The 72,089-nt window shown below is 46.3% G+C and overlaps 1 protein-coding gene across 1 annotated transcript; it reads left to right on the plus strand.

Annotated features, from left to right (window-relative positions):
- Positions 1 to 833: 833 nt before the first annotated feature.
- On the plus strand, positions 834 to 53,290 carry LOC130109757 (aquaporin-4-like). Its single transcript, XM_056276740.1, has 5 exons — positions 834 to 871; positions 12,321 to 12,789; positions 47,218 to 47,382; positions 48,894 to 48,974; positions 53,021 to 53,290. Exons 1-5 carry the CDS (start codon positions 834 to 836, stop codon positions 53,288 to 53,290), a joined length of 1,023 nt encoding a protein of 340 aa, XP_056132715.1.
- Positions 53,291 to 72,089: the final 18,799 nt, after the last annotated feature.

The following is a 72,089-nucleotide window of genomic DNA, read 5'->3' on the forward strand; positions in this document are numbered from 1 at the left end:
AAAAAGACATATTTGCCACACCAAACAAGCCTCCAGCTATATAACCTGTTTCAGTTTGCTGTTGTGTCAAGATGCATCAAGATACATGTGGTGTTGTTGAGGCTGGGGCAGTTCACACCCTTCTTTGAGGTGGGGCAAAGAACTGCTGGGTTTAGACGCCTCTTCCCCGACACTTCACACTCACTTATTGAGCCTTTGCTGCGTTCATGAGCTGCTGAGGACTTCGTCAGTAGACTTCATCAGTGGACTTCATCAGTGGACTTCATCTATAGACTTCATCAGTAGACTTCATCTGTAGACTTCATCAGTAGACTTCATATGCAGACTTCATCAGTAGACTTCATCTGTAGACTTCAACTATAGACTTCATCAGTATACTTCATCTGTAGACTTCGTCAGTAGACTTTATCTGTAGGCTTCATCTATAGACTTCATCGGTAGACTTCATCTGTAGACTTTATCTGTAGACTTCATCTGTAGACTTCATCAGTAGACTTTATCTGTAAACTTCATCTGTAGACTTCATCTATAGCCTTCATCTGTGGACTTCATCTGTAGACCTCATCTGTGGACTTCATCTGTAGACTTCATCTGTAGACTTCATCTGAGCCACCATTAGTATGTGCGTGTGATGTGTGTCTCCAGTCTTCTCTTGTGTGGTTCTTTGTGCTTGGCAGGTCTTTGCTCTGCCTAACGCAGCTGAGTTGGTGGACAACAACAGGACGCTGAGAGAGGAGTGTTCCAGTAGCACTCCCTGATCATATTACTCAATTAATATTGATAACATTGGCCTCTCAGAATCACGCAGACACGATCTTAGTGGTGTGCCAGACATGACGGAGCGTGGCAGTCGGGCGTTTGAGCACCTGAGGTAAGTACAGAAGGTTATTGTCCCAGGGCATGTTGTCGTTTGTTACTGTGCTGTGGGCAGAAGCCCATAATGTGCTTCAGTAAAGTCAGGGTGTTGTGTGTTGTGTTGCTGAGCATATCTGAGTCAAGGAGATGTCTTCATGATCACTGGTGACAGGAAGATCGTAGTGGTGTTCACACTTGTTTTGTTTTGTTTTTGTACTTAATGTGTTTTTATGCAACTGGTACACAAAAAGTGTGCTGTGACAGCTCTTTCCCATCTTATTCTCTTCTGTTGTGCCATTGGTTGTAGGTTAGAATATGCCGCATGGCTCTGCACTGTACTTCATAAAGAACTGGCTCATTGTGCTCCCTGTAATAGTGGGAAGAAAACATTATGTCATTTTCCCTCCAAGTCAAAGTTCAATAAAATGACTTTCCATTCAGCTGATGGAAGTAGGTGATGCAACGCCACATGTGCTTCTCTCATCAGAAATGCAAATTATACATTCTAGTTAAACTTATTATGCCACATGTGTGTTATTATACCACATGTGTTATTACTCCACATGTGTGTTATTATTCCACATGTGTGTTATTATTCCACATGAATGTAATTATGACATATGTGTGTTATTATTATTCCACGTGTGTTATTATTCCACGTGTGTTATTATGCCACATGTGTGTTATTATGCCACGTGTATTATTCCACGTGTGTTATTATTCCACACGTGTGTTATTATGCCACATGTGTGTTATTATTCCACATGTGTATTATTCTGCATGTGTTATTATGCCACGTGTATTATTCCACGTGTGTTGTTATTCCGCATGTGTGTTATTATTCCACACGTGTGTTATTATGCTGCATGTGTGTTATTATGCCACATGTGTGTTATTATTCCACGTGTGTTATTATTCTGCGTGTGTTAATATGCCACATGTGTATTATTCCACGTGAGTTATTATTCTGCATTATTCACCATGTGTGTTATTTAATGCCACGTGTATTATTCTGCATGTGCGTTATTATTATACATACATGTTATTATTCCACATGTGTCTTGTTATTCCGCATGAGTGTTATTATTCCACTTGCGTGTTAATATGCCACATGTGTTATTATGCCACATGTGTATTATTCCACGTGTGTTATTAGGCCACATGTTTGTTATTATTCCACGTGTGTTATTATTCTGCATGTGTGTTATTATTCCACATGTGTGTTATTATGCCACATATGTTGTTATTCCACATGTGTGGTGTTATTCCACGTGTTATTATTACACATGTGTGTTATTATTCCACGTGTGTTATTATTCCACATGTGTGTAATTACGCCACACGTGTGTTATTATTCCGCATGTGTGTTATTACGCCACATGTGTGTTATTACGCCATACATGTGTGCCTAAAGGCAGTGTGTGAAACTGTAGGCCTCTTGCAGCAGGGTGAGGAGACCACTGGGATGAAATAAGGTTTGGGGGAAGAAGCTCGTTATTTGCTGAATGGGGTTTGGCTTTTAAATCTGTGTAAGAGGAATTTGATGAAATCTTTTTACTGAGTAAGATTAAATATTCACCAAAGGCTACAACAAACAAAATCAAGTGTGATAACTACTTACAGGCCTTCTGCAAGTATACAAATTATATCAACTATGATACTGTAATTATGCAATCATTTTATTAATAATTTCATTATAATAATGAAGAATTATGTAATTGTAACCCACATGATTACATGTACCCTGTGACGTATGTAAGTTCCACGAGTAGCCACTAGGGGGCACACGAGCTACAGAGTTTAAACCATACAAACAACCGTCAACAATAGAGAAGAGAAATACGGATATTTAGAAATACGGACAACTTTGACTATGGATACTTGAATTATTGATATTTGAACTACGGATATTTGAGCTACAGGACATTTGAACTACGACAAAAAAGATCCCTCCCACGAAGCTTCCTTGGTGAGCCGCTAGCCAAAGCTAAAAAGTAAACAGCTTTCTCTGTTCCATGTAATCATAGCCATTTACGTAGGATATCTTGATTTTATCCAAAGACAGATGATCTCCTGTTGAAGGAAGAAGGAAGACTCTTTTCTCTTGTGTTTTGTACGCTGCTGGAATCCTGGTGAGATAAGAGTTTAAAATCTTGAAATCTAAAGACTGACAATTTTCCATTGGTTGCTAAGCTAAGCTAACCCAGATAAAACGTATATCTATGATCCTTAGCAGTTCCCATATGATTCAGAGCTTTAAAACCAGTCAGGACACCCGGTCCATAGGGTTTATTTGATGTAGGAATGTTAGACATTTTAATATAATAATATGCTTGTTGTTAAAAAAAACTGTAAGCTCCAGTTGCCACTAGCCACCGAGCCAACTCGGGCTACATGGCATCCATGGAACCCATAGCAGCCAGCTAGAAGTGAATTCACGTTGATAGTGCTGCAGCCTGGCTGCGATGACATTGTTTTTAACTGTTCTTACAGCAATAGGCTGTTGTCATTCAGCCGCATATTAGTTATATGTAGGAAATGATTTAATTCTGAGAATTGACTCTAGATTTGGGTATTTTTATTTTGTTTGTAATTGTTTGATAGAGATTGCAATTAATAAGGAATCTGTACAATTTTGTGCAGACTGGTTTTTTAGTACCCCGAACAACCCCCCTTGCTACACCTTTTGGAACCCTTGGATACCCCCTTTGGATTGCCCCCATCATCGCCTCTACATTAACTTGCCCCTGTGATTGTGGTAGGATCTGGACATTGCACCTTGCACAGATTGGAAGACTGAATCATTCCCCCTTTTCTTTTCTTTATTATTTTCTTTGAGTGCACTCATACTTTATTTTGGATTATTTTCTTTAATTTGTTAGTGTAGAATATGGCTGCATAAGTAATATATTAGAAGGGTATAACATAGAATATAGATAGATATAGACAATAAATAGAATATTAGGAAGAACTTTTAAAAAGTATAATAGAGTAATATATATATATATATATATATATATATATATATGTATAACACATCTCATTTAGTATTGATATTGAAATAACTTTACTTTGAACTGTTGAAATAAATTGTTTTTTTTATTGTAAACTATACCCACGAGTGTGTGTGTTGTCTTTGGGGTGAGTACTAGAATCTGGTCTAGAAAAAAACCTACATCAATCTCCACTGAACTTAGACATTAGACTGTAAACTGTCCCTGCACAAGCATAGGCCCATTCCCCTGTTGTGCAGGTTACAGAAAGTTGGCGAGCCAGCCAGGAGATTGGTTAATTAGCGTTTCAGGCCATATACTACCCCACTGACCACACCTCTCTATAAAATACTTGATTATATATTTTTTTATTTTGAAAATAACACAATCAATATGGATCTTTGCAATCAGTATAAAGTCCATGGACAAAACTGCTTATTAGTTGAAGGTGTCAATGAAATGAGCTCTGCCGAAACGATAATAAGCTTCTTCGAACAACATGGGAAGATCTCATCCTGCATCAGAGTTGTGGATGAGCCCAACCAACCTAATGGTAGGGTATTAATAGAATTTGAGTGTGAAAAGTCAATCACCAGGATAACCCCAGATACCCTTGGCCTTATACCTAGCCCTGTTGATCCAACTACTCTATGGAATGTCAGAACAATTAGACAAATATGTCAAGAGGAAATAGGCAAAGACTTAGCCCAGCAATATCTCGAAGAACTCAGCGCTATTGGTGGTAGTGCCATGTCAGGCTATGCCTCCATCTTAGAAAATGAACTGAGACGCATTCGGTCTACAGCATCACAGAAAACTGACAACACGTCTTTACCGGAACACAGCCCTATGCAGGACACTCAGCCTAGCATTGATGTTGAGCACACGCCTAGCATGACCCAAGAATGTAACAGACGGCCATCTATATCTGACATTCACCGTGCTCCAACCACACACTCATCCGTGCGTAATTCAATGAGCCTTGAAGAAGACATCATTAATCCCCCGAGCATCCAGAACGTAGTAGTAGAACATGTTATTAAGAATGAGTCAACACAACCATACAGTCGCCCAAGTAAAATTCGAACCTTCTCAGGTAGGCTTCCAAAGCCAAATGGGGAAGTAGATTATGAAGCTTGGAGAACTCAAGTTGAGCTGCTTCTAAGTGACACCTATGTCACCGATTCACAAAAAATCAGAAAGGTTCTAGAGAGTTTGGTTGGTCCAGCTTCTGACATGGTGAAACCACTTGGTGTCAATGCAAACCCTGTTGCGTACGTAAACCACATCGAATCAGCCTTTGGAGTCGTAGAAGATGGAGAAGAGCTTTTTGCTGCATTCTTGAGTGCAAACCAGAATTCTGGAGAGAAGCCATCTGATTATTTATTCAGACTTCAGACCCTCCTCACTAAAGTCATCTCTAGAGGGGGAGCTTCACTTGTAGATTCAGAAAAACACTAAATAAGACAGTTCTGCAGAGGATGCTGGGACCACTCGTTGATTTTAGGTCTTCAGCTTGAACAGAAAAAAATAGCCCACCCTCATTTCCTGAATTGCTTCATCAGCTTAGGACAGAAGAAGGCCGTCGTTCAGCTAAACTAGATAAGATGAAGAAACATCTAGGGAGCTCAAAAGCTTCAGTGCATGCCCACACTGTTTATGGAATCGAAGCCCCAGCCGAAAACAAAAATGAAGACACACAGAAACTCCGCGATGAGGTAGCTGAGTTAAAGAAACAAATTGCAACCCTGTCCATCAAGGAAGAACCACAGCCAAACAGAACTCAGATTGAAACCAGCTGCATGGTCACGAATGCCTCCACACCTCAAATTTACACGCCACGTTTTTTCCCAAGCCATGGTTCTGCTTTAAATGTGGTGGAGATGGTCATATTGCTGCCCACTGTGTGAGTGCCCCCAACCCCGTTCTTGTCCATCAAAAGAACACCGAGCTGAAACAAAAAAGTGAAGCTCACAGGAATATGCATACCTTCACCTCCATGCTTTTAAACTAGTAGCAGCTCCTGTTTCGGGACGTTCAGGAGCTAAGTACCAGCATAAGAGTCCCAAACCCATTAATTATATTATGAATAGAACCCAGACAAGAAAAAATATATACAGACAAAGATACCAAAATAGCCAATCCCTTCCCTGTGAACTTGTAGGGCCACGCTGCACTGCATCTGTCTCCATTGAAGGAATAGAATGTGAATCAATCCTTGACACCGGTTCCCAAGTAACAACCATTTCAGAGACATTCTACTTGAACCACTTATCGTTCCTCCCCATCCAGCCCATTCAGACTCTTTTCCAGATAGAAGGTGCAGGTGGCCAACATGTTCCTTACCAGGGTTATATCCAAGCCCTCATCTCCTTCCCCAGCAGCATCACTGGCGTAGCTGAGCAGGTCTCTTCATTAGTTCTCATTGTGCCAAATTGCCATTTTAACACTCAGATTCCCCTATTGATTGGAACCAATGTCCTTGACAGATTATATGAAGATGGCATAGAAAAGCATGGAAGAGAATTCTTACAAAGGCCCAATATCAATAGTGACTGTATCTTGCTGTTCCAGCATGTTGCCCTAAGTCATCAGGAAGAGATTTCAGCCAATCATGTTAAGTTGCATGGACGCCATCCTGTCACCATTCCACCAGGAAGAAAAGTGTCTGTCTTTGGAGATGTCAGAGTGAAGAAACATTCCCCACGTTCCCTTTTCGTGGTCGAATCCCCTGTAACCGTTTCCTTACCTGGTGGAGTGTTCGTTAAAAATTCCTTGATAGAAACTCCACTTCGATCTTTAAACAAGATTCCTGTCATTCTCAGAAATGTGACTGATCGTAGTGTCACACTGCATCCGAGGCAGGTGATAGCTGAAATGATGGTAGCACAGTATGTGAGGCCGTCTGAATCCCAAAATATGACTGTGCCTGACATCCCTCAGTCTCAGAGTAACACCACCAACTTTGATTTGGAAGATTCCCCCATTCCAGAAAAGTGGAAAAAAACGGATCACACACCAGCTGAACAGCATGCCACAGGTGTTTGCTGTTGATGACTTGTCTCATGGTCATACGACTGCAGTAAAACATCGCATCCGACTCCAGGATGAGGCCCCTTTTAGAGAGCGACCCAGACCCATTCATCCCTCTGGCAGAGAAGCTGTCAAACAACACCTAAGAGAGCTGCTAGACGCTGGAATTATTCGCGAGTCAGAGTGTCCATTTGCTTCCCCCATTGTAGTTGTCAAGAAGAAGAATGGTGCAATAAGACTCTGCATAGATTTCAGGAAGCTGAACATGAGAACGATCAAAGATGCCTATGCTCTCCCCAACATCGAAAACACCTTCTCTGCTCTTAGTGGAGCCAAATGGTTTTCTGTCATGGATCTGAAGTCAGGCTACTATCAAGTAGAAGTTGCAGAGGAAGATAAGCACAAGACCGCTTTTGTCTGCCCTCTAGGCTTCTATGAGTTTAATCGTATGCCCCAAGGTGTGACAAATGCACCAAGCACCTTTCAGAGACTGATGGAGAAATGTGTTGGAGACCTGCATCTCAATGAAGTACTAGTATTTCTGGATGACCTGATTGTCTTCTCTGACACACTAGAAGAGCACGAGGCCAGATTGATGAAAGTGTTGAACCGGCTCAAAGACTATGGCCTAAAGTTGTCCCCTGAAAAATGCCATTTTTTCCAGTCTTCTGTTAAATACCTTGGCCATGTTGTAGATGCCAATGGAGTCCACACAGATCCAAGCAAAGTCTCTGCTTTGAGAGAATGGCCTCAACCCACCAACAGAAAAGAGCTCAAATGCTTCCTAGGATTTGCTGGATATTACCGACGTTTTGTGGAAGGGTACTCTAAAATAGCAAAGCCATTGAATGCTCTAACTGCTGGCTATGTTGCTCCAATGAAAAGAGGGAAGATTTACAAGAAGGAAAGGGTCAACACTTCCATCAATCCCACCTTACCTTTTGGAAATGAGTGGACTGAAGAGTGTGACGTTGCTTTTAGAACTCTCATAGATAAACTGACTTCGGCCCCTGTTCTTGCCTTCGCCAATCCCAATCTTCCTTACGTCCTGCATACTGATGCCAGCCGCGATGGTCTAGGTGCTGCGCTCTATCAGGAACACGATGGGAAGCTGAGGGTTGTAGCTTATGCCAGCAGAGGACTATCCAGAAGTGAACAAAACTATCCTGCCCGCAAGCAAGAGTACCTCGCCTTGAAATGGGCCATCCGTGAGAAATTCCATGATTGCCTCTATGGAACAGAATTTCAGGTTTTAACAGACAATAACCCCCTAAGTTATGTGTTGACCACAGCAAAGCTTGATGCAGCAGGACATCGCTGGTTAGCCGCTCTGTCAACCTACAGATTCACCATAAAGTATAGGGCTGGGATCAGCGATCAAGATGCCGATGGGTTGTCCAGAAGACCTCAGAGTCCGTCAGAAGAAGATGAGGAGTTCAAGCAGGGAAAGCGAGCATAGAAGAGCTGAAGCAAAGGGTTTTGGATGGAGAAAGCAAAACTGTTTCTGGTGACATGCTGTCTGCTTTATGTCAACGCCACTCTGTGACCACTTTGGCTGACTATTTGCAGCCAGAACTCCCCATTCTTGCTGAATCCTTAGCTTTAGATGCTTCTGCCATCCCTGATGACTTTGTGTTCTCTGGACAAGGCACCCTCCCTGGAATGACTCACAATGACTGGTATCAGTCTCAAAGACAGGATCCATCTATCAGACGTGTGATCAGTTTCATTCAAGGAAACCAAAAACCCACTTTTCAAGAGATGTCCTCTGAACTGTCAGAAGTCAAGCTGCTCCTTAGAGAATGGAATAGACTAGAGCTTATAGATGGAGTACTGTTCAGGAAATGTCTTGATCGTGGGAATCAGATCTATCAGCTGGTGCTGCCTAGTAGCCACAGAGAAAGAGCATTGCAAGGCCTTCATGATGAAGTCAGTCATCTTGGCGCTCAGCGTGTCCTTCATCTTGTTCGTTCCAGATTTTTCTGGCCAAAGATGTTTCAGTCTGTTGAACAGAAGTGTAGGACTTGTGAAAGATGCGTGAGGCGGAAAGCCAATTCCCAGCATGCTGCTCATATGGAGAATATACAGACCAGTTATCCCCTTGAACTGGTGTGTATGGATTACCTCTGTATTGAGCCTGATAGTAAGGACACTAGAAACATCCTCGTCATCACGGATCACTTCACCAAGTTTGCCGTTGCCATCCCCACGGAAGACCAAAAGGCGAATACGGTTGCCAAAACACTGTGGGAAAACTTCATTGTACAGTATGGTTTTCCAAGTCGCCTTCTCAGTGACCAGGGGAGAGATTTTGAATCCCACACCATCAAGGAGTTGTGCTGTCTGATTGGAACCGAAAAGATCAGAACCACGCCATACCATCCACGTGGAAACCCTGTCGAGAGATTTAACAGGACCCTTCTCAGCAAGCTTGGGACACTAGAAGACAAGGATAAATATCATTGGAGGGACTTTGTCGAACCGCTAGTCCATGCATACAATTGCACGAAAAATGACACCACAGGCTACTCTCCATATGAATTGTTGTTTGGTAGACAGCCAAGACTATGCATTGATCTGGTTCTAGGCCTTACACCAGACCAAATTGGATTCAAGTCGCATTCGGAGTATGTTAAACATCTTCGACAACGCCTCCAAGACAGCTATGCACTTGCTTCTGAAAGCTCTAAGAAGATGGGAGAGAAGAATAAAGCCAGGTTTGATAAAAAGATCAGAGCCGCAGAACTTGTTCCCGGAGATAGAGTCCTGGTGAAGAATGTCAATTTAAGAGGAAAACATAAACTTGCGGACAGATGGGAAAAGGAAGTCCATACTGTGGTGAAGAGGATGGGAGATGGCCCAGTGTATGTCGTCAAGCAAGAACAGGGTGAAGGTCCACACCGTACCCTTCACAGAGACCTTCTTCTGCCCTGCGGCTTTCTACCTGTTACAGATAAAGTCTCAGAACCTGAAACAAACTTACCAACAAGGAGGCTGAGACGCAGGGAAGCAGTCTCGCAGCAGACCAGGCACGATAATATTGTTGACCCAGATATGCCCAGCAGTGACGAGGATGAGGATTGCTATCCACAGATCTCCACAAGGTTTCCTCAAAGCATTAGGACAACCACACAGGCCACCCCTCTAGCACGTTCCACGGAACTGTTGAACCCAGTCGGGTTGAATCCAAGTCCGTCGGAGTTCTCCCAATCTGATAGTCCACTCCTTAGTGAAGTACCCCATACCCCTGAGTCTGTTCACAATCAGTTACTTGAAAAGAAACCAATTGGGCGTGAGACAGAAGTAGTCACAGATGAATTCTCTCAACCTGTTCGAAGACACTTACCTGAGGGAGACCCCGCATCAGCTACTACTGTTGTACCTCAATTTGGACCTATTGAAGGACGTTCACCTGAAAACAACCCACTTGAACCCGAGAGTGCACCGCCCACTGGTGTGACAGGCCAGGCTGACCTGTCTGACGGAAACCCGTCTGAGAGCAAACCGATCAGAAGATCTATCAGAGAAAGACATCCCCCTGAGAGACTCTATTATGGTGAACTAGGAAGGCCTTTAGTCCTAGCCATGGCCTCATTTTTCAAAAGTTTGGGCAGAAATGTCCCTGATTCTTCTAGAGTGCCCTCTGCAAGACCATACAGTGTTTAGACGTATGCAGAGACTGATGCGGTTTAGAGGGGGAGAATGTAATCAACATGATTACATGTACCCTGTGACGTATGTAAGTTCCACGAGTAGCCACTAGGAGGCACACTAGCTACAGAGTTTAAACCATACAAACAACCGTCAACAATAGAGAAGAGAAATACGGATATTTAGAAATACGGACAACTTTGACTATGGATACCTGAATTATTAATATTTGAACTACGGATATTTGAGCTACAGGACATTTGAACTACGACAAAAAAGATCCCTCCCACGAAGCTTCCTTGGTGAGCCGCTAGCCAAAGCTAAAAAAGTAAACAGCTTTCTCTGTTCCATGTAATCATAGCCATTTACGTAGGATATATTGATTTTATCCAAAGACAGATGATCTCCTGTTGAAGGAAGAAGGACGACTCTTTTATCTTGTGTTTTGTACGCTGCTGGAATCCTGGTGAGATAAGAGTTTAAAATCTTGAAATCTAAAGACTGACAATTTTCCATTGGTTGCTAAGCTAAGCTAACTCAGCTAAAACGTATATCTATGATCCTTAGCAGTTCCCATATGATTCAGAGCTTTAAAACCAGTCAGGACACCCGGTCCATAGGGTTTATTTGATGTAGGAATGTTAGACATTTTAATATAATAATATTCTTGTTGTTAAAAAAACTGTAAGCTCCAGTTGCCACTAGCCACCGAGCCAGCTCGGGCTACATGGCATCCATGGAACCCATAGCAGCCAGCTAGACGTGAATTCACGTTGATAGTGCCGCAGCCTGGCTGCGATGACATTGTTTTTAACTGTTCTTACAGCAATAGGCTGTTGTCATTCAGCCGCATATTAGTTATATGTAGGAAATGATTTAATTCTGAGAATTGACTCTAGATTTGGGTATTTTTATTTTGTTTGTAATTGTTTGATAGAGATTGCAATTAATAAGGAATCTGTACAATTTTGTGCAGACTGGTTTTTTTAGTACCCCGAACAACCCCCCTTGCTACACCTTTTGGAACCCTTGGATACCCCCTTTGGATTGCCCCCATCATCGCCCTGGATTTGGATTCATCATCATCGCCTCTACATTAACTTGCCCCTGTGATTGTGGTAGGATCTGGACATTGCACCTTGCACAGATTGGAAGACTGAATCATTCCCCCTTTTCTTTTCTTTATTATTTTCTTTGAGTGCACTCATACTTTATTTTGGATTATTTTCTTTAATTTGTTAGTGTAGAATATGGCTGCATAAGTAATATATTAGAAGGGTATAAAATAGAATATAGATATATATAGACAATAAATAGAATATTAGGAAAAACTTTTAAAAAGTATAATAGAGTAAAATATATATATATATATATATATATATGTGTGTGTGTATAACACATCTCATTTAGTATTGATATTGAAATAACTTTACTTTGAAATGTTGAAATACATTGGTTTTTTTATTGTAAACTATACCCACAAGTGTGTGTGTTGTCTTTGGGGTGAGTACTAGAATCTGGTCTAGAAAAAAAACCTACACCAATCTCCACTGAACTTAGACATTAGACTGTAAACTGTCCCTGCGCAAGCATAGGCCCATTCCCCTGTCGTGCAGGCTACATAATCATTAATTATTACATAATAACATTGATTAATTACTTATATAATATAACATTTATATTATTAAGAGTCATATACTACTCTGGCTGAAACTGTTATGGATCTTTTATTTTGTCAGATTGTCTTCATTGCTTTGTGGCCTGTGCTCCGTGTTCTTGTCTTTGCAGGACGTGGTGGGTCCAGCATGTGTGTCCTTGCTATACAAAGCGCTACGGTGTGCAAATGCTCTCCTCTTGTACTCGCGACAAGGCCATGACCACCTTCCGAGGCATCTGTACCCACGAATGTTTGCGATGTGCGGTAGCCGAATTCCTCGCCATGCTGATCTTCGTCCTCCTCGGTGTGGGTTCCACCATCAACTGGGGGGCTGGAGATGAGCAGCCACGCCCCCCTGACCAGGTGCTCGTCTCTCTGTGCTTTGGCCTGTGCGTTGTTACCATGGTCCACAGCTTCGGCCACGTCAGCGGTGCACACATCAACCCAGCTGTCACAGCAGCCATGCTGGTCACCAAGAAGCTGAGTTTGACCAAGGCTGTCTCCTACCTGATGGCCCAGTGCCTTGGGGCGACAGCGGGAGCTGCCCTCCTTTATGGTATCACTCCACGTTCCGTCAGGGGTGGCATGGGGGTCACCATGGTAAGAGGACAGCTTTTTATATGGGCTTACTTTTATTAATATGAGTTGGGTTGGCTTGAATTTTAATTTATACGAGTTAATGGGACTACCCCCAAGCTGGGATCCAGCAGCAAGAAAATACCTGACCATGAAGAAGCAACACAGACTGCGTCAGGGGTTTGTTGTGAAAGTAGTTTTATGAATAAAAAGTATGTTAAACACAGCATAATCATTTGCCTGACAGATGAGCAAAGCTGGGACTTAAGATGTTCTGTATTTAATACAAAGGGCCCTAAAAACAAACCACGGTCAAATAGTCAGAATGTTACCACACACAAATGTGCGTATATTTGCTGGTACTTTTATATTGTTTCTTTATTGACACTCCAGTGCAGGGGGTTCAAAAGGCCACCTGAAATATTAAAGTTCAACATCAAATATAGTTAATAATTTAAATGTATTAACATTCAAATTTATATATATATATATATATATATATATATATATATATATATATATATATATATATATATATATATATATATATATATGCAAAGCAAAAACCATTTATTTGAAATTATTTGAATAAAATTGTCAGTACTTAATTCATTTGATATATTCAGTCTTTGGCTCATGAATGTATTCTTTTAGTATATTTTACAGTGACAGGCACAGTTGCAAGTCCATGAATACTGGGATGGCATCCAGCGCTTTACCTGTGCCCCCATCCATAGGTTGAGTGGTTGTGTCATGAAGGGCATCCCATGTAAAATTTCAACAAATCAGTATGCGGATTGTTAAGACCATGCCGGATCGGTCGAGACCCAGGTTAACAATGACCACCATTGTCCTCACAGGGTACCTGTGTCCTCACAGGGTACCGATGGAAACTATAAAATCTGCTGTGGTGACCCCTGAGAAACAGGGAATAAGCTGAAAGAAGAAGAAAATTATTTTATATTTTATATTCAATTAATTTCAACTATTTTAATTTTCTTATTTCATCATCAACATCATCATCAGTGGTCACTCGAAGTGAATATGACTGTCCTTTCTGCTGAGTTGTCTACTTGTGGATCTGTAGAGGCTGATCCGCAATCCACATAGTTTGGTGCAGTGTGGACAGGGGCAAGTGGTGGTGGTTGGTGGTGATGGTTGAGCCTTTTTCTCTCTCTCCTTGCGGTGCTGTCTCTTTCTCTCTGCAGCACAGGGGAGTTTCATTACCTGACGTGCAGCTCCTTTCTGCACTGATTTCTTCTAGAAGTGCCTATCCAGTGCAGTGTGTTCCCAATTGCTCGATGTGATGTTGAGTATATTCAGACTGGTCTTGATATTGTCCTTGAAACGTTTCTTTTGCCTACCGGGAGCTCACTGACCGTCCTTCAGCTGGGAGTACAGGATCTGTTTGGAGAGACATATGTTGGACATGGGCATGATATGACTTGTCCATCAGAGCTGGTGCTGCATTGTGGTGGTGATGCTAGTCATGTTGGCTCCTTCCACAACACTGATGTTAATGCGTCTGTCCTTCCAGCTGTTCCTCGGGATCTTTCGTAAGGATCTTTGGTGATATTCTTCCAGGGCTCTCAGGCACCTTCTGTAGGTGGTCCATGACTTTGCTCCATACATCAGGGTGGGGAGAACAACAGCTCTTTAGATCAGGAGTTTTGTTTGGGCCTTTAGGTCTTGGTCTTCAAAGACTCCTGAGTCTGGCGTAAGCACCACTGGCACAACTCGAGCGATGGTTGACCTCAGAATCGATGTCAGCTGCTGAGGTAGGGGAAGAGATCAACATTTTCAAGAACTTTGGCGTCCACTTTTATGGGGGCTGGGTAGATTGATTGTTGGGTGGAGGTTGATATAGGACCTGGGTCTTCTTGATGTTTAATGTTAGACCCAGGGCTCTGCATGCCTTGGCAAAAGCATTAGAATGTCCTGGAGGTATTCTGTGGAGTGTCCCGTGATGGCGTTGTCATCTGCATACAAAAGCTCCATGATGGTAGTGTTGCAGACTTTGCTCTTGGTCTGGAACCTATTACGGTTGAAGAGGCTGCCGTCAGTTCTGTATAGGATTGAGATCCCCCGTGGCAGCTATTCGCCAATGAGGTGGTGTATGGCAGAAATAAAGATGGCAAACAGGGTGGGTGTGATGATGCATCGCTGTTTGACCCCTGTTTCCACAGTGAAGGGCTCTTACTCAGAGCTGCTGTTGCTGAGCACTGTGACTGACATGCCGTGATTTTTGTATTTGTCAGGGTGGCCATATCTTGATAGTATACTCCACAGAGCCTGGCAGTCTACTGGGTCAAAAGCCTTTGTCAGGTCTATGAAAGCGATGTACAAAGGCTGTCCTTGTTCACGGCATTTTTCCTGGAGTTGATGTGCTGTAAATATCATATCGGCTGTACCTCTGCATGGGTGGAAGCCACAGTGAGATTCTGGGAGTACCTCCTCATCCAGTGGTAGCAGCCAGTATGTGAGGACACAAGCAAGGACTTTGGCTGTTGTTGACAGGAGTGAGATGCCCCTGTAGTTTCAACAATCCACCTTGTCCCCTTTTTTAAATATGGCCACTATTAGAGCATCTCTGAGCTCTGAGGGAAGTTCTTTTTCCCAGACCTTGAGGAGGAGGGCATGGATGTGTTACAGGAGCTCTGGTCCACCTTTCTTTAAGATTTCAGCTGGGATCCTATCTGGACTGGCGACCTTGTTATTCTTAAGGCTCCAGATGGCATCTTCAACCTCTGTCATGGTGGAAGGTTCCTCAGTGTCTTCTGTGATGGGACTCTAGGGAATGTGGCTGACAGTGTCTGGTTCAGCTGTGCTGTTGAGAAGTTCCTGGAAGTGCTCCTTCCTTCAGGCGGTAATGGACTCATTGGACAGCGTCAACCTTATTGGATTGTACAATCAGTAGTATAGTTTTAGTGATTTCTGTGGCATTTCTATGGGCCAATCGGACAGTTGATCTTGTCTGCTATATGAGAATTATTATTCATGGCATGAGACAGTTGGCCGTGAGTCAAGTTTGATTATCTGCAGCCTGAGCAAGTATGGAACCATCCATGTTATTTTAATGGCAATTACACGAAAGAAGCCCATATCTCTGGTGTAAAATACTTGAAAATGGGTCAAATTTGACCCGTGGACAACAGGAGGTTTAACTGCCAGCCACGTACACGTGCTGCTGAGGCAAGACGATGCATAGCTGAGCAGGAAAAGCTGGCAAGAAGGCATTTAATTACATTACATTAGTCATTTAGCCAAGGCTTTTATCCAAAGCGACTTACAATAAGTGAATTTAATGTAGGAAATCAAGAGAACTACTAGTCATCAGAGGTCATAAGTGCATCTAAACAAGCATCTAAGAGCAAAACCAGTGCTAAAGTAAAAGCGCAAGAAATATTTTTTTTTAAATGAGTGAATACAATAAGTGCTAAGAACAAGTAACAGGGTAGTAGTTCATGAAGAGGTGAGTTTTCAACCTGCGCCGAAAGATGGGCAGCGACTCCGCTGTCCTGACATCAGTGGGGAGTTCATTCCACCACTGTGGGGCCAGGACAGGAAAGAGCCGTGACCTGGTCGATTGGCAGCAGAGGCCTCTGAGCGACGGGGCAACCAGGCGTCCCGAGGCAGCAGAGCGAAGTGGTCGGGCGGGGGTGTAGGGCTTGACCATGGCCTTGAGATAGGAAGGAGCTGTTACTTTCACTGCCCTGTAGGCTAGCACCAAAGTCTTAAACTGAATGCAAGCAGCTACTGGGAGCCATTGTAGGGACATGAGAAGGGGAGTTGTGTGGGAGAACTTAGGGCGGTTGAACACCAGACGAGCTGCAGCTTTCTGAACAAGCTCCAGAGGTCGGATGGCCGACGCCGGGGCGCCAGCAAGGAGGGAGTTGCCGTAGTTCAGCCGGGAGATGACCAGAGCCTGGATGAGCACCGGTGCCGTCTCGTCGGTGAGGAATGGGCGAATCCTCCTGATGTTATAGAGAAGAAATCTGCAGGAACGAGAAACTGATGCAACGTTTGCAGTAAACGACAGTTGGTCATCCAGGATCACACCCAGTTTCTTGCAGTCCGAGTTGGTGTCACCACGGTGTTTTCAATGATGATGGACAGGTCTCGGTGCAGGCAACCTTTCCCCGGGAGGACCATCAGCTCTGTCTTGTCCAGATTGAGCTTCAGGTGGTGTGTCGCCATCCACTCCGAGATGTCAGTCAAGCACGCAGCAATGCGTGTCTGTACTTGTGTGTCAGAGGGAGGAAAGGACAAGATCAGCTGGGTGTCATCGGCATAACAATGGTAAGAGAAGTCATGCGAGCGAACAACAGAACCCAGGGATGTTGTGTACAGGGAGAAAAGGAGAGGACCCAGAACCAAACCCTGTGGAACGCCTGTAGTTCGTCTGCAAGGCTCTGACACAGATCCCCTCCATGTCACATGGTAGGAGCGACCCATCAGCTAGGATGCAGACATTGAGAGTGCAGAGCCTGGGACACCCAGCCCCTGGAGGGTAGAGAGGAGAATCTGGTGGTTCACTGTGTCGAACGCAGCTGACAGGTCCAGGAGTATCAGGACAGGGGAAAGAGAAAACTGGTCTGTAGTTTTTGATGTCAGAGGGGTTAAGTGATTGTTTCGTGAGAAGGGGGGGTGACTCTAACAGTCTTGAAGGCAGATGGAAAGCATCCTGCCTGGAGGGAGGTGTTGATGAGGTGGGTTAGAAAGGGAAGGAGTTCAGGTGCTATAGACTGGAGAAGAGGGGAGGGGACCGGGTCAAGGGAGCAGGTGGTGGGGCGACTGGATGTGATTTAATGATGCAGTGCAAACTTGCATGTGAAACGCTTGTATAGGCAGAGACTTAGACATGGGTATGTTTTCAAATTTAGCTTTTTCTATGCCCCTTTCGTTCACGTGTGAGCAGGGGCGCAACGAGGGGGGGTGCAGAGGGTGCAATGCAAACAGGCACCACATCCGCGGTCGTCTTGTTAGCTGCTTGCTTGCGGAGTGCTTCCCTTCATCTAACTTACGTGAAAGAAACGCAACAGGATTTGCCCCGCAACTTCAAAATGAGCTGTCAAAAGTTTCAATATAAATCACATTACATGTAATACAATGGTCACAGTTACACTATGTATTTTATTATTTTAAGTTGTAGGCTATAATCTCTTTGTTAGAATTACATGCTCCCATATTATATGGTGTACGACCATAGTTTATTATGCGCATGCATTGTACAACATACGGTGACGTGCACTCCAGATGACTCTGTATTCGGTTAGCGGGTTTTATTCATTCTGGGTGAATTTAACTTCGTGAAAACATGCCATAGTTACTGAAGCTGTTCCAGTGCTATGAGAGAGAACGATTAAATTGAAAGTAGCTTGCGTGAAGATATCTACAGTGATCTTTTTCTCATGTGGATGACGTAAAAGTGTGAAATGTGATGATGGAGAGTGCAGAAAACGCAGCACAGACCCAATGTGCACCTGTTCTGCACACGTAGGTGCAGTAAGAAGTTCAATGAGAGAGGGGGCAACAGCGGACGTCCCTCTCAGGTCGTCCATGAGTGAATGAGTGACCACAATTTGCCACTCAGTCCACGGCAAAAGTTGCGCGCGCATCATGGGAAAAATTAAAAGAAATAAAAACATGATGTATTTTCTCCCTCTTCTTTCCCTCTCTCGCTTGTAGTTACACATTGTGATTAAAATAATCTAAATTCAATAAAACGTATCTGTAGTATATAGTGCCGCACACTTATACTAATACAGAAGTTGATGATGTGGAGGTGGATTAACTCTGTTAGTGATTCGTCCGGCCATGCGTTCAGTGTATGTGTAAGCAGCACGGGTTGTCGTTAATAAAGCCATCTCATGCAGTCAAAGTCAAGTCTCTATATACTATATTCATTAGCTAAGTCCAGTCTTCCGGTCATGTAAAACCATAACATGGTGTCAGAAGGTTGTCCAGTTCGTCATTTTGCCACTGTTGAGTCGAGAGAATGGAGTTTTCTACTAGCGAAAAGCTAAGCTAGCACGTACGACGTACAGACAACGAAAGGTGAGCCACCGTCTGAAGAAGGACCAGTTGACGTTACCGTCACCACTAGTGCTGACAGGCAACCTGGGGGAAAATTGGAGACGATGGGAACAGCGCTTCCAAATATACGTGACCGCGAGTGGTGCAGATCGTAAGGAATAAAATGTAAACGTAGCTATTTTACTGCACGCACGAGGCGAGGAAGCTCTCGAAGTGTATGGCCCACTTGATATTGGCGATGATGAAGAGGAGACTGTAGAAGAAATTCTAGCAGCTTTCAGAGACTATTGTCAGCCAAAGAAAAACACAGTGTTTGAAAGACATCAGTTTTGGGTGCACCCTTTGTCATAATCTATCACGATAGATAAATATGTGACAGAGCTCTGGCGAAAGAGTCAAGACTGTGCATTTGGCGTCTCAGAAAAAGATGTGATCAGAGAAAAGATTGTGTTCAGTATGAATGACCAGCGCCTGAAATATCTTACATTAGAAAAGGCCATAGACATGTGTCGTGCTGCTGAGACTGCTAAAGTACAAAGCAATGGGTGCAGCATCCCAGGAGAGAGCTGTACATGCAGTGCATAAAAACAGGAAACAAAGGGACAGACAACCATGGAATAAAGGACAAAAACAGCCAGTTCAATACACACACAACAAGGGACAAGGGAGCACATGCAGGGAATGTGGAAAATCACACAAGCCAAGGTAATGTCCAGCATATGGTGCATCCTGCCGCAAGTGTGGAAAGCAGAACCACTATGCAAAGATGTGCATGTCAAAGCACAGCATGGAAAGACAATACATGAAGTGAATCCTGAAATAGATGCCCTGTTTATTGAAACAGTGAACATTAGTCAACTAGACCCTAAAGTTGACAAATCGTGGTACTCTGACGTAAATGTAGGCAATATGACTGCCAAGTTCAAGTTGGATACAGGAGCAGAGGCCAATGTCCTGCCACTTAGGATGCTTAAGTCCACGAAAAGGATGGCTCGGCGTGAATGGAGAGCACACCTACTACTACAGCCCACAAGAACAGTGCTGGTGGCATATGGAGGGATGAGACTGAGGCCAGAAGGGAGACTCACTCTCAAGTGCTCCACACCCAAGGCTCAAGCAAGTCTACTGTTTTATATATCCAAACACTCCTCCATACCCATCCTAGGGAGGGAGGGAGGCGTGTGAAGATTTGCATCTCGTAAAAAGGGTGGACATAGACATACTGGACGTGAAACATCCAACAACAAAAGAGCAGCTGATACCTCTGCACCCAACTGTCTTTGAAGGTCTGGGGGAGTTCTCTGGGGAGTATCACATCCACACGGACCCCAAGGCTACACCAGTCATACATGGCTGCAGAAAAATACCACTGGCAGTAATGGACAGACTCAAAGCCAGTCTGCACGATCTGTTACAAGTTGATGTGACTGCACAGGTAACTGAACCAACACCATGGGTGAATAGCCTAGTAGTCACTGAATAGAAGGACAAAACGAAGTTACGGGTTTGCTTGGACCCCAATAATTTGAATAAAGCAATGCTAAGACAGCATTACTCAGTTCCTACAACTGATGAAGTTTTGAGCAAACTTGCTGGTGGTGTGTTCGACGAAAAGGATGGCTACTGGCAAGTACTAAAGCTAGATAAGGAGTCATCATTACTGTGCACATTTAACACACCATGGGGAAGATATCGGTTCAAACGCTTGGAACCATTTGGAAACATTTGGAACAAAGTCAGCGAGAGAAGTCTTCCAGTAACGCAACTGTGAAACATTCGGAGACATCCAAGGAGTTCACATAAAAGCTGATGAAATAATCATCGCTGCATCTACAGAGAAGAACATGATGAGATAATACAGAGAGTGATGTCCAGAGCGAAAGCGGCCAACGTGAAATTCAACAAAGAGAAAATACAGTATAAGGTGAGCAGTGTAAACTACATGGGCCACATTGTCACTGCAGAGGGTGTTAAAGCAGATGAAGCAAAAGTTAAGGCCATTGCTGAGATGTCGCCACCTACTGACAAAACAGGACTACAGTGAATGCTTGGCATGATAAAATACATAGTGCAGTTTATCCCTGGTGAAGGCCACCATAACAGCGCCACTAAGACAGTTGCTACAGAAGGACAATGTGTGGCAGTGGCAAGATGAATATGATGATGCAGTCAACAAACTGAAACATGCCCTCACAAATGTTCCTGTGCCCAGGTTCTTCGACCCAAAGAAACAACTCATAACACAGGCTGACGCATCTAAAGACGGCCTGGGTAGGGCTGGACGATTAACTGAATATCAATTTCAATTACGATTTTGGCTCCCCAAGATCATAAAAACAAGATAATTGAAGTAAAACGATTATTACGCCGCATGCCGCGGCGTGTTAGGTTGTGCTGTAAATGCAACGCACCGCTCTTTTCCAGCTGGTTGTGTGCCCCGCCCCTCCTCTGAAGCTCAGACTGTTTCACTTTTCCCGTCCGTGTTAAGAGGTCCGCCGGAGGGGCGGCGTGAGTTTCTCAGTCTTCGAGTGAAACAGCGTTTAGAAGATGGCAGAACGGCGGCCTCTGGTGGAAAAGAAAGGTAAAACCAATTCAGTCGTCTGGAAGCGTTTTGGTTTCGAGGAATGTACTACTGTTTATTTTGTAGTTTGCACTGGGTTTTGCAGGGGGTCTGTTATATCAGGTTCACGGAGCATAAAGGAGACGCGTCAGGCATGATGTCCGGAACTAGAAAGATGCTTTATTTCCCCGCCCAGTCTCGGTTCTATATCCCACAGCTCCCCCTACAGGTGCCCGTAAGTACCTAACACAACATCCCCCTTTCTGAGATGAAAACTCCTGGTTCTGTAGAGAACCTAGGTTCTATGAGCTACGGAGTAGTGCTATATTTACATATTGCCCTCTGACCTCGCCTCTGGCGACGCTAGGCTCTGAAATTCACCGCTCATGCGACAGCATCCCCTAAGCCCCGCCCACAACTGCACTTGACATGCGTCACCACATCACTCATCAGTTCGACCGACCAAAGCCTCCTTCAAGGGACCTCAGCAGGCGAGCAGGAAAATATAGCACTACTCCGTAGCTCATAGAACCTAGGTTCTCTACAGAACCAGGAGTTCTATTATCGCTACTCCGTAGTGCTATATTTACATATTGCCCCAACTACGGAGTAGCGGCGGACTAATGCCCCTCGCCTTCCACCCGCGCTGAGGACAATAAGGGGAACAACACCTCACACCCAGTACTCAAATCCCCCCTTTGGCCGGCTAGTATATCGTAGAGGGGAGGCTCGCATAAGGGGGCGGGAAAAAGAAAAGGGAACGTAACCGTTCCAACTTTCCATATACATATACACAGCCTATATATAATATTCTTTTTCTTTCATTTTATTTTAAATTAACTATGTAAAAACGTCCGCGCTCCCGACGGGAGACACTTGCGTACGGCCGGAGCGCATTACGCATCAGTGCGCCTCGCTGTGCCATGCACAGCACCGGTCACTGTGATAGCAGACTGGTCAGTTAAGTAATGATTAATGCACGAGTGTGGCGAAGACCACATTGCCGTTGACATAATAGACTCCATCGCCACACCAGCATAGAAAGCCACCGAAGCGGCTGTGCCCCTCGTGGAGTGCGCTTTAAACCTGGGTACTCCTCTACCAGCCCCCACATAGGCTTGGGAGATCCCGGAGCAAATCCAATGAGAAAGCCTCTGGCTAGACAGCGCCTCTCCTTTCCTGCCCATCGCCCCGTAGCAGACAAGGACCTGTTTAGTCTTTCTGAAAGGACCAGTGCGCTCCAGGTAGACCCGTAGCGCACGAACCGGACAGAGGAGATGGAGCCTCCTCTCCTCCTCCGAAGAGGGAGAGGGATAAAAGGCCGACAACACCAATGGCACACGCTGGTAACGCGCGGTGACGTTTCGGATGAAACGACGGATTCGGGTAGACTATCACCTTTGAACTGTCCGCGGCAAATTCGATGCCCTCCGTGGAGAGCGCGCACAGTTCGCTGACCCTACCCAAAGACACCAGGGCCAGCAGGAGCGCCACCTTGGCCGACAGCCACTTAACGTCAGCCGATTCCAAAGGCTCGAATGGCGCAGAACACAACGCCGACAGAACCAGGGATAAATCCCAAGTGGCCGTGCGGTCGTTCCGAACACCCTGCCTGTTCCTCACCCCCTTGAGCAACGCCACCATACGGGGGTGAGAGAAGACAGTGTCGCCACCCAGCCTAGGCATAAAGGCTGAGATCGCTGCCAAGTACCCCTTGATCGATTCGTAGGCTAAATTGTCAGTCGATCTCTTGTATTCCAAGAACCCCGCAACGTGGGCCAAGGATGCAGACAGAGGTTCCACGCCCTCTCCCACGCACCACCTAGCAAAAACTCTCCACTTGGAGTCGCATTGCGCCGATGTGCTCGGAGCGCGCGCGGCTTGTGTAGTGGCCACCGTGGCCTCATCAAAGCCCTCCTCTCTCAGCCTGGCCCTCTCAGAAGCCAGGCCGCCAGTTGGAACCCCGCTAGAGGGGGCTCCTGTTGGATAATCCCGTCTGCCTGCGTCAGAGCGTCCAGCCACATCGGGAGGAGGAACTGTGGCGTGCGCACCATGGAAACCATGTTCGGAAACCACGGCGCGCCTGGGTTGTTGGGAGCCACCAGGATCACCGACGCGCCCGTGCATCTGATCTGTTCCACCACCGGGTTGTCGCTCGGGCAGAGCGAATACCATCGTGCGCATTTGGCGTTCCTCTTGGACGCAAACAAGTCCACCTGCGCCACTCCGAACCTCGCCCAGATCATCTCCACGATAAGAGGATTGAGGGACCAATTGTCCCAGCTGGGCCCGCCGCGCTACATGATGTCTGCTGCCTCGTTCTGGCTGCCAGGCACATGAACTGCCCGAATGGACTGCACGTTCTGATGCACCCAACTCCACAGGTCGTAGGCTAACGCACGGCACGCAGCCGACCGCGTCCCGCCCTGCCTGTTGATATACGCCACCGTAGTGGTACTGTCCGACCTGACCAGAATGTGTCGATGTCGTAGGAGAGGAGCGAAATGACGCACCGCCAACAGCACTGCCTCCAGCTCCAGCGTGTTGATGTGCGCATTGTGACTCACGGGCCATACTCCTCTGATTGTGCCGTGGCCACAGATTGCACCCCAACCTCCCAGGGATGCGTCCGTGAATAGAATCACCTCCTCCGATCTGGGTCCGAGGGGAACCCCAACCCTGGATCTGCAGGCCTCTGCCCAGTGATCCAGGTCCAAGCTCACCCCCTCCGGGACCACTAACCTGTGCCGTTGGCGCAGCCGGCGGAACCGGCCCTCTCGAATAAGCCAACACTGGATCTCCTCATAAAAAGCAGACCCAGAGGCACCACCTGGTGAGCAGAGGACATGATGCCCAGGAGCCGACGCAGTTGACCTACTGTCACCGACCGGCCCGGGGCAAAACTGGCAAGAAGGTCCTCTAACCCCTGCCACCGCTCCTCCGAGACGGAAGACAGCATCCTCCCTGAGACCAACGCTAATTCCAGATAGGTGGTTTCGCGTGACGGCCAGGGAGCGCTCTTCTTCCAGTTTACCGTGAGACCCAGGTCTGACAGGTGCGAGACCAGGTGACTCGTGCGTTCCATAGCCAGCCGGTAATCTGGGGCTATCAGAAGCAGATCGTCCAAGTAGTAGGCTATAACGTAACCCTGGGCGAATAGCGGAGTGAGAGCCGCCTTGACGCACATCGAAAAGACCCGTGGGGCCAAACTGTAGCCGAACGGGAGGACTTTGTACTCGTAACACGTTCCCTGAAACGCGAACCTGAGATATTTCCAGTGGTGACCCACTATCGGGACATGGAAATATGCGTCCTTGAGGTCCACAGATGTGAACCAGGCTCCGCTCGATATCATGGCTAGGAGCTGGGGGACCGTCAGCATGTGGAATCATTCTTTTCGCACCCAAGTATTGAACCATTTCAGATCTAGAATCGGCCGCATGTCCCCCGATTTCTTGGGCACGAGGAAATATCTCGAACAAACCCCTATTTCCTCTGTGCCTCTCTCCACCACCTGTATCGCGTCTTTGGACAGCATCTCCGATATTTCCTGCCGCAACACCTCTGCTTTGGCAGGTGACTGGATCAGCGTCTGACGTATGCCCGTGTAAGGGGAGGACCCTGCTCGAACCGAATCTCGTGGCCATGCCTGACCGTCCGGAGGATCCACTCTGGTACACCCGGCAGCGCCTGCCAGCGTGCGTAATGGGGAGACAGAGGGCGCGTGACGCGTTGTGTCTGGCTGTCGAGAAATAGGCTGTATCGCTGCCATTCCGGTCCAACCTCCGAGCTCTCCACGGAAGTGTTGAGAGGCTCCCACGGCGGACCGCGTCCCATGTGGGGAGCGAATATGTGCAGGATTTTGCCCAACAGAAGGTGGGAGCGCGGAAAAATCAGCATCAGCATGCGTGCGCCCAGCACCCTCTCCGACAGCGAGTCATGCGCTCCGGTAACCCTGCTTTACGCACGGGAAAACCCAGCGCGTAACTCTGGACGCCTGTCCGATGGGATAAACTAATTTCATTCCCATCTGACAGCTCATGATTATCCGAGACAGGCATAGATATAGAGTTCAACAACCCATAACCTTGTGTACGGTTTGAAACAGAACTGATCTCAGCGGTATAGTTCACATAGCCTACACACTGTGAAGCTAGTGAACCCGTTGCCATATCTAGAACATCTTCGTTTCTTCTGACTTGCTTGCAGAGTCCGGTGGCATGTGACACAACATTACTCACTACACCATGTGGGTGTGGAATAAAAGTAGCATCGACATCACCAACATTATATGACAGACCACCCACCGTAGAATAATCTACAGACGAGGAACACGAAGGATAAAATGCAGAACTGAAATATTTATTCATCAACATGTTCCCCTCATTGCATGGTAAAACCTTGCCACCAGTGGCCATAACATCAATACCTGCAATGTTCGAACAGGGGGTGTGGGGGTCTGTCGCGCACCGTCAGCGGCTGCGCGGATCTCCCGAGCTGGCACCCCTGGTCTGGTGCTCGTACTTCCGCTTCACGTCAGGCTGAGGACCACCCGCGTCGCCTCCGCCAGCGTGGTGGGACTGACTGTGAGCCCCAGGGGCTGGCGCAGGGCCAGCCGGCTGGCTCTTGTAGTTCTTGCGGCACTTCGAGGCTCGACCTCGCCCCCACTGCGGCTGCGGCTTCGGAGAGCCTTGAGCGCGTGTCGGAGGCTGCGCGGGACCCTTCTCTTTGAAGGTCTTAGCCAGCAGCTAAGCCAGCAGCTAAGATCCGTCACGACCTGGCGTTGGCCACATCGTGACGGATCTTTTCCAGTGCTGGCTCATCCACACCGAAAAGGCCGTCCGTGTTGATGGGGAGCTTGCGGATCATCTTAACGACCCCGTCCTCCAAGCGACAGTCCTTCGTCCAGAACTCGCGCCTCAGCAGGACTGAGGAGGACAGAGCCGCACCCAGGTTCACCGCGGCATCACGGAGGAACGTGCCGATGATCTGAGAAGCCCTCCAAGCCTCGTCCAGGCGTGAGGCATCGGTGTCGTCATCCCCCTGGCTCTCACTGTTTGATCTTCATCGCCGCCTCCTTGCTCTCCGGATCGCGTAGCTTACCAGGGTAGAGCCGGGGGAAAATAAATTTCTCCACAGTGGGGGGCGGCATAGAAGCAGGAGACCAGCCGGCAACCATCAGGTGGCTCTTGGTGTTCACTTTAACAGTGGAGCGCACCTTCTCTGGTTCCGGCCATGTGGCTTTGATGGACTCCGTGATGGGGGGGGGGGGAGGGCGGAATGTGCTTATGGTCTTGCGCACCTCCACCGAGGCAGAGAACGCCTGATCCATTCCGGGCGTCACCGAGGCATGGATTGGGGCAACCCTTGTGGTCCCCGTCGAAGCCAAGGCCCTCTCGAGGAAAAAAGGGAAAAAGTCGTCGAACTTTGCCTCCTCCTCGGACCCTTCCTCAGGGACTTGGTAGGAGCAAGATCCGCCATCTTGAGTAGCAGCCTGCGGAACCGCCGGCGGGCACATGTGGTCCTGGCTCCCAGGGAGCACAGCAGAAACCAACGAGCCCGGCCGGGAGGGATCTCGAACACACCGACACCAACCTGAGTGGAAAGGCGTGTGAAACCCAGCTCGTCCGTCGACTGAGCGGCCATGAAGCGCACACCATGCATGGTGGCGCCTCTAGGCTAGCTGCAGTCTCCCGAACATGAGCCATTCTGGGATGGTCGCTGCAAAAAGGATGGAAATCGCCAGCGTCTTTCTTCCTGTAGCAACCACTGTAAAACTCGGCGAAAAGAACATCGCCGTCGACGTTAACACTAGCCATAGTGACGGAGAAAACCGCACTATTGTCAAAATAGAGAAAATAGCTAAGCTAGCTAGCAATGAAGAAAAAACCCGCAACAGAGCTCAGCGCGACACGTCTTCCCTTGAAGGAGGCTCTAGTCGAACTGACGAGTGATGTGGTGACGCATGTCAAGTGCAGCTGTGGGCGGGGCTTAGGGGATGCTGTCGCATGAGCGGTGAATTTCCTAGCGTCGCCAGAGGCGAGGTCAGAGGACAATATGTAAATATAGCACTACGGAGTAGCGATAATAGAACATTCAGTTTTTACTATTATTACAACTGACAAGAAATCAACATATCAATATCTGTAAGACTGAAACACAGACAATAACATCGAATAAAATCACTTTTCTTTTCATCCAAGAGAATGTTTCCTTTTCTTTTCCTTACAAGAATATAATGTAATTTATCTTTGTACAGAAGATACGGAACACTTCTTTATTCATTTTTTTAACAAAATAATTCAACAGAATTTTTTTTTCCTAAGGGGGGGTAGACTGCCCCAGCCCTCAACTGAGTGAGGGGATTATTCTGCCCCTTTAACCACTCAGTGTGTCCCACAGCACCTGTTTAACTAAGTTACAAAGTCCGTCAGGTGGAGTGGAGGACAACGTTGCCTCACAGGGTACCTTCGGGCAGACCCAGTCTGTGGTTGGGGTGAGGTCTCACTGGAGACAGGTGTGGGGTCTGGGGGGGCACCATCTGTAGCTGTAATCTGCAGATCATCAGGTAGGTCGGCGGGCAGCTCAGGTGCTGCAGTGGCACTACTAGTGTTCTGCTGGCGTTGTGTTGTGCCAGGTGGTTTAATACATGGACCTGGTCTACAGTAAACTGGTCAAATGGTTGGACTATATGGAACAGATGAAACGAACTGCCTGGCAGGACAGAGACATCATGACACGTGCCCCTGGGTTGTCCTTCATCATGACACATGTGCCTGGCTTGTCCATCATGACACATGTCCCTGGGTTGTCCTTCATCATGACACGTGTCCCTGGGTTGTCCATCATGACACGTGTCCCTGGGTTGTCCATCATCAGTCGGAATGTCAGACATACCGTTAGGATCAGAGCTGAGGTCGAACTCAACATGTGCATGTCAGGGTATTCAGAGAAGTTTGCTTCCGCTTCTGCCCGAACCTGAAAAAGGCCTGACCCAACCACAACTCACCAGCAGTCTTCTCCAGCTCACTAAACTGCCCTGTACTGTACAGACTTGCTGGGATCACAGTCACATCAGCTCCTGTGTCGATCTTGAATGCTGTCTCTATGTCAGCTAATGTCAGCTTTATCAGCCACGGAGCTTCAGAATCTTCTGCATTAACAGAGCCCAAGAATGCAACGTCCTCTTCGCTGTCACTGTCGGCGGCCATGTTCACTTCTCCTACAGTGTTTGATCGGCAGACTTCTGCATAATGCTCCTTTTTCTTGCAGAAGTTACAGACTGCATCGCGAGCTGGACATAGTTGCATGCTATGCGCGTCCTTCCCACATCTTTTGCATTGTGCACGGTATGACATACTCTGGACTGGCGCCCTTGCTCCTCTCTGCTTCTCTCTCCCGCCGTTTCTCCAACTTGCGCTAACAGCATCCAACTCTGTGCTTGCCTCTGCTGCTCTGAAGTTGCTTCTCAGCATGTCTTGCTGCTTTTTGACTTGCTCGCTGTGGCGAACCCTAATGACCGCTCTATCTAGCGTCAACTCCGGGTCCATTTGCAGCTGCTCAGATACCTTTTTTTATCTCTTAGCCCCACTACTAGCCTATTATGAATCATCTCACTGTGTACTTCACCATAACCACAATGCTCTGCTAGGCAATGAAGTGCTGCAATAAAACTATCAGCTGTCTCGCCTACTTCTTGGTGTCTCTGATTAAACTTAGCCCGTTCAAATATCACATTCACCCGTACTACAAAGTGCGCATCAAACCTGGTCTTCACCGTGCCGTACGCGTCTGCTTCATCTGGTGTGAGACGGAGTGAAGTTAGCACATCCTCTGCCTCTACTCCTATAGTGTATATAAGGGTGTTGATCTGGTTCTCTTCGGACTGTAGCACCAAGCCTGAAGCTATACGGAACCTCTCGAATCTCTGAATCCATCTCGGCCACTCCTCTGGTTTGCTGAAATTGAATTGCGCCGGTAGAGGAACTTGAAAACGGCCCATCTTCTCCCCTCGTGTGGATGCTAGCCGGTGCTGGGACCAGTGTCCTAACGCTAGTAAGCTTTGAAGCTCGCTAGCTATCGTGCATACACCACCGAGACTCCGGTTATTAACCCAATTGCTAGGTCCTTTTTTTCTTTTAGCACAAATGCCGAGATATCTTCATCCCAGTCCATGTAAGTGGATCACAGTGACCACTTCTGACACCATGTTATATCCGGTTCCCGGAGCATAAAGGAGACGCGTCAGACATCATGTCCGGAACTAGAAAGATCCTCTATTTCCCCACCCAGTCTCGGTTATATATCCCACAGCGCCCCCTACGGGTGCCCGTAAGTACCTAACACAACAGGGCCGGGATGCGATATTATGAACCCTACATAGGCCTCGCCAAAATCCCGTTTCTGGCTTTGTCACGTGTGCGCCACCGTAGCAACGCGAAAATATGTTGTTATGGGGTTAGCGCTCATCAAGGAAACGCTGTACACCCACAATTTAACCTGTCTAAGTTATCCACAATCAACATTAACGTTTTTAACTCAATCTTTGCTTGCTCCACGTTTGAGCATAGGATACTTCACCCCTTATCATGACTACAAACAAAACGAGCTCCTATATTGTAGTAACATGACTTTTACATTTATACACAGGTAACAACTTACTGATCAGCTTTCTTAAATGAGAGAAAGTCTATTTATTAGATATATGTTCATTTTCAGACAACTAACGTTACTTACCTCCGTTCTGTTGTTGACAGCCAGCAGTCCAAAATTACAAAAGCAGCCAGCTGTCCAAAATTGCGAAAAATACAAAATTACAAAATTGAAGGTAGCTAACGTTAGCTTTGCTTCGCACCGAGTTGATAATTGATTGTTTCCTTAGCAACGCAGCGGAAATCCGGCGTCCGTTCGCGAGATTTGGGACAGGGTACGGAATTTTGGCGAGGGCTATGTAGGGTTCATAATATCGCGGCCGGGATAGACGTATGGGACTGGCTGGCTACAACTTTTTTGTTAAAAAAAAAGCCTTGGCAGCCAGGTGACTTTTTTTTGTTTTGTTTTTGTCAATGTGTGTTGGAATACTCATTTTGGCCACAAGCGCGCCACTACCTCAAATTATACCTTATATGTTAACAGTTTTAATATTGATACCGATTATAACAAAGCGTGTTAAGTAGTTTTTGCAGTAGGTTGTGGCTATGAGTGCACTAAAGCATAGTTGGTGATATTTATTTTTATTTGTTGTTTTTACATATTACTATTTTTTAATTTATCATTATATTTTCACTTGATTTTGATTTATTTCTTGTTTTTCAGTTCAATTATATTTTAAGTTCAAAGTCATCGTGTTTTAATGGTTCAATAAACGCATATGTTTTCAAATCAATGGATAATCATGATTAATAATCGGGATTTCGATATAAATCAAAATAATCGTATTTATGATTTTTGCCATAATCGTCCAGCCCCAAGTCCTGGGGGTGTGTCTCTTACAAGAGGGCCGCCCAATAGTCTATGCATCCAGGGCACTGACTGAGACCGAAATAACTATGCACAAATTGAGAAAGAACTCTTAGCAGTTGTCTTCTCTGTCAAAAAATGCCAACAGTATGTGTATGGGCTAAGGGTGAATTTTCAGTCGGCCCAAAAACCATTGGAAAACATCCTGAGAAAGCTACTTGGAACAGCTCCTTTGCGACCGCAGAGCATGCTGCTTCAGCTGCAGCGATATGACTTAAAGGTCACCGGCATACCGGGTAGGGATCTACTGATCGCAGACACACTCACGTGTTGTAATACAAGAACAGCACACGTCAGCAGGTGACATCATGGACGATGTCACAGTCACTGATCTACAGACGGGAACGTTTCAATGCTTTGGAACCCACAGATGCGTTGAGTACAGAGACTCTAGCGCAGCTCAAGGGTGAAACAAAGGAAGATGAAACACTGCAGTTGTTGCAAGTCATACACCGAGATGGTTGGCCCCGACACAGGTAGCAGGCAGATTCAAGACTGATACTATACTGGCCTATCAGACACACAGTTGCTCTGAGAGAAGCAATAATGTTCGCTGGAGACAATAATCCTCCCAAGTACAGTAAGAACAGACATGCTACAAAAGCTACATATAGCTCATCAAGGGATGCAGCGAACTAAAGCACTAGCCAGAAAGCACTGGTACTGGCCAGGAATGACAAGAGACATACAACATATGGTTGAGACTTGTGGGACGTGCCAGCAGTTCCAACCCATAAACCAGAAGGAGCCACTGATCTCACATGACATCTGTTGGACTTCAACTCACTCTACCAACTCATCTTCATCTATGTGAGAGCGTAGTCCTGCGTGTTTGTTGATAAAGCAATAGGAGAAGATGTTCGGTCTCAAAACCATCCGTTTTATTCAGCAGTAAATGGATAAAGCATACAGAGCTCTGGGTCTAGATCTTCCTATCCCTGACAAACAACAGATTGTGTCAGTTCACGAAGTCTGACCCCCTCTCCTTTCCCTGACCCAGTCTTTATACTATACAAAGTGTTGACTGAATATGGATGTGTGTGATCTTCTTTCTGATTGGTCCGTTCATCTGACTCCGTTTCCGCCTCACTGATATCCGGACTCCAGGTAATCTTCTTCTCCATCTGTGTTGCAGCTGCCGTCGTAAAATCCTGTTCCTATCTCTGAAACCACAAATCACAGCACATTTCGTCTCCACTCCCCCCTGACCACAACACTTCCAGTGTTCCCCTTCCCATTCAGAGTCGCCAACCCTATCCAAGGTCAGCGACCCTCACACCTTCCATGGAGATAGACATCTTGTCTCTACTCCCTCTTGACCACAACACCCTTATTGCTCCCTTTGTTATTCAGAGTCGCTAACCTTATCTAAGGTCAGTGACCCTCACACCTAATTTACTCTGCATTCCTCTGTCTGCTAACATACTCAGTACTTTTCCACTGCCACTATAGACCCTCATGTCCTTGTAACAAGCCCTGTTCCTCATGCATATGTTTTCCCAATGATTAATATATCCTTATATCCCTTATTCCAATTAGCACGTTGTAATCATCATTATTAAACATCACACCATTACATTTATCTACAAGTCCCCCTTTTTGGTCTCATATAAATGAGACCAACCAACCAATCGGATTCAAACATCACATTCAGCCTCTGTGTCACTGCCCAGTTCTTCACACCCTCCGTGCTCCATCAGAGCCACCGTCTCCGTCTCGACTTGAGCCATCTGATAGATCGATGAGGGACTCTTCTTTTCGATGGCAGTGACGATCAACCTTTCAAACAGAGATCTGATACAGGGGATACAACAGCATCCACACAACACAAGTGCAGTCATCATGCCTACCAGGGACAGAAACACAGACACCATCACACCTTTCCACTTCCCAAACCACTGTTCAAAAATTTTTCCCAGTGGGTCGTTTATACCTGAGTGGTCATGCATCTCCTCTGACAGGGTCCTAAGTCCTTCCAGGGCTCTGGTTACCGAGCTGTCTGGAGCAGTGTTGTTGGGGATGAACGTGCAGCATTGATCGTCAAACATAGAGCAAACCCCCCCTTTTTCAGCTAATAACATGTCGAGGGCCATTCTGTTTTGAACTGTCATCAACGAGGTGGCAGCTAATTGTTCAGATAAGCCTGCTACAGCGTCCCTGGTTTTATTGGCGAGCCTCAGGACGTTATAATGGATATAATTAATTATATCCACATTCTTATTGGGAGTGACTGGAAATAGCGCACTAATGATTGGGATGTTCTCAAATCCTGCTGCCACTTGATTTACCAACTTATACTCATCTGGAACTCCCCTGGGAACGCCTATAGCATCTATGTATGTGGGAGAGCCATACCCAACCTCAAATGTGTTTCTTCTGTGGCGGGTATATGTGAAATCTGCCTGTTGGCGTGGCCCTAGCAAAAACAGGGGTAGAATCAACCTGACCATTGCACACGTTCCAGACCAGTCTGCTGGCAGGCTGATATGTAGAGTCCTGTCCCCGCAATACCAAAACAGGTCAGCCCTACCCCACACCATAGAGCTAGGGACCGACCAACTGTTGACATCAAGTGTGTATTTGCACCAGCCGTCAGGCATGTGTCCCATCTTCATACCGGAGCTGGAGCTCCTAGAAAAACACGTATAGTTATTAGCTCTCGGGGTGAACGCCGGCGGCACCGTGGAGTTTTTAACGCGTGGAAAAATAGAGCTGAGAGTAGTACAGTTAGGGGGGTTGGCTTGCATAGTTAGGGCCATCATGCAATGAAATCCTATAGGATCTGTATCGGGAAATAGAGGTGCTGGGGCGGTGAAAAGAGTTGGCCTGGCTGAAGAACATGCAATACAATTACTCATGTTCATGGAGGCAGCAGTAGCTGCCATCCAATCTAACCACAGGTTTTTGTCCCTATATCCAGTAGCCAATTTGACTATATCGCCTCTCGTTAATTTATTGTAATCTATGGTGATCACGTCCTTGTTCTGTCTAGGTTTAGTTTCGAATGTGCTAAGCGAGGTGTCTGTTTTCTTGGGGGATGGAGGTGTTCACAAATTCACCTTAACAAGGCCCATGGTGTCCGTGCCTTGTTGATATGCTCCCACAACCATATAGAATGCCTTTTTCTGGTCTGTCATAAATGGATCATCCCACAGGTCGTGTATTGTCAACAACAGGGGATTAACTCCACCTGACCTATGTCGTAGTTGGCCGCGTATGAAACTAATCTTGTTAACTGTATCTGGATTTTTGACCTCGGTTTTGATAGGGGTCCATGGACCAGTATACTGCCAAATCAGTTCCCATCCGGCACACAAACTGCCCATGCCGGAGTTTTTAGGCGGATCCCCCTGCCTTAGACAACTGGAGTGAGTTTCTGGACTTCCGCACAGGTATAAATCATATCTTCTCCACATCTCCTGGTGTTTCCCACAATTAATAACATGGCATAAATCAAATTGGAATGTCACGTTCGTTCCCAGAGTGTAGTCTACGTCTATACCTCCATATGTTTTAATGCAGTAATCTGGTTGGCCTTGGCCTTCCCTCTTTGTTCTGTTGTGGTGTTGGTTTTGATCTGTGTGTCTGTCTCTGATGGATGATTCCCACATCAATATTGGAGTAACTTTACTATAGAAATGATCCCGCACACTCCCAACCACCACCATTTGGCTTGGTGGGGTTTTCCCGTTCCCTCAAACATCTTAATCAACATATATCAAAAATTCTTAGCAAGCAAAACCTTCTTGTGTTCTGGTTATCAGCTCCTTGTATCCTAGAAAAAACCTTTTCTGGGAGAGCTTTTGCTCTCTATGGTAACATCAGAACATTCTTTTCGCACTGGCAACATTCTTCATTCCAATCTTGAGTATATTGTGGCTTGCCTGTGTATATGCAAAGCCGGTTACAATAAATCTTATTCAAAAGTGATAGCTATAATAACTGTCGCCACAGATAGTGGCTCATGTCTTTACACTTATTCAGAGTCAACTGTGGTGTTTCTTATCTGTTCCCGTGTCCTAGCGGGTGAATCCGCTGCTGCACACTGGCTCCAGTGGTACCAGCTGTCTCCTTTGCCCTGTAGTCGAACCGCGTGTGATGTCCTCTCAACCACCTTGTATGGCCCTGTCCACCTTGGCTCCGACCACTTCCTCTTGATCACCTTCAGTAGAACCCAGTCCGTGATGGGCGGTGTCTGTCCCTCTAGGTTCCCCTCTGCTGCTGCAACCTGTTTTGAGAAAGCTGACACCAAAGCTGTTAGTTGGTCATAGTAAGGTTTGTACTTCAGCGGATCTCTTTCCTTTTCCGTGGTTGGGATTCCAGCTCCCGGTCCCGGGAACTGCTGCCCTGTTGTCAACTCATATGGAGTGAAACCTGTGATGGAGTTTACTGAGCTCCTAATTGACATTAGAGCTAGGGGTAGGGCATCCACCCAACTCATTTTTGTTTGAGCACACACATTTCCTATTTTTCCTTTAATGGACTGATTCATTCTCTCCACCTTTCCCTGTGATTGGGGGTGATACACTGTTCCAAACGCATGTTTCAGTCCTAGGGCCGCTTCTACTGCCTGCAGGTCTTTGTTCTTAAAATGTGTGCCATTATCTGACCTGATTCTTTTTGGAAACCCATGCGTTGGTATGTATTGGTTGATTAGGAATTTGATTACCGTTTTGGCATCTTCCTTTTTAGCAGGTACTGCTTCTGGCCAGCCAGTGTATGCATCCACGGTGACCAAGAGGTACATATACCCATTTACCCTTTCCAACATGTCAGTGTAATCAATTATGATTTCTTGACCTGGCATTTTTGGCAAAGGAAATTTTCCCTCGTGTGGCTTCACTGTAGCCCTGATATTGTATTCTGTACATATTTTACATTCCCTGATATGGTTCACAATCATTGCGGGTAAAAATGGATGCCACCAATGGGTCAGATGTCTCTGCATCTGTGCCTTTCCACAATGTGTCAGCCCGTGTGCCTCCTGTAACACGGAAGCCGTCCACCCTGGGGGTAACACAGGTCGGCCGTCCGGCGACCTCCACACTCCTTTGGATTCCGTTGCCCCTCTCTCTTTCCAAACTATGAACTCTTGAGGAGAGGCTTTCTGTTGTTCCTTTATTAACATATTTACATCGCAGGCAGGTAGTAAATCATACACCGTTTTTCCCACCTGCATCATCATGTATTGGGCTGTGTAACCTGCTGCCCTTTTAGCTGCAGAGTCTGCCTCCTGATTTCCTTTTGCTATCATTGTGTCAGTTTTGTCGTGACCTCTGCACTTTATTACTGCTACCTCTGTTGGTTTCATTAGGGCTTCTACCAGTCTCTTGATGTCTTTCTCATGTTTGATTGGGGTTTTTGCTGCTGTCAAAAATCCTGCTCTGATCCACTGACTGAGCTCCACCTGTATTGCTCCTACCACGTATGCCGAGTCTGTGTAGATGTTTACTTTTTTCCCTTCTGCCCATTCTAATGCTGCTATCATTCCCTGTAATTCAGCTAGCTGCGCTGATTCTTTTCCTATTACTCTCCCTGTCACTACCTCCTCAAACCCTTCATCTGTTTGTCTTACCACTGCATATGCTGCCTTCAGTCCCTCCGTGGGATGTCTGTAGCAACAGCCATCTGTGAACAGCACTTCCTCTGGGTCAGCTAAGGGTTTTGCCCGTAAATCTGCTCTGACCTTAACATCTTTCTGTACTCTTTCTTCACACACATGTGGCTCACCTTCCCCCATGTTGTCTGCCATGTTGAGTCCCTTGTGTGTGAACGTTATGTGTGGTGCATTGAGGATTTTTTCCAACCTTATCTGTCTTAATGGTGTCATGGTGAATGCTGCTGAGTTCACATAGGCCACTATGCTGTGTGTTGTCAGGACTGTTAGAGCATGTCCCATGACTATGTGTGCTACTTTTTGCAGAATTTTTGCTACCCCTGCTGCATGTCTTGTGCATGGTGGATGTCTATTTTCTGTTGGATCGAGTGTCACACTTGCATACATCATCACCTGCCTACCTCCCCCTTTTTTCTGAAAAAGAACACCATTCACTGTATGTGATTTTTCTGAAACATCCAGATAGAATGTCTCTTTGTAGTCAGGCAGTGCTAAATCAGCAGCGTTTGTGAGAGCCTGTTTGAGGGAAATGAAGTTATTCTCTGCTTCAGTGGTCCATTGTAAGCATGCTGACAAATTTCTCATCCCCTGCTCATTGACCATGGCCCTTAAGGGGTGCGTGAGTTCCCCATATGATGCTATGTACTGTCTGCTATAACCTGTCAACCCCAGGAATGAGAGCATGTCTTTCACTGTGACTGGTTTAGGATGGTGTAGAATTGAGGATCTATGGGCTGGGGACACACCTGTTCCTCTACTAGAGATAATTCTCCCCAGGAACGAGACCATCTGTCTGCAGCACTGGAGCTTGGTATTTGAAACTTTGAACCCAATGTGATACAGCTGAATTAATAGGGATTTGGTGGCTGCTAGGCAGGAGACATGATCTGGAGCTGCCAGAAGGATGTCATCCACATACTGAATCAACACCACCCCCTTTGGGAGGGTGAGATCAGTGAGCTGCTGTTTCAGAACCTGATTGAACAGCCCAGGGGACAAGATGAAACCCTGGGGAACCCTCGTATATCTTAGCTGTTGGCCTTTATAGGTAAACGAGAAGATGTCTCTCACATGGTCAGCTAGTGGTAGGCAGAAAAATGCATTGGCCAGATCAATACAGGAAAACCATTTGTGTTCTGGGGACAGTGCAGACATAGCAGTATATGGATTTGGTACTGGGACTGTAGGAGTTGACACAATACTATTGACCCGTCTAAGGTCGTGAGCCATTCTATATATCCCTGTATTTTGCTTTTCTATTGGTAAAATAGGTGTGTTCCAGCCAGATGCTGCGGGCTCCAACACCCCCGCTGCCAACAGTCCCTCAATAGTATCTGTGATCCCTGCTTCTGCCTCAGGTTTGTGGGAGTACTGTTTCTGCCAGATCGGAGTGTGATCTGTCAATTCAAAAGAGATTGGATCAACATTCTTGCAGCGTCCTACATCAGTTGGGCCTGCTGACCATAACGCCTCAGGGAGAGTGTCTATCATACTTGCGGCGTCAGAGTGATCAGCCTTCTCTCTGCCATGAAATCTCTCTATTTGTCTATGTTCTAATAGCACTTTGTCAGCCGTCTTGTGCATGATCCTGTAAGCCTTTTCGGATGGGGAGTATTGTAATTCAGGGAGTTGGGTCCAAACCCAGTCTGTCAGTGCCATCAGACGCTTGCACATCGGCCCAAGATCTCTAGCCTGGTGTTTAACATGCACTGCTAAGGTGATATGGGGCAACGCCTCTTCAGACATCTCATACCACTTAAATTGTTCAGGTGTCAATTCAACAGCAGCTGCCACACCTTCATTCCCCACTAAAATACAACTAGCCAATACTTCCCACTGTGTCCCTTCAATGTCATTGTAAAAAGTTTGCTGATAAATTTCATCCCCGTCCCTATCATAGTACAGAGTAACATGGAGGGGGTCGATTGGAGGGGAGTAGGGATGTAGCATTTGGACCCACGGCCGCCACTGATAATACAGAGTCTGTACGCCGTCGCTTTGCTTGGTTTCCGGTTCTAGGAGTCCCCAGTATATATCTGCCCAGAGTCATTCAGCCGTGGGTGAAACATCAGCTGACAACAACATTTGAGAGCTGGACTGGATCATTGACAGAGAACAGTTCACAGAATATCCATTGGGAAAAGTCACTACCAGTCCCTCTGGCCCACACATGACTGATGCCCCGCACCTCACCAACATATCCCGTCCCATTAAATTGACTGGGCATGTTGGTGATGAAATATATTGATGCAAAAAAGTCTGTCCTGCCACCGTGGTAGTCAGAGGTGTCGTCAACGGCAGATTTTCTGGTTTACCCGAGACCCTACTAGCTGGACGTTGGAGGATGAAAGGTTGGACTGAGACATGGCGCACGTGATAGTGGAAAACCTTGCACCTGTGTCAACTAGGAAATGCAGATCCATGTCCATTACCCTTATTTGCAAGTAGGGTTCTGCCAGCCCCACCTGCCCTTGAGTTCCCGGGCCCCTTCAGTACCCATCCCCCTGACCACCCTGCATGGTCTGGGTCAGTGATATTGTCTCTGCGGTGGAGCTGCTGTTGCATGAGGGTCTTGATGAAGTGGAACCATAACTGAAGGCTGTCCTTGGACCGGGGGCTGCACATAACCACCCCTGTTGCTGACTGGACCTTGACCTCCCCTGGGTCCCCACAGCATGGGACACTCCCTGATCCAGTGTCCAAGCTGGCCACATCCAAAGCATGTAAATGGCTTACTTCTGGGTCCTCCGCGACCCCTCCCTCCTCCTCTCATACCTCCTGTTACTCTGACAGGCCTGCCCCGATAAGGGGAACTAGACACCCATTCAGGCACTGGGTACAAATTTGGGGTGTAGTTTTGTGGTGGCGGCTGTTGAACCATCTGATTGGCTACTTTTTGGTTTGTCTTTTTAGCATCATTTACCTTTTTCCTTGCCTCATCCAATTGGAGCTTTAGGAGCTGCACCTGGGCTGACTCTGTGCTCTGTCTATCCTCCTCCTGTATAGCCTTGTGTCTTTTCATGTGATGCATCAAATGTTTTTCCCATTGCTCAGTAGAGCAGCCTGGGATGTCTGGATTGCCCTCCATGGCATCTTGTACTGCTTTGGGCATTCCAGCCATAACAGCTTTTCTAAACAATGTGGTCTGTAACTGTCCTGAACTTGGATGGCTTCCTGCAGTGTCTGTCCATATGCCTTTGCATCTGCTTAAAAATGCTGACATGTCTTCTCCGTCTTTCATGGAAAAGGTCAGTGAATGCATTGCTCCAGGAGGAATGGGGAATTTATCCCTCATTGCCCCTCCCACAGCTGTGGCTTCACTGGTAAATTGTTCTGAATCTGGTATATAACTAGTGCCTGCCGCAGCCTCAATCTGCTGTATTTCCCACATAGATAGTTGTTTTCCCAATAATGCTCTCCAATCTCCCATAGCTAATTTATATCCCAATGTGTGTTGGCAAAATTTCTCCATCCAGGGCCCTCCTCCCTCAGTGGGAGGGGGCATTTTATCCAGGATGCAATTCATGTCTGTGAATGAGAATGGTTGATACACATCCCCCGTTTGGGGTCCTTTATATATCAGTGGCAGTTGATGGTATCTAGCGGGTGGTTGTATCTTTTCTCTGTCCCTAAGCTGGTGTCTATGCCTGTGGTCAGCACAGGGCGCTATATGAGTCTGGTTGTGCCTGGTTAGTGCCCCTGTAATTGTGACCTGGTATGTGTCTTCGTCTCCCTCATTACTATTCACACCCCCTGCTTCTGTACCTGCCCCCAATCTCTCCTCGGGACCTTCTGCCCTAATTACTTCCTCTCTTATCTCTCTGAGCTGTCTCTCCTTGAACCCGTCTATTGTTTCAACCCCCTGACTCTGTATCCTCCCCTGTCCTGCTCCTCCCCCGTTTAGGGTGGAGGGTGTTTCTGACACTGTCATGGGTGAGCTTCTTGCCTGATCTATCTCTTCCTGTCTGTTCGTCTGCTCATGTACTTTCCTATTCCCTTCTCTGGCTTCCTGCATCCTACGCTCTGCCTCCCTCACCATGTCCTCCACCTCTGATATTCTCCTTGTTACTACTTCCTCTAACGTCTCCCTAATCTCTCTGTATTCCTCCTTTCCTATTGCTGTCATTTTCATTACTCCTTCTTCCACACGCACGAGTGGCATCTGCGGTGTGGGATAAGGAGGGGGTTGTATCCCGGGCATTTTGGGATATATTGGCGCTGATGCTTCTGTTTTTTCATTTCCTTTATCTTTTTCTTTGGTTATTTCTGAGTATTTTTGATTCATTTCTACTGCCATGCAAGCTAAGGTCATGTTGTGTAAGTGGGCTCTTCTCTGCTCATTTCCCTCTCCATCTTTCTTCCATTTTCTTTTGACTAACATGGAAACTTTTTCCGCCTTCCAGTGTTCATCTGCTTTCTTTTTAGCTTGTTTTTCTGCCTTCCCTAGGTATAATATCAATCTCTTCCTTTCCTCCTCTTTGGGGACGTTACCCTGTGCTTGTAAGTCTTTCCATATACTGTCATACGCCCCAATCATGGTGTCTCGCTTGTTCCTCGGGAGCCCTGCAAAATTTTGACTCCTGGTTTTTTCCCCATTGTTGCTTAACGGTCAATATAACATTGGGAGGGCAATCTCCGTATTCTTCACACTCCCTGTCAGATTCCCCTTCCATTATGTTTTATCTATCCCCACTCAGTAGCCAGCTGGTTTGTATGACACTTGCGTTCCGAGCAACGAGCCCAATCAGAGAAGAGTTCAGAAGCCAGTCAGTTTGTATGGCACATACGTCCCGAGCAACTGACCCAATCAGTGAGTTTTATCAGGCAGTTTACGTTGGCACCAGTTAGGTTTCCACTGCTGATTCTTTCTCACTGAGACACTCCCTCCTTCCTCTCTGAGACACTACTGAGTTTCTACCACCCTTATACACAGTTTTATCAAACAACACACTTTTCAATCATGCAAAATATCAAACATTCACACTTGCCGTTAAAACACGGCACATATCATAAACCAGTGAGCGCTGCTTTTATGGGAACCACCGTTTTTTTTTGTTTTTTTGTTTTTTTGTTCCCAAGGGTCTCTAAACCTACTCACTCGGGGACTCTAACCCCTTATACGGACATGCGCTGCTTTTATGGATTTTCTTTTTAACCCATGGGTCTTTAAACCCGTCCGTATTCCCCACGTGCATGCGCTGCTTTTATGGGTTTTCTTTAACCCATGGGTCTCTAAACCCGCACGTCTTCTTTTCAGTACTGTTGCTGCTTTCAGGGCTTCTAATCCCTGGGACTTTAAACCCGTGCACAATTTATTTCAATGCTTTATTCATCCACTTTAACTAGGACACTTGCCGTATAATGACAACACACAATTTGGTATAGCCAATAACAGAACTTCGATAAAACAGGCGTCTGTTTACCTTAGTTTTTGAGCGGCCGCTTGTTGTTGCCATCACACTTCAGTTATCCGTTGTCTTTTACTTCTGTGGTCAATCCGTCACTTCTCCGTCTTTATCACGTCGGGGTCACCAAATTGTTGGACTTCAACTCACTCTACCAACTCATCTTCATCTATGTGAGAGCGTAGTCCTGCGTGTTTGTTGATAAAGCAATAGGAGAAGATGTTCGGTCTCACATCCCTGAGCTTCCTTAGCTCAAAGTTGGGGCTGTTATCTTTGAAATAGAAGGTCAGTCATTTCTCTTGATAGTAGACTACCTCTCAAAATACGGAGAGGTACTGAACATTAAGGACAAGACATCACACACTGCGATCAGCAAGATGAATAGGAATACCAAAAGAGATAGTGTGTGACCATGTTCCATTTGCAAGGCAGGAAACAAGAAACTTTGCACCGTTATGGGGAATAAAACCCATTCACTCCAGTCCGGGTTCTGCACAGTCAAATGGACTAGCTGAGAGAACAGTGAAGACCATGAAACTCGTGCTGAAAAAAGCGCGACAAACAAAAACAGACCCCCATCTCGCACATCTCACCCTGCGGGACACACCTGTGACAGGTCTGAGTACTCCCCAGCACAAATGCTCATGGGCAGAGTCTTCAGAACCCCTCTACCGAGCTCCAGCACAGTTCTCCATCCAGCAGTGCCTAAAGATGTACACTCAACTCTCCAAAATGTACAGTAAGACAGCAGCAGTACTACAACAGAGGAGCAAAGCAGCTACCAGAACTGCACCCAGGTGGTACTGCTCACATGGAGACAGCACAAGGTTGGTGCCCAGCTGTGGTCACAGCACAGAGAGGTGAACCACGGTCCTATAACACAGTGACATCTTCAGGACAGCACTACAGACGTAACAGACGCCATCTGAGGAAAACACCACCCAGCACTCAGACGAACTCAGAAACAGACTTAACAGATGAATGGGCAATCCAACATACCAGACGCAGGTACAGCAGAGTGTTCACATCGAGCTCTCATCCTCGTCAAGGCCAGCTCCAACCAGGAGTGGTCGAGTTATTCGACCACCTGAGAAGGACAAAGACTTTCTGATGAGCCGGCGGTGAGTGTCGCACTCCAACTACGCTCAAAAAATTTTTTTTCAAGAAGGAAATGTGATTTGAAATGTTAGACTATTTGAGCAGCAAGTTCATTTTTTTCTTATGTTAAAGCAAATGTGTGAGTTAGACAATAACAGTAATGAGACACAAAGTTCAGTCCTAAACAGATCTTCAGTATAGCAGTGTTGAAATTAAACTTTCATGATGACAAAGGATGATGTAGTATATAGTGCCGCGCACTGATACTAATACGGAAGTTGATGATGTGGAGGTGGATTAACTCTGTTGGTGATTCGTCCGGCCATGCGTTAAGTGTATGTGTAAGCAACACGGGTTGTCGTTAATAAAGTCATCTCATGCAGTCAAAGTCAAGTCTCTGTATATTCATCAGCTAAGTCGAGGCTTCCGGTCATGTAAAGCCATAACATTATCAGAATCAGAATCAACTTTGTTGGGCAGGTGTTCTTGTGCATGCAAAGAATTTGACTCCGGTTTATAGCAGCTTCTAGTACTTACACATATCATTTTTTTAAAAAAGCAACGAAACAAGAAAAAAAAATAGGAATAAAAATTAGAATACTGGAGGCATGCAAAACAAAGTGTGTCATAACAAGTGTTACGGCTGAATAATTTATTCACTTACTATTCACTTACTATTGCAGCTTATTATACTTATATATTATATTATCCAGTGAGTCAAGTAAATATAAATATTTACTTGACTCACTGGATTATTTTGCTCCTTATTTGTTGAGCACTTTCCCTACCATTGAGTGTTTCTTTTAACAAAGTTATATATTATATTATATACTAGTATCATTCATTCGTTCGTTCATTCATTCAATCTTTCACTCATTCACTCATTCATTCATTCATTCATCAGCCGCTTCTCCGGGGTCGGGTCGCGGTGGCAGCAAGCTAAATAGGGCACTCCAGACGTCCCTCTTCCCAGCAACGCCCTGCAACTCCTCCTGGGGGTTCCCAAGGCGTTACCATGCCAGATTGGACATGTAGTCCCGCCAGCGGCTTCTGGGTCTACCCCGGGGTCTCCTCCCAGTTGGCCGTGCCCGGTAAACCTCCAAAGGAAGGCGCCCAGGACGCATCCTAATCAGATGCACGAACCATCTCAACTGGCTCCTTTCGATGCAAAAGAGCAGCGGCTCTACTCCGAGCTCCCTCCGGATGTCCGAGCTCCTCACCCTATCTCTAAGGCTGAGCCCAGACACCCTACGGAGGAAACTAATTTCAGCCGGTTGTATCCGCGATCTCACCCTTTCGGTCACTACCCAAAGCTCATGACCATAGATAAGGTTTGGAACGGTAAGTTGAGAGCTTTGCCTCCCGGCTCAGCTCCCTCTTCACCACAACGGTCAGGTACAACGTCCCGCATTACTGCTGATGCTGCACCAATCCGCCTGTCAATCTCCCGGTCCATCCTACCCTAACTCATGAGCAAGACCCCGAGATACTTGAAATCCTTCACTTGAGGCAACAACCCATCCCCAAACCGGAGGAAGCAATCCACCATTTTCCGGTAGAGAACCATGGCCTCAGACTTGGAGGTGCTGACTCTCATCCCGGCCATTTCACACTCAGCTGCAAACCACCCCAGTGCGTGCTGGAGGTCGCGTTCTGATGAAGCCAACAAAACCACATCATCTGCAAACAGCAGAGATGCAATTCCGAGGTTACCAAAACGGACACACTCCTCACGTTGGCTGCGCCTTGAGATCCTGTCCATGAATATTACAAACAGAATCGGAGACAAGAGACAACCTTGGCGGAGTCCGACACCCACCAAAAATGTGTTTGACTTTGTGCCCAGAATGCAGACACAGCTCTCACTGGGTTGCCACCTCGACAGGCACCGATGACCGTATGACCACAGTTCCTGTTTGCTGCATCTGCAATAGAGGCTTTTAACATGGGCCACTCCAACTTCATGTCCCAGGCCTCCCTCGGGATACATGAGAACTTCTTCCGGAGGTGGGAGTTGAAGATTTCATGGACAGGGGCCTACACCAACGTTCCCAGTTCACCCTCACTACACGTTTGGGTTTGCCAGGACTGTCCAGCAGCCTTCCCCACCATCTGATCCAACTCACCACCAGATGGTGATCAGTTGGCAGCTCTACTCCTCTCTTCACCTTAGTATCCAAAACATATAACCGCAGCTCTGATTATATGACCACAAAGTCTATCATCAATCTTCAGCCTAAGGTGTTCTGGTAGCAAGTACACTTATGAACTATCTTATGTTCGAACATGGTGTTTGTTATGGTCAATCCATGACTCGCACAGCAGTCCAATAACAAGGCACTACTCCAGTTTAGATCAGGGAGGCCGTTCCTCCTAATCACGCCCCTCCAGCTTTCTCTCATTGCCCACGTGAGCATTGTAGTCCCCCAGCAGAACTATAGAGTCCCGAGGTGGAGCCAGCAGAACTATAGAGACCCGAGGTGGAGTCCTATCCAGGACACCACCCAGAGACTCCAAACTGCTATTCAGTGCAAAAGCACACACAACAGTCAGAGCTTTCCCCTGAGTGACTCTCAGTCGTATATAGGCGACCCTCTCATTCCCTGAGAAGAACTCCAACATGGCGGCACTCAACCGGGGACTTGTAAGTGTCCCCAGACCCGCCCAGTGCCTGTCACCTTGGCCAACTCTGGAAAAGTAATGGGTCCAGCCCCTCTCCAGCATGCTATGTGTGGAGGTGAGCTCAACTACTAGTTGGTACCATTCCACCTCCCGCACTAGCTCAGGCTCCTTCCCTGCCAGAGAGGTGACATTCCATGTCCCAAGGACCAATCTGCGTTGCCGGAAGTCGGCACGCCTCAGTCCTCTCTTTTGCTAGCCACATGGCCTGTATTGCACCCTACGCCAATGCTCATCCCCATGTGTGGTGGCTCCATGTGGTGGTGGCTCCATGTTGTTTTTTGGGGCTGGGCCGGACTGGGCCCCATTGGCCAAGGTCTGGCCACCAGACACTCGCCGGTGAGCTCCCTTCCCAGGTCTGGCTCCAGGAAGGGGCCTGGTTTCCCTTTTCCGGGCGAGGTGCTGTAACTCTGGTGGTGTAATTTCATTGGGTTTCTTGGTAACCCAACACTGACCGACCGACCAGAGGAGGCGTTAATGCAGCGACCAGGACACATACCCACATCCGGCTTCCCACCCGCAGACATGGCCTGTTGAGTCTGTAGGGACACCCGACCAAGGTGGTGGTAACACAAGGATTTGAACCGGTGATCCCCGTGTTGGAAGGCATCGGAATAGGTCGCTACGCTATCCAGACGCCCAACAAAAAGGATGTTAAATAGGAACATTTAAAATAGTAATGAAATTGAATAGATTTAAGATACTAAAGAATAAATCTCTGATGTATGAGCAATAACTTAATAAGTCAAATAAATGTAACAGTGAAAATATATTTAAATAATTATAAATGTATGTTTGTTTGTGTAAAATTCATTATTTATGTGAATGTTGTTGTACTTATATAAACATCTACATTTGATGCTGGATTTTAATACTGCAGAAGGTGGAACTCAATGAAGCCCAAACAGTGGGGGTGGAAAAACTTTATTTAATTTTCTGCTTTGTTAGCAGGGATTATAGAGACATTGAAAGTCATACATTTCAGTCGTAAATTAAATATATGTCTATTGTTAATGTAACGAAATGGCCAAGATATCCCCCAACAATCATTGCAGACCCTGCCTCAAAATAAATTTAACTTTAAGGGTTAAAAAAATAAAAGAGGGACCACCAATCCACCATACAATTAAACGTAGAGATGCTCTGCAAAAGCCAACGCAATGACTAAGGTGATGTCTTAGGGTAATTGGGGGCAAATGTGCACAGGAGCAGGTTTGCAAAGAGTTCAACTCGGCACACCCGGCACAAGAAACCTGCACATTCTGCAGATGCTAAAACCAGTTAAACGATCCCCTCTCCAGATTTACTCTTGTTTACACGTGAGCTACAACAATTTTGTTTGTGCAGAAAATATACTCCAGCAATTACCAATATTTGGCTAAAAGCAAGCGTCAATGTCACATTTGGAAAAAACAAATTAAAATGCTGAAGAGCGGACTGAAACCGTTGGTGCCAAGTGCTTTTAGAAGAAGTTGTAGCGTACTGCGTCTTGTTACATGTTCTGAAGTCTTGCGATCAAGCCCATGTGCCTTCCACAGGTAAACAACACTATATCTGTGGGCCGTGCTCTGGTGGTAGAAATCTTCATCACTTTCCAGCTGGTCCTTACTGTGTTTGCCAGCTGTGACCCCAAACGCAATGCCCTGAATGGTTCATCTTCTCTGGCTATTGGCCTGTCTGTATGTTGTGGCCATCTGTTTGCAGTAAGTACTCACAAATTGTTGCTTTACAATGTACTATACCACACACTATGCAAATGTACTATACACTATGCAAATGTACTATACACTATGCACATGTACTATACACTATGCACATGTACAATACACTATACAAATGTACTATACACTGTGCACATGTACTATACACTATGCACATGTACTACACACTATGCAAATGTACTATACACTGTGCACATGTACTATACACTATGCACATGTACTATACACTATGCACATGTACTATACACTGTGCACATGTACTATACACACTGCACATATGTGATACACTATGTAAATGTACTATACACTATGCACATGTACGATACACGTGCACATGTGTATCGTAAAGGACAGGGTTTGGTTCACAAACGCTTACAAGGTACAAACAAATGGTAAAAAAGCGCAAGGAATAAAAAGTGAAATGAAGTCATTCTTCCACAGATAAGGTTGGGTTGGTTTGAAAATAACAGTGGGACACAAATTGCAAAAAGGGCAACTTGTACGGAGGAGGTTAACCCCACTGGGGTAGAGGAGAGTGACTGCTTTTTGAAAACATCGCGTGTGTCGTATGAATAACGAATTGCAGTGCATTGTATGAATAAGGGGTTGTAGGACACTGGATGAAAGGGGGTTGCAGGACATACTATGACTAGGGGGTTGCAGGACATTGTATGACTAGGGGGTTGCAGGACATTGTAAGAATAAGGGGTTGCAGGACATTGTATGAATAAGGGGTTGCAGGACATTGTATGACTAGGGGGTTGCAGGACATTGTATGAATAGGGGTTGCAGGACATTGTATGACTAGGGGGCTGCAGGACATTGTATGAATAGGGTCCTGCAGGATATTGTGTGTATAGGGGGTTGCAGGACATTGTATAAACAGGGGTTTGCAGGACATTGTATGACTAGTGGGCTGCAGAACATTGTATGAACAGGGGTTGTAGGACATTGTATGACTAGGGGTTTGCAGGACATTGTATGACTAGGAGGCTTCAGGACATTGTATGAATAGGGGTTGTAGGACATTGTATGAATAGGGGGTTGTAGGATATTATATGAATAGGGCGTTGCAGGATATGGTATGAATAAGGGGTTGCAGGACATTGTATGTATAGGGGGCTGCAGGACATTGTATTGCACTGCTGACCATGTTTGGGGCCAAAATCCTGGAACGATAAGTTAATGAAGATTCCCACCTTATCAGTCCAGTGGCGTATCAGCTCTTTCTGTATACATAAACACTCAGAACTGGATGTTTTTATCTACTCCTCTTATTAACATCTAAGTTTTACGAGCGAAATCAATACTAAAGTTGCTGGTTTTTTTCATTGGAGGAATGTTTAGATGGATTTTGTGTTTTCTTAGACTCGTTGGTTTCATGTGAAATGCAGTTTAAGTCTTGGGATAGTTTCTTCAGAGTTTACAAGAGTGCTCTCTTGCATCTTCTGTATGGGACCACCACGCTGCTAACGCTGGTATGCTCTCCTCAGATGCCCTACACTGGAGCAAGCATGAACCCAGCTCGTTCCTTTGGACCTGCCATCGTGACGTGGACCTGGGAAAACCACTGGGTAAGAACCCTCTTTTTACGTACCAAAATTCAATAAATTGGACTGCACTATAACGCACAACAAAAGATCCTGCAATACTGAATATGTACTACTACTACTACTTTCGACTGCTCCCGATAGGGGTCGCCACAGCGGATCATCCGTTTCCATCTCTTCCTGTCCTCTACATTGTCGTCTGTCACACCAGCCACCTGCATGTGCTCTCACCCCATTCATAAACCTCCTCTTTCATCATCATCATCAGTTCCGTAACCTAAGGAGGTCGTAGGAGCACAGCTGATGCCTCAACAAGTCTCTTCCAGCGCTCCCTATTCATCGCATTTCTCCCCACCCCCACTACGCTCATCTGTATCCATTCTCCGATGTTGTTTACCCAAGTTTTTCTCGGTCTCTCTCTCTTCCTAGTCCCTTCTACTAGGTCTTACAGGACGTCCTTTGCAAGTGTCCTTTCTGTTCGGCAACTGTGCCCAAACCAGTTTTTTTCTTCTTCTTTTTAACATTGTCAGTAAACTATCATGGTGACTAATAGCTTCCTTAACTTCGTTCAGCGCTTCAGTGCTGTTGACGTGTGCTGTGTATGGGATTTGCAGCATTCTTCTATATGCTTTAAGTTCAAAGGTTTGTATTTTCTTCTCCAGAGCTTTTGTTAGGGCCCAGGATTCTGGACGGTATAGAAGAGTTGCTATTAAGATGGTGCGGAGCAGTTGCATTTTTGACCTCATTCGAAGTTTTTTATCTTTCTAGATCGTGTTGAGCTTGGTCATTGCACCTGTTGCGATGGCCGTTCTTCTCCTAATTTCTTTTTCCGATCTTCCGTTTTCGTTAATCACCGATCCGTGGTATCTGAAAGTCGTGACTTCCTCAAGTTTTTCACTGACAACAATGATTTCCGTGTTCTGCTCTTCAATCTATTCAGTCTCCCTCCTCGGCTAATCTTTAGTTGTCATGATTTTGCTTTTTTGAGTACTGATCAACATACCCATGTCCCCTGCCGCCTTGCCCAGTGTTCTGGTTATTTCAGCTAGTTCTTCCCTGTTGCTGGCGATTAGATCTATCATCTGCAAAGCGAAGTTGGGTGATTTTTCTTCCACAGATTGTGAGAGTTGGCTCAAAACACTCCATAGCATCGGTGACGATCTCTTCAAGGAATACACTGAAAAGGCACAGTGACAATAAACAACCTTGTCTCATTCCTGCTGCTGTAGCGAACCAGTCGCTGAGTGTGCTGTCCACTAGCACTGCTCTTTTCGAATCTTTATAAAGAGTTTCAATAACCTGGACAAGGGGATTGTTGATGTTATGCATTGTCATGATTTTCCATTGAGCCTTTCGCCACACTCTGTCGAAGGCTTTCTTAAAATCAATAAAGTTGTGATAGACTTCTCGTTGATGTTCTATACATTTTTCACAAAGAACCCTCAAGTTGAAGATTTGCTCGGTTGTCCTTCTTCCAGACCTGAAACCAGCTTGTTCTTCAGCAAGAATCTGCTCAACGTGTGGTGTGATTCTCCTGAGAATGATCCTGAGCATTACCTTGCTTGCATGGCTGATTAGACTGATGGTTCTGTAGGTGCTGCAAAATTTCAAGTTTCCTTTCTTTGGAAGTGGAATCAGTACCGAAGTAGTCCACTGCGTAGGCCATTTCTTCAGGCTATAAATTTTGTTGTAGGTGCTAAGTAAGATGTCTATAACTTCGTCGCCGCCATTTTTGATAAGTTCCACTGGTATATTGTCTGCTCGTGGTGCTTTGTAGTTTTTCAGATGTTTGATGGCTTCTTCAACTTTCCATCTTCAGATGTGATCTTCGTCTTCTGCGCCTTTATTATCATCAACTATCAGTTGGTTGTATACATCCTGATTTTCATTGAGGTCACAATTGTAAAGATCACTGTATTATTCCGCCCACCTCTTTGCATTCGCTTTTTTGTCTGAGATCAGTTCTCCATTTGCATTGTTAATAGCATATGTCTTTATGTTTTGTTCTGTAGTACATTTCTTCACTGTTTGGAAAGCCATTTTAGTGCTGTGGTGCCTCAGGTTATCAGTACATCGACATTCTTGTTCAGTCCTTATCTTTCTTCATCAGAGCTTTCACTTCTCTGTTACATTTTTTGTATTTCTCCTTGCATTCTGTATCCGCGTCTTCTGTCGCACAGCTTCAATGTTCTCTCTTGAATCCACTGATGTTTCCTGGACTTCTTTTTACTTAGTATTTCTGCCTCAGCTTTGTTCATTTCTTCCGAGAACTTTTCGGTCACTTCTTCAACATTGTCTAAGTTCCAGAGAGCAGCAGAACGACCTCCAATTCTGGCTTGGAATTCGTCTCTAACGTTCGCATCTTTTAGTTTTTCAAGGTCATAGTTGATTCTGCCATTCTTTTCTCTTTTCTGCTTTTTCAGCTTTATGTTGACAAAGAAAACACATTTTCTTTGTTGAATCATATTAGCAGCTAACGAGTGCGCGATGCACGAAACAAGCTTGTACTGCTATGTATTAAGTTTTTTTCCTACACCTATTATATATATATATATATATATATATATATATATATATATATATATATATATATATATATATGTGTGTGTGTGTGTGTGTGTATATATATATATATATATATATATATATAGCGGGGGTTTTTTTTTATCTGAAAACCGTCAGTGGTGTTGATAGAAGTGCTCAACTAATGAGGAGCGGAATGTCAGTACAGATGCAGGGGAAAAAGCAGCTGATGAGTGTGCGACGCACAAAACAGGCTTGTACTGCTATGTATTGCAACTATTTTCCTGCATCTGTATTGACACACACACACACACACATATATATAAATATGTGTGTGTGTGTGTGTGTGTGTGTGTGTGTGTGTGTGTGTGTGTGTGTGTGTGTACTGCAATGCATAAATTTTTTCCTGTACCCGTGTTGAGATATATATATATATATATATATATATATATATATATATATATATATATATATATATATATATATATATATAATGTGAACTCTAACCATAACCCTTCTGGGTGGACTTTATCAGAATGTAGGTGTGAGAAAGAAATATGTCAAACACAAGTATGGTATGGTGTCAACAAGTGCAAAAGGAAGGGCGTCAGGGTAGCGTAGTGGTCTATTCCGTTGCCCACCAATGCGGGGATCACCAGTTCGAATCCCCGTGTTACCTCCGACTTGTCTGGCGTCCTTACAGACACAATTGGCCGTGTCTGTGGGTGGGAAGCTGGATGTGGGTATGTGTCCTGGTCACTACACTAGCGCCTCCTCTGGTCAGTCGGGGCACCTGTTCGGTGGGATGGGGAACTGGGGGAATAGCGTGATCCTCCCACGCGCCACGTCCCCCTGGTGAAACCCCTCACTGTCAGGTGAAAAGAAGCGGCTGGTGAGTCCACATGTATCGGAGGAGACGTGGTAGTCTGCAGCCCTCCCCGGATCGGCAGAGGGGGTGCAGCAGCACTGGATGATTGACTAAGTACAATGTGGTGGGAAATACAAAACAAAATAATAATAATAATAATAATAATGATAATAATAAAAACAAGTGCAAGGAAAAACCTGTTGATCAGTGTTACATGTCCATAGCCTGCATGTGTGCATGCTGTAGCAGACGACTGCTTGTCTAAAGCTGCCACAGCTGCAGTCCTCTTACACACATCACAGTGTTCTCCTCCTCACATGGACTTCATTTTGTGTTGTCTTCTTACATGTACACTGGATAGTGGGCCACAAATCCAGACTGGACTTGTTGTGCTGTGGTGTGTATGTGGAATATTTGTCAGAAGTGTTTAAGGCTGTTTGTCTTACCATCTGCATCAGCTTCAGATCATGTGTGACTACAGCGGCTGGATGGAAACGTCATCCTGGAGCTTTTTGACCTCTAGTACTCTGATGCATGTCTTGTTTCATCTAAAACTACACGTTGGATGATGATGATGATGTCTGGCCCGTTACACACGAGTGTTTACTTCCGAAACGTGTGTGTGTATGTGTGTGTGTGTGTGTGTGTGTGTGTGTGTGTGTGTGTGTGTGTGTGTTAGGTGTTCTGGGTAGGTCCAGTGCTGGGTGGGGTAGTGGCAGCAATCCTGTATGAGAACCTTGTGTCTCCAGCTCCAGAGCTGAAGAAGCGCTACTCTGAAGCCTTCTACAGGACTCCTCTCTCCTCCACCAAGTACCTGGAGGTCCAGGCTTCTACACTTAACGCTGAACACAACCAGCTCATCAAAGAGCCACTCTTCACGGTCATGGACCTGGAAAGGTCTGAAGGGAGGGAAAGGAAGATGTCCACTGAGGCACTCTCCTCTGTTTGACTGGTAAGGACTGCTGCAAAACAAAACCAGACCACTGAAAAAGAAAACCAGACCACTGACCAGACCCTGAGTCATCCCCCACTCTCCAACCTCCTGAGGACTGGTGTGCACATTAAACAGAACAGAGAGCAAAAGGAAAATGTAAAGTACGAGGGTCACATCTACCTTTACCCATATCCAAGCTACTCCATATATGCACCAACATTTTAATAGAAACTAGATACAAATTTGATTATTTTATACATCTAAATCAATAGATTTTGAGCAAAATCTTGTTCAGTAAGTGAATATAAACAAACAATTTATGGAGTCAAGATACACGTTAAAATGTACTTTATTTGTCACATATTGTCTCTATAGCTGTTTCAGAATATCGGCACAAACTGCAGAGTGAAATGACAATCGAGAATAACACAAAATACAGCTGCAAGCACCAAATAGAAGGGTCCAGGGAAAAAACGACACCCATCAGCAACAAGCCAGTAAATATGCATGACATCTCAGCATCACTTGTCACACGTCTGTTGTTGAAAAGCCATTGTCGCCATTTGTGGCTAACTAATATGTTCCCACAGATATTGTGTGATAACATTAAACTCAATCCAACCAATACAGTTGGAATGAAGATTTAATTTATCAAATTTGTTTGTCATTTCTAGATGTATATTTTACATCCAATCCCCTTCTATATTTAAATGATAGCAGTTATCCCTACAATTGAATTGTCAGATATTTGAATGTTAACAGTAGCGTCCTTAACCCTTACCAGCTGCTAGCTAACCATGAACTTCCATGCTGGAAGAGCAGTGCTAACCTCATCCAGCTGCTAGCTAGCCATGAACTTCCATGCTGAAAGAGCAGTGCTAACCCTTACCAGCTGCTAGCTAGCCATGAACTTCCGTGCTGGAAGAGCAGTGCTAACCTCATCCAGTTGCTAGCTAGCCATGAACTTCCATGCTGGAAGAGCAGTGCTAACCCTTACCAGCTGCTAGCTAACCGTGAACTTCCATGCTGGAAGAGCAGTGCTAACCTTGTCCAGCTGCTAGCTAGCCATGAACTTCCATGCTGGAAGAGCAGTGCTAACCCTTACCAGCTGCTAGCTAGCCATGAACTTCCATGCTGGAAGAGCAGTGCTAACCTCGTCCAGCTGCTAGCTAGCCATGAACGGTGCGTGTATAGAGAGAGTCTGGCCATCCTCTGAGCTTTGCAACATGCGCTGTGATTGGCTGAGAGCATGTCACGTGCTTGACGGGTGCCATGTTGCCTACCAACGTCTAGCTCTGTCATCATGACGTTTCAATGATTTTTCCTTCGTTTTCTGCTCATTTCTCGACGATCGAGAGATCATGAAGTGAGCGCGATTTTGAATAGCGCGTGCATGGGGCTGCCTATCGGTTGGTAGGCAATATGGCGCCCGTGTATCCAGTTGGCCAGACTCTCTCTATACACGGCGCTTGCCATGAACTTCCATGCTGGAAGAGCAGTTTTAACCTCATCCAGCTGCTAGCTAGCCATGGACTTCCATGCTGGAAGAGCAGTTTTAACCTCATCCAGCTGATGCAAAAACTGATTGGCTGATGCTGGCCATAGTTTTGGACTATGACTATATGCTCTCAATCCTCTTCAGCCTTTTTGTGAAGATGAAATGTTCAAGATGTCAATGTAAGTGGACAAACCTGCTCATATACAGCAAATATTGGTGATGATAGCATGATGTGTTAATATATTCTGGCACTTTTGTAAAGTAGGACCCACCCACAACATTTTATTTTACTTTGGCAGCCATTCCAAAGGCCAAATAGGGTGGACTATCAAAAAAACATAATGCAACCTTGCTTCAGGTCATGCCATGCTGTCAGACAAATATGATGATTGGGTCAAATTTGTAGGAAGTAGTCAAATGTGGTTTTTTTTAAATGGCAGGCAATGTAATCAAGCAGAAATAGACATCAATATGTGCAATGGGCTCAGCATGACATAAAGATTCTTGTAAATTTAGTATAATTTTTTTTTCTGTGACACTCAGGCCAGAAGTTACTGACCAAAATGTCGAACTTTTAGTATAAAAAGTTATTATAAAGGTGAGTATGAAACGTTAGTCTAAAATGTTATTATAAAATATTATCATAAAATGTTAGTATAAAATCACCATCTGGCTGATGGGTGCATTTCTAGGACTGAGTAGTACTTGACATGTCAAGCCTACATACCACATATTGTTCCTGTGGCTATGCGGTTTCTAAACTGCAGATACTCTCACTGGAGAAAAAGAAGAGGCAAAATAAAATCCTTACAGTTAAAGTCAGGTTCCACTTCCAGCACTACAAGCTCAGAGCGTACATAAACCAAGTAGTAAACATATTGTTTTCAACAGGAAAGTCACAGACGTGTCTGAATCTCAAGTATTTCTAGTTATGCAGATCTACACGTGTATTATGTATAGTCATACAGACGTGCACCTGTTATGTATAGTCATACAAATGTGAACGTGTTATGTATAGTCAAACAGATGTGCACATGTATCATGTATAGTTATACAGATGTACAGACATATTAGAAACAGAAACACACACTAACTGGATTTACCAGCCATGAGTGCATGGAAGCTCTACATGATCATCTCTTGCCCCTGACCTTTCATGACATGGTCATCTGCTGCTCCTGAACTTTATGACATGGTCATCTGTTGCTCCTGACCTTCATGGCATGGTCATCTCCTGCCCCTGACATTCATGACGTGGTCATTTCCTGCTCCTGACCTTCATGACATGGTCATCTCCTGCTCCTGACCTTCATGACGTGGTCATCTCCTGCTCCTGACCTTCGTGACATAGTCATCTCCTGCTCCGGGTCTTCATGACATGGACATCTCCTGCTCCTGACCTTAATGACATGGTCATCTGCTGCTCCTGAACTTCATGACATGGTCATCTGCTGCTCCTGACCTTTATGGCATGGTCATCTGCTGCTCCTGACCTTAATGACATGGTCATCTGCTGCTCCTGAACTTCATGACATGGACATCTCCTGCTCCTGACCTTAATGACATGGTCATCTGCTGCTCCTGAACTTCATGACATGGTCATCTGCTGCTCCTGAACTTCATGACATGGTCATCTGCTGCTCCTGACCTTCATGGCATGGTCATCTCCTGCTCCTGACCTTCATGACGTGGTCATCTCCGGCTCCTGACCTTCATGACATGGACATCTCCTGCTCCTGACCTTAATGACATGGTCATCTCCTGCTCCTGACCTTCATGACACGGTCATCTGCTGCTCCTGAACTTCATGACATGGTCATCTGCTGCTCCTGACATTCATGGCATGGTCATCTCCTGCTCATGACCTTCATGACATGGTCATCTCCTGCTCCTGACCTTCATGGCATGGTCATCTCCTGCTCCTGACCTTCTGCAGCACATGGGCTCTTCACAAACTGGACCAGTTCAATGTCTACTTTACTGTACTTTATTCAGAATGATGGTGTGTCTGTTGGAAGTTGTATACACATCAAACTAGCTGACCAGTCAACATTCAGGCACATGTAGGTCAGGGACAGGCAAACACAGTTTGGTTTACAGCATTATGTTCCTGTCTCATTATGTTCCCGTCTCATCATGTTGCTGTCTCATTATGTTGCTGTCTCATTAGATGGACCTTCACAAACAAAAACAATACCGTCAGCTGTTACTGTATCAACTGTAGTCCATCTCAGATAAAGCTGATTATTATTATATCACAGGTATTAACGTAAATGCTGATTCCTTTTAGTTGTGGTCAGAGAAAGTCACAGGTAAAAGGATAATAATTGATAATAAAAATGTAACTGTGATTCATGTCATGTACTGTAAAATACAGGTATTTCAGAAAATATAAGTGATCGTTTTTAGGCTTACTCAAGAGAAAATGCGTGTTAGTTTTAAAATGTACAATTCTCTTGAAACTGCTTCACACATCAGTAAGTAATCATGTATCAACTATGTATATTCTATGGATGAAAGAGGGGTCAAGAGTGATTCAGATTTCATGATCAGAATGACTTGATGTCTATTCATTTTTAGCAGCGCTGTGTTATTAATTAGACTGAAGGTGATGAGAAATATGATACTGATGCTGGAAGTCACAGTCACACTCCAGCCCGTAATGGACTCTGACAAGTTATGAAGAATCACATGCTCTACATATGACTCTGATAGCCGGATGTGACACACGTATGAAGTTCATCTCGCTACAGCCTTACAAACCATGTGTTACCTGGTCTGGTGTCTTGGCTGCATAATAAACTGAGTGTCCTGCGCCATGCTGCTGCAGCTTAACTGCACTGGTTTTGGTAGGCAGGTAAAGTGTTGTGCATCAGCTTTCACTGTTTAAACACTACTTTACTCAACAACTTTACACTAATTAGGACTATTTTAAGTTTATTTTACTGTGTGAAGATCAGAATCGGAAACTGTTACTGCCATGTATATTACATGTGTATTACATTCACTAGCAATTTAAATTGGTGTGGTTAAACGCAGACTGGTGGTCATTTGAACATAATTGAAAGCAGACCTTGTTTGATGAGACATATTGATGGTTTGATATGTTGGTCACTGGTATGTATACCTTCATTTAAGCTTTCTGCATATTGTAAATTAAAAATAAAATATGAAATCAATTGTCTGATCGATTCTTATTTTTGCACTCAGTTATTGTCAGACACTTTATAAACAACTTTACTTCTGTCAACCAGCATTGAGTGTTATCGACCTAAGTGAGCAATAACCACCTTAGTTCCCCAGTTGCCTGCCATTTCACTGATGGAAGAGGTCCGATAACATCATATCCTCTGATGCCCACTGCTCCTAACTGTCCCCAGAGGAAAGACAGCAGGATGCGGGGGACAGAAAAAAACAAAATAAAACTCAATTCGAAAAGGAAAATACAATTCGACAGACCAGGGCAATGGCTGAGTTGTGATCTGTGTGAACGCTCCTAGCGACATCGCCACCTACTGGCCAAAGGGTACAGTTGCAACACACCTCCTTTCGCCTGGAATTCTCAGGGAGTCTGCCACCTCCTGGTTAGGGAGAACCAACTGCAAATTCTCTCCTCAGCCACATTTTAAAATATGCCTTCTGCTGATCAACAGGAGGAGATTAATCATCACCTTCTTCTTCTTCTTCTTCTTCTTCTTTCGGCTGGTCCCATTAGGGGTCGTCACAGTGGATCATCTGTTTTCATCTCTTTCTGTCCTCTGCATCTTCCTTTGTCAGGCCAACCGCCTGCATGTCTTCCGTCACCACATCCATAAACCTCCTCTTTGGCCTTCCTCTTTTCCTCTTCCCTGGCAGCTCCATATTCAGCATCCTTCTCTCAATATACCCAGCATCTCTCCTCCACACATGTCCAAATCATCTCAATCTTGTCTCTCTTGCTTTGTCTCCAAACCATCCAACCTGAGCTGTCCCACTAATATAATCGTTCCTAATCCCGTCCTTCTTCATCACTCCCAAGGAAAATCTTATCATCTTCAACTCTGCCACCTCCAGCTCCACCTCCTGTCTTTTCATCAGTGCCACTGTCTCCAAACCATATAACATAGCTAGTCTCACTACCATGTTGTAAATCTTCCCTTTAACTCTTGCTGGTACCCTTCTGTCACAAATCACTCCTGACACTCTTCTACACCCACTCCACCCTGCCTGCACTCTCTTCTTCACCTCTCTCCTGCACTCCCCGTTACTTTGGACAGTTGACCCTAAGTATTTAAACTCATACACCTTCATCACCTCTACTCCTTGCATCCTCACCATTCCACTGTCCTCCCTCTCATTCACACATATGTATTCCGTCTTGCTCCTACTGACTTTCTCTCCGGTGCATATCTCCACCTCTCCAGGCTCTCCTCAACCTGCACCCTACTCTCGCTACAGATCACAATGTCATCCACAAACATCATAGTCCACGGAGACTCCTGCCTGATCTCTTCCATCAACCTGTCCATCACCATTGCAAACAAGAAAGGGCTCAGAGCCGATCCCTGATGTAGTCCCACCTCCACCTTGAACCCATCTGTCATTCCAACCGCACACCTCACCACTGTCACACTGCCCTCATACATATCCTGCACCACTCCTACATACTTCTCTGCCACTCCCGACTTCCTCATACAATACCACACCTCCTCTCTTGGCACCCTGTCATATGCTTTCTCTAAATCCACGAAGACACAATGCAACGCCTTCTGACCTTCTCTATACTTCTCCATCAACGTCATACTATAACCAAGTATCTATTTGTCCCTCTTTAAAGGGAAAAAAATCAAGATGAGACCAGATTTAAATTGCACTGTAACAGGAAATGTATTCCAGGGTCTGGTAATAGTGTGCTACCTAGGTCCACATAATTAACTAATGCACTGGAACGTATCCTCCCTAAAAAAAAAGTCAACCTTTTATTTTAAGTAAACGCACATAAAAATAAAATAAAATAAAACAAATGATCTTCTACTGTAATTTGTAAGTTATGATTTATGAATGACATGAATGAATGACAATATAAAAAGCATGAATGAATGACATTAAGAGTTATTTTAGCTATTAAGAAAATAAAAAAAATCAAATTCTTGTTCAATTTTTTTTTTCTTTCAGTCTTAAAAGTGATTTTTTTTTGTAAACCAATGGACAGTTAAACCTCCTACAAAGGAATGATGTCTTTATCCTTGATTTGATACTCCTCCATCCATGCGAAAACACTACCAACCAACAGTTGAAATATATATATATTGTGGCAGGAATGAGGAAAAACACAGGAGACCTAGGCGAGTTTGATGTTTATTCCTCAACTCCAAAAACCAACTGCAGCAGGAACAACCCTGCACCGGCGAGCCCGGGAACGTAAACCACGCCCCCAGCTCACAGTCCTGCTGGGTGAGAGACATAGCCCCTAGTGTCCGCCACACAGCCCCCCCCCCCCCCGGACACCCAGAAGGGACTCCTGGAAAGAACATTAGTGTCTCACTGGAGGCTTCAGCTGTCTGCCATAACGGCTGCGCCGTCCCTCAGCCGAAACAGTAGGTGAAACACAGTCCAAAGCCGGCTGAGAAGCAGAACGCTGAACCCGTGAAGACACTGCCGGGGTCCTGGAAGGAGGACGACCCCGACGGGGAACCTTGGCCGGAAACACAAAAATGGCCGGACGGGGTCGAGGAGCGGAACTCCCAGGCAAAAATTCCCCAGGGACGCGGAGCGGCTGACCGAGCACCAGCTCAGCGGGTGACGCGTCGAGGTCCTTAGGAGCCGAACGCAACCCGAACATAACCCAAGGTAAACGATCCACCCAGTTACCATCCGAGAGCGCAGCGCTGCCTTGAGCGACCGGTGAAAACGTTCACACAACCCGTTAGCCTGAGGGTGATACGCGGTAGTGCGGTGTACCTGCACACCCAAGGATCGCGCAATTGCCGACCAGAGCTCTGACACGAACTGGGGGCCCCTGTCTGAGGTGATATCTGACGGAGTGCCGAAACGGGCGACCCAGGAGGAAAGAAAAGCGCGTGCAACATCCGAGAATGTTGTGGAGGATAGAGGGACAGCCTCTGGCCACCTGGTGGTCCGATCTACCATTGTGAGCAGGTGCGTAAAACCCTGTGAAGAAGGTAGAGGGCCCACCAGGTCCACATGCACGTGGTCGAAACGTCTGGCCGGGATCGGAAACGGTTCGAGGGGCGATTTAGTGTGCTGGTGGACCTTAGCGCGCTGGCACGCTACACATGCAGCTGCCCACCCCTTGACGTCCTTGCGGAGGCCAGGCCAGACGAACTTGGAACCGACCAACTTCACCGACGCCCGAACTCCAGGGTGCGAGAGGGAGTGAATCGAATCGAAAACTCGACGGCGCCAGGCCACTGGAACAACGGGGCGGGGACGGCCGATGGAGACATTGCAGAGGAGGGCAGGACTGCCTTCCTGCATCACAGCGTCCTCTAGCTTGAGACCGGTACGCGTTGACCTAAGGGCAAGGACGTCCGGGTCGCTGGGCTGGTCGGCAGCCATAGCGGAGAAATCCACACCGAGGTGCACAGGACACACAAGCACACGCGACAGACAATCAGCAACAGGGTTGGACTTCCCAGCCACATGCTGAATGTCCGTTGTGAACTCGGAGATCGCCGCTAGGTGGCGCTGTTGACGAGCAGACCACGGCTCAGTCACCTTGGACATGGCAAAAGTCAGCGGCTTATGATCCACATAAGCCGTGAATGGGCGACCCTCCAGCAGGAAGCGGAAATGCCGGGTTGCAAGGTGCAGTGCCAGCAACTCCCGGTCAAAAACGCTGTACTTGCGCTCGCTATCCCGCAGTTTGCGGTTAAAAAATGCGAGTGGCTGCCACGCATTCGCCACACGCTGTTCAACCACAGCCCCCACGGCTATGTCAGACGCATCGGTTGTTAAAGCTATGGATGCCGTGGGTGTGGGATGGGCGAGGAGGGCAGCGTTAGCCAAGGCGCACTTAACTCCGTCAAAGGCCTGGACCTGTTCGGGAGTCCAGTCGACAGGGTCGTTAGCCTTCTTAAGCCGCAGGGCTTCGTAAAGTGGCTGAAGGAGGTGAGCAGCGCGAGGGAGGAAACGGTTATAGAAATTCACCATGCCCAAGAATTCCTGCAATGCCTTAACAGAGACTGGGCGGGGAAATTCCGCCACCGCTTGCACCTTAGAAGGCAACGGGACCGCGCCTTGCGGCGAAATGCGGTGACCCAAGAAGTCAATCACCGGCAGTCCAAACTGACACTTGGCCGGGTTGACTATCAGGCCGTGTTCGTCCAGACGACGGAAAACCTGTTTCAGGTGCGCCAGGTGCTCTTCAGCTGACGGACTGGCCACTAATATGTCGTCGAGATAAACGAACACGAAAGCAAGGTCACGCAACACCGAGTCCATCGGCCTCTGAAAGGTTTGCGCTGCCCCCTTCAAGCCAAAAGGCATGCACATGAACTCAAAAAGCCCAAACGGGGTGATCACTGCAGTCTTGGGCACGTCCTCTGCGCGCACGGGAACCTGATGATAGCCGCGCACCAGGTCCACCTTAGAGAAAATAGTGGTACCTGCCAGGCGTATGGAAAAGTCCTGTATGTGTGGGATGGGATAGCGGTCATTGGCGGTGACGTTGTTCAGGCGGCGAAAATCGCCGCAAGGCCGCCACGACCCATCCGCCTTGGGCACCATGTGAAGCGGCGAGGCCCACGGGCTGTTGGAACGCCTCACTATACCCAGACGCTCCATGATGGCGAACTCCTCCTTAGCTATAGCCAATTTTACCGCGTCGAGGCGCCGCGCGCGTGCAAAAACTGGCGGTCCCAGAGTGGGAATGAAATCTTCTACCCCGTGTTTAGTAACCGCGGTGGAAAAGGCAGGCGTAGTCACCGATGGAAAATCCGCCAGCAAAGGCTGAAAAAAATCCCCTAATGCTAAAAAATTAGCGTGTGTTAACGGCCCGGCTCCCCCTGTCTCGCACGGAACAGTGGCGAAAGACACAGCATCAATTAAACGGCGGTTTGCAACATCAACCAGCAGACCATTAGCACACAGAAAATCCGCGCCGATAATAGGAACAGTAATGGCGGCCACTACAAAGTCCCACTCAAAATGGCGCCCGCGGAAGCAAACAGTCACCAACCTTGTGCCAAACGTCGCAATGGACGAACCGTTAGCTGCACTTAACTGTGGGCCGCCGCCTTCGGCCGACCTGTCTGTCTTAGCAGGAGGGAGTAGGCTCTTTTGCGAGCCTGAGTCCACCAGAAACCGTCTTCCTGACATCGAGTCCGTAATGAAGAGCAGCTCACTACGTCCGCCAGCGCCCACAGCTGCTACTGAGCGCTGGCCCTGGAGTTTCCCGCCGCCTCAAACGTGCACGGAGGGACGCAGCGCCTCGCCTTGCCACCGAACCGCTGGTGGAAGAAACAGAGGCCTCTCCCGCGCCGTCCCCGGGCAGTCACTTCAGCCACCACTGCCGGGTCCGCGTCCTCCGACGTCGGCTGCAGAGGCTCCGATGCCACACTCTGCACAGAGAACCGTCTGGTAGCCAGCAGGACCCGATCGGCCTCCTCAGCCAAACCTCGGCAGTCACCAGCGGCCAGACACGGGGAGTTAGCCAAAGCCGCGCGCACAGGAGACGGGAGCTGGCGCAGGAAAAGGAACCCACCTTCGTCTGAGCCTAGCAGCGACAGCATATTGTCCATGAGATCCACAGCCGTCCCGTCGCCCAAACCAGATAGGGAAAGTATTCTATCTGCCCTCTCTGCGGTAGATAGGCTGTACCTCCGGAGCAGAAGATGTTTGAGGGCGACGTATTTATCGTGTTGCGGAGGGGCGCGCAACAGCTGCATGGCCCGGCGTGTGGACTGCTGGTCCAGCGCAGCGACGACCAAATAGTATCTGGAGTCGTCCGCGGAGATTCCACGCAGGTGGAACAGCGCCTCGACATGCTGGAACCACGAGGCCGGGTCGCTCTGCCAGAACTTTGGGAGTTTCACAGCCGCGGCGAGAACGGCCGGCTGTGAGAGTTGGGGCGGCGTGGCCGAAGTGGATTCACACTCATCTTCTACTCCAAACATGTTAAATTCGGGGTCACCAATGTGGCAGGAATGAGGAAAAACACAGGAGACCAAGGCGAGTTTGATGTTTATTCCTCAACTCCAAAAACCAACTGCAGCAGGAACAACCCTGCACCGGCGAGCCCGGGAACGTAAACCACGCCCCCATTTAACGAAAACGGGTGAGACTCGGTTGCGAGGCATACCCCCTAGTGTCCGCCACACAATATATATATATATATATATATATATATATATATATATATATATATATATATATATATATATATATATATATATTATAGCGCTCGTTATAAAGTAATATGTTATCTGATACTCAAGTGACCCGCGAACAGAAGTAGGTGATGGTGGCCAACTCGTCTTCAGTATCCAACGAGAATGATGTCATCTACTCAGCTCCCGTCCAATCCATCAGCTAGCAGGAAAACATGGCAGAGAGCGGTGATTTGACAATAAAAAATCTAGACACTGGCAACACCTGGCTAAATTTTCTCTCTTCTTCTTCTCTCATTCAGTCAGGTGTTCTAATTTAGAACTCCATATACGATGGGTAGAGTACATTAAGCATTCTAAATGCTTAATGTAGCGATTAGCAACTAGCTAGTGATTAGCAATTTGGTAGTGATTATTCTTCTGACTTGGTAAAATGAACATTTATTCATACACAAGACAATAACCTCTTTTCACAAAACAAATACAGATACATGTGCTCACCTAGCAGGAAAACATGGCAGAGAACGGTGATTTGACAATAAGAAAGGGTAGACACTGGCAACACTTGGCTAAATCTTCTCTCTTCTTCTTCTCTCATTCAGTCAAGTGAAGCCACAAACTGTCTCGCCGTGAGATCCCCATTTTACAGCCGTAAAGCTGTGCTCACAGTTGGAACTCTTAAAGAGACAGTGTACCTATTAACACTGAATCAACTGACCAAGTAACTGCTGGGTTACCGCCTCCTCCACTTAAAAAATTGACGTCCCCGTCAGTCTGTCTCTCCATGGCATGCATAAAACCTGCAATCTGCAAAGATAAAAAATTAAGGAAATTTGTGTTTGGTAGATTATTTCTTTGTTGTAACAATGCTTCTTGGCAATAAATCTTATACCGTTGGAAAGCCTGTACATTTCCCTTTTAAATGGTGCCACATTTGTAAGGAACATGCATTTGTGGGATGAGCAGCAGAGCTGAGTATGTGGGTTGTGCCCATGAAAAATTTGCCAAATCTTCTCTGCCAATGCCAAACAGCTTATTTTGCTGTTGCTATTGACTCTTGTTTTGAGCTTCTGGTACCCCAGGTGCTGACTATCAGGTGCCTGATATGTGTCCCGATGTTTACCAACGCCCGTCGCTAACAGAGCCATAGATATGAGTGGCTCTTTTGTGTACCGATGTTTGGCCGCGCCCGTCGTAATCGGAGCTATTGGTATGCGTGGTTCAAGGAGCTTTGCGACTGAGATCCACTTTGTTTCTCTAACATCTCACTCTCAGGGGTTTGAGATGGCATATAATTAGCTTCCAAGTCCTCTCTTCCCTCAGGGTTGAAAGGTCTCGGTTTTCTCTACCTCCACATCCCTGATGAATGGGGATTATTGGACTTCCTGCTCCTCATCAGTTGTCATGGATACCTGACTATGTACACTATGAACAGCATCCTCACTTTGTATTTCCAAATTTGCAGACAAGAGTGCACAAGGAAGCAGCATGTCACAATGCAGAACTCCTTCTCTGCCCTCTCCATCCTCAGGCCTTACCACATAGACTGGAATATTCTCATCAGGCTGTTTGACCACAATGTGAACAACAGTTTCCCACCTGTCAGAGATTTTGTGCTTCTTTCTTACAAGGACCCTGTCACCCACTTCCAAGGGCAGAGCGGTCACTTTGGCATCCCAACGTCTTTTGTTCATTAACTGTCTTCTCTTTGCATTTCTAGAAGCTAGTTGGTGTGCATGTCTGAGTCTCTTTTTAAGCTCCCGCACATAATGTGAATGTGTTGTGGGGTTGTGGCCCTGTGGACTAATGCCAAAACAAAGGTCAATCAGAAGGAGGGGCTGCCTTCCAAACATTAGAAGGAAAGGTGCTTATCCTGTTTAATCATTTCTAGTACAATTATAAGCATGCACTAGGGGCCGGACATACTTCCTCCACTCCTCCTTTCTCTTGTCTTCCAGAGTTCCCAAAAGGTCAAGCAGGATCCTGTTAAATCTCTCTACAGGATTACCTCTTGGGTGGTATGGAGTGTGCGAGACTTAGTCCCAGAAAGTTTACACAACTCTGTCACTATCTCCGACTCAAAACAGGCACCTTGATCACTGTGTATTCGGCGAGGAAAACCATAATGACTGATGAAATTTTCCCACAGCACAATGGCAACAGTCTTAGCTGTCTGATCTTTCGTTGGGTAGGCTTGAGCATAATTTGTAAAGTGGTCGGATATGACCAGCATGTTTTTCGAGTATCCCTGGAGTCAATTTCTAAGGTCAGGAAATCCATACAAATGAGTTCAAGGGGGCAACTAACTTTGATATTGACTAGTTTGGCCCTAGCTGCCCTTTGTGCTCTGGCCTCTCCTCACACACCTCTCACAGGCTTTACATTTTTCCTCAATGTACTGGGCCATTTTTGGCCAGTAAAACCTAGCTGTAGCTAGTCCCAAGGTTCTCTCAATTCCCATGTGCCCTGTCTCATCATGGATACCTTCGAAAGCTCTTTCTCTGAGACTACTAGGCATGACACGTTGATGGAAGGCTTCACCCCCCTGATTAAGAATTTTGCAGTACAGCACCCCATCAACTAAGGTTAGTTTAGATTTCTCTCGCAGGAGTAGCACCACTTCTGGCTGTTCGAGCCGCTTATCTATTGTGTCACTGTCTAGATCACTGGTTAAGATATCTTTAACATGGGCCAAAGTTTCATCCTCTCTCTGTAACTGCTGCCAGTCGCCTGTACACATTCCTGGGAGTATTGCCTGGCCTGGTCATTGGAGCGGTTCCTCCAGGTTGTCAGGGACAGCATCGACACCACACAAGAGTTTCAACGGCAGGTATCTCAAACTCATCTTCTGCACTTCCCTCTGAGATTGCAAGGACTTTCACACCGTGACGCACACACAGAGTATCCACAGCCTCTCCATCAAGAATATTAAACTCCTCAGGGGACAGGCTAGTACGATCCATAAGACTGGATATTTTCTTATCTAACTCCACCGACTCTTCATCCTCTTGTGGGAGCCCCTGGGGCCGATGAGACAGCTCATCTGCATCAGCATTAAGTTGGCCAGATTTGTAGTGGATACCAAAGTTATATACTGATAGGCCAGCAAGCCACCTGTGGCTTGTGGCATCAAGCTTGGCACTTGTGAGGACGTAGGTTAAAGGGTTATTATCAGTCAACACCTTAAAGGTAACCCCATACAAGAAGTAATTAAATGTCTCACTTACTGCCCATTTGAGCGCAAGATACTCTAACATGTGGGCAGGGTAGGTTTTCCTCACTTTTGGAAATCCAAAGACTAGCGTAGGCCACGACTTGAGGCTGGCCATCTTGAATCTGGTACAGAACCGCGCCTAACCCTGTTGCACTAGCGTCAGTATGTACCACACAGGGCAGTCACCAATCTGCGAAGCAAAGGACTGGTGCTGAAGTCAATTTCTCGATGACAAGTTCAAATGCTTCCTGACAGCGATCGGTCCAACTGCTTGTGAGAGAAGGTGACTTTGTTCTTTTCCAGTGGCTCGGGCTTTTGTGTCTGGGAGAAAACTTTCCTTTCAAGAGGTCACTGAGACGCCTGACGATTATGTAATAATGACGGACAAATCTCCTATAATAGCCAGTGAAACCTAGAAATGATCTAAGTTCTCTAATCGTCTGAGGGCGTGGCCATTGCCTGATAGTTGCTACTTTGTCAGGATCAGGTTGGATTCCCTGGGCAGATATTACATCCCAGATATTTCACTTTTGTCTGGAAATATTTACATTTAGATGGGGATAATTTAAGCCCAAAGTCTGCAATGCTTTTCAGTACCTTCATTAGCCTCTCTTCGTGTTCCTCTAGCGAGTCTGAAGAGACTATTAGGTCATCGAGAAAAGTAATAACTTCCTGAAGGTGTATCCAGCCGTTACATCCTCCATAGTCCATTGAAATGTTGCTGGTGAATTTTTCTTGGGCTGGTCAGATGGCTAGACCTCCAGCTGATAGTACCCAAATTTAAGATCAAGGACGTTGAACCATGTTGAGCCCGACAGTAATGTGAATGTCTCTTTTAGGGACCCAACTAATTCCAAGTAGCCAAATGTGCCTTGTAGTTACCCCCAGAAGCAGAGACTCGGACACAAGTGTTATGCTCATGCACCAGAACCCGACCCGTGTGGCGAAACCCAAGGCAGACAGACACAGGATGACAGTTCAAAATCAAAAAGGCGGTTTTATTGGGGGAGGGGAATAACAAGGAGGGGAGATAAATACTGCCACTAAATAAATTGTGGTGGACACGTATTGGGGATAGAATTCACCCCAGGAACTAAGGGTTAAGTCAGGGTTGCCCTGGCAGGTTAACGCAGGGTTAAGTTATGGTTGTTCAGCCAGTTTTCTGGTTATTCTTGCCGCCTACGCTCAGTCGAGTTGTGGTTTTGTTGTCTCTGATTTACCGTGGATTAAAGAAAGTTGCCTACACGGCTAAAGTATGAACCTACGGTCTTCTCCGTTCCTTCGGCTCTACAAAATGGAATAGAGTGGGGGGAATGTATGGTGCAAAAAACGTTCTGTTAGTGGGATGTGTGAATAAACTATGAGTGGTGTCCAGTGGTTTGCGTGTATAACTATGTGTGGTCTGGTATGGAAATGACAAGGAGGTTTTGAATAATGTGCGTGCACCTGGCAAGCAAGTCCGAGATCCAGGAAGTCGAGTCAGAAAGGAGGGGTCCAGGTCGAGGGACATCGGGGTGAGACCGCTGGAGAGATCCGGGGGAAAAAACGTGAAGGTCGCTGGGGACGAGGGAGACGCGGGGAGCCGTGGAAGGAGAGTCTTGGGAGGAAACAGAGACACGAAGATAAGACACTGGGGAATAAACAGAATTGCAAGAGGGCAAGGAACGCTGGAGGGCTTGTCAGAGTTTTACCTCAGGGTTCAGTACGTCGAAGCACGGAGTGGTGTTCTGGGAGACTTCTTGTAGAGGGCTGCCTGATTGCCGCAGGTGTGCCTGATGGATGATGGCAAATACCTGATGCAGTGCAGCGCTCGTCTCCTCAGAGCGCGAGCAGAGCGCTCGGATGCTTCCGGCACGTCCGAGCTGGGGGCGTGGCTTGAACGTGCCGGGGAGGCGGTGTAACCACAACAACAAGGGAACAAATAAGGGTTTTATTAATAAAATAAGTCTCTATCAAAACCTAACTGAACCTATGCTAGTGTGTGGTGTGTGGGACAGAATGAAAATGGGGGTGTGTGCTATGCTAGGTGGGTGTGTGGAGAGCTAGTGTCTAACGTGCGTAAAGCCAAGTGTGGTGCACAATGTAAATAGAGTGAGCATTGTAAATGTGCGTGCGAACCTAGCCACAAAAGTCCGAATCCGTAGAGCGAGGAGTTGTCCGAGGACGTCCGGGTCGAGTCCGAAGGGTGGGGTCCAGGGAGAGAGACGCGGAGGGAGATCGCTGGAGGGGGTCCGGGGGAAAAACGTGATGGTCGCTGGGAGCCTGGAAGAGAACCGAGGAGACAGCAGGGTAGATTGGCATTGACAGGAAATTAAGCAAACTAAGAGAAACTGGTTAAGGTCTTGGAAAACGTGAAGAGGCTCTTCAGCAGACTAGACTGACCGTACAGTTGTCAACATTCAAGCGTCGGACGTCTGTCTTCAGCAGCCTTAAGTAGAGCGATGCCCAGATGGTAATTGGGTACAGCTGGCCTGATGGAAACTGCCAACACCTGCTGCCGAAGGAGATGCCCGACCCAACCTCAATGGTGACGTGCTGAGTGGGACTGGGAACGTGACTGTGACTGGCATGAGCATGGTGGCACAACAGTCTCCTCAATACGAGGCAAAGGATTGGCGTCCTTTTTAGTGCAATTGTTCAGCTTTCGATAGTCTACAACCATTCGCAGGTCCCAATTTTTCTTTCGAACAAGCACAATTGGGGAGGCATAAGGACTAATAGATTCCCGTATAACGCCTGCTGCTAAAAGATCCTGTAAATGCCTTTTGAGGTCATTAAAGTCTGCTGGCAAGACACGTCTTGTTCTTTCTTTGAATGAAGCATGGGGCTAGACTTGATACGATGAGTGAGTCGTGAGACACCGCCAATGTCGACTTCATGCCTAGAGAATGCATGTGGCACTTCTTTATCAATCCTGGTCTGTATGTGCCCTTTAAGCTGTAATGATATAGGGCTACCGCCAAAGTCGAGCTCTGTTGTGTTCAGTAATCTAGCTACCCTATATTACATTGAGTTCTATACTGCCAACCGCTAGAGGGCGCTGTATTCTTAGGTCACTAGTAACAGTAGGTTAGGTTGACTCTTTGAATGTTGTTGTGAGTTGCTGCTGAGAACTTGTCGGAGCATGTTGGAAGCTAACGACCTGCCTTGCAGTTCTTTTAGTAAAGTTTATTAAGCAATACGTCGTGTGGTTATTGTTACGGCTCGCCCACCCCGCGCCGTGGCCCGCCCACCCCGCGCCGGCAGCCAATCAGCTCGTCAGGGCCGGGCTTAGCCGTCAGGGCTGGGCTTAAGTTTGCTGGTCTCACAGCGCCCGTTGTCAGTTCGTGCCGTAACCTTACTCTTCCCTCCCGGTGCATTTCTCTCCGAGTTTACCTCAGCCTTTGGTTTATGGTTTTCTTTGCAAAGTTTTCGCTGTGGAAGTATCCTGCCGTGTTCCCAGTTTGGATTACCCGTGAGTTTTTTTTCCTTGGACTTCCCGTTTTCTTGTCGCTCATTGCCCTCCTGTGTTTGACCGTTGTACGAGCAAGTAATAAAGTACGCCAGTTTCGGCTAACCCCATCTCTGCCTGGTGTCGTGCGCTTGGGGTCTTCCACAAACCCTAACAGTTATTCTACCAAAGAATAATACAAATTGGCGACGTGACGGACCTGTATACTTTAAAACGGACAAGATGGCTAATGCACCGTTTCCAGATCTTTTTTGGCCGTGCCCGGGAGAACCGGCGATACTTTTCAAAACGTGGGTGAAGATGTTCGAGAATCACCTTCTCGTGATCAATGCAAGTGGAAACGCGTGGCCTGAGGCAAGGAAAAGAGCACTACTTCTGCATTGTTTGGGCTCGGAAGGGCAGCGGATCTTCCATACATTGCCGGACACAGGTCAGGATTTAGCATCCGCCCTTACGGCATTACAGGGCCATTTTACGCCGATGGTGAACATAGTTGTGGAGCGGCATGCTTTCAGAAAAATAGTGCAGGGAGCACAAGAATCCATAGTGCAGTACATTGCCGCACTAAGAGAACTGGCTGCAACGTGTGAATTTCCAAACACTGATGACATGATTCGAGATCAGCTCGTGGAGCATGTAGCTAACCCTCGTATTAGAGAGCGGTTATTGCTAAAGACAAGCCTGACATTAGCTGATGCTATTACCATAGCTACTTAATGTGAAGCAGCTACCCTACAAGCTAAGTCTATGGCAGGTCAGCAGCAAATACTAGTACAAGTTGTGCAGACCCAGAAAACTGCACGCGGCCAGGGAAAGCCACACAAGGGTGCATATGCAAAGTCTGCTCAAAAATCTGCTACAGCCTCCTCCTCACGTACCTGCTACCGATGTGGTTCAGAGAAACACCTTGCTAACTCACAGGAATGTCCAGCTGCTAAAGCAACATGCAGAGGTTGCAATAAAAAAAGACACTTTGCCCGTGTGTGTAAGCAGTCTCAGCAGACTCATTCAGTGAAGGAGGTTGACATGCCTGAATATACACTCCTGCTTGTGGAAGGAACAGACACCCCTGATAAGATACAGTGTTTAGTGGACATTCAAACAGCGAAAGTGGTGAAGACAGTGAAACTAACGGTGGATACGGGTGCTTCAGTGTCTGTTTTACCGCGATGCATCTACGAGGAGCACTTCAAAGAAGCTCCTCTACAACAATCCTCAGTCCGTCTAGTGACATACTCACGGACCCCTATCAACGTGCTGGGCTGCATGGAAGCGACCATTCACATGGATGGCATAAAAGGGCCAGCCAGCTTCTATGTAGT

The sequence above is a fragment of the Lampris incognitus genome, chromosome 3 (genome assembly GCF_029633865.1).
Source record: "Lampris incognitus isolate fLamInc1 chromosome 3, fLamInc1.hap2, whole genome shotgun sequence".
NCBI classification, from domain to species: Eukaryota; Metazoa; Chordata; class Actinopteri; order Lampriformes; family Lampridae; genus Lampris; species Lampris incognitus.

Bases quoted from the DNA above. Each gene is read 5' to 3' on its own strand.
- LOC130109757 (XM_056276740.1), top strand. From the start codon at position 834: ATGACGGAGCGTGGCAGTCGGGCGTTTGAGCACCTGAG. The intron at 872-12,320 runs GTAAGTACAGAA...TTGTCTTTGCAG, and splicing joins CGGGCGTTTGAGCACCTGAG to GACGTGGTGGGTCCAGCATG. The intron at 12,790-47,217 runs GTAAGAGGACAG...TGCCTTCCACAG, and splicing joins GTGGCATGGGGGTCACCATG to GTAAACAACACTATATCTGT.